Source organism: Vulpes vulpes, chromosome 2 (assembly GCF_048418805.1).
Source record: "Vulpes vulpes isolate BD-2025 chromosome 2, VulVul3, whole genome shotgun sequence".
Classification (NCBI taxonomy): Eukaryota; Metazoa; Chordata; class Mammalia; order Carnivora; family Canidae; genus Vulpes; species Vulpes vulpes.
Genome location: NC_132781.1, coordinates 51,088,952 through 51,157,638, shown reverse-complemented (window position 1 = coordinate 51,157,638; position 68,687 = coordinate 51,088,952). Strand labels below are relative to the sequence as shown.

The 68,687-nt window shown below is 54.4% G+C and overlaps 3 protein-coding genes and 1 long non-coding RNA gene across 7 annotated transcripts; 2 read left to right on the top strand and 2 right to left on the bottom strand.

Moving 5' to 3' along the window:
- Positions 1-22,608: 22,608 nt before the first annotated feature.
- MRPS2 (mitochondrial ribosomal protein S2) lies at positions 22,609-26,022 on the bottom strand. 2 transcript variants are annotated; one of them, XM_072748248.1, is made up of 4 exons: positions 25,813-26,022; positions 25,029-25,154; positions 24,335-24,464; positions 22,609-23,741 (listed from the first exon to the last, which is right to left on the bottom strand). In XM_072748248.1, the coding sequence occupies exons 1-4, from the start codon at positions 25,853-25,855 to the stop codon at positions 23,156-23,158; spliced, it is 885 nt and encodes a 294-aa protein (XP_072604349.1). In that variant the 5' UTR covers positions 25,856-26,022; the 3' UTR covers positions 22,609-23,155. The 2 variants fall into 2 exon arrangements, with proteins under 2 accessions (XP_072604349.1, XP_072604350.1); XM_072748249.1 differs by lacking the exon at positions 25,813-26,022 and adding an exon at positions 25,300-25,412.
- PIERCE1 (piercer of microtubule wall 1) lies at positions 26,004-29,770 on the top strand. Of its 2 annotated transcripts, none has more exons than XM_025982087.2 (3): positions 26,004-26,284; positions 27,392-27,470; positions 29,397-29,597. In XM_025982087.2, the coding sequence occupies exons 1-3, from the start codon at positions 26,139-26,141 to the stop codon at positions 29,451-29,453; spliced, it is 282 nt and encodes a 93-aa protein (XP_025837872.2). In that variant the 5' UTR covers positions 26,004-26,138; the 3' UTR covers positions 29,454-29,597. The 2 variants fall into 2 exon arrangements, with proteins under 2 accessions (XP_025837872.2, XP_025837871.2); XM_025982086.2 differs by having other exon boundaries at positions 26,014-26,284; positions 29,351-29,770.
- Positions 29,771-33,173: 3,403 nt separating this feature from the next.
- On the bottom strand, positions 33,174-40,865 carry PPP1R26 (protein phosphatase 1 regulatory subunit 26). Of its 2 annotated transcripts, none has more exons than XM_026019837.2 (2): positions 40,728-40,865; positions 33,174-38,757 (listed from the first exon to the last, which is right to left on the bottom strand). In XM_026019837.2, the coding sequence occupies exon 2, from the start codon at positions 38,232-38,234 to the stop codon at positions 34,686-34,688; it is 3,549 nt and encodes a 1,182-aa protein (XP_025875622.2). In that variant the 5' UTR covers positions 38,235-38,757; positions 40,728-40,865; the 3' UTR covers positions 33,174-34,685. The 2 variants fall into 2 exon arrangements, with proteins under 2 accessions (XP_025875622.2, XP_072604348.1); XM_072748247.1 differs by having other exon boundaries at positions 40,674-40,772.
- An 882-nt stretch (positions 40,866-41,747) lies between these two features.
- Positions 41,748-44,733, top strand: LOC140597831 (uncharacterized). Its single transcript, XR_011999793.1, has 3 exons — positions 41,748-42,252; positions 43,167-43,242; positions 44,477-44,733. It is a non-coding gene; the product is annotated as an uncharacterized lncRNA (long non-coding RNA).
- The last annotated feature ends 23,954 nt before the right edge of the window (positions 44,734-68,687 follow it).

Here is a 68,687-nt window from a genome sequence, read left to right as displayed (position 1 = left end):
TGGGGATCCCTGGGTGGCTCAGCGCCTGCCTTTGGCCCAGGGCATGATCCTGGAGTCCTGGGATCGAGTCCTGCCTCGGGCTCCTGGCATGGAACCCGCTTCTCCCTCTGCCTGTGTTTCTGCACCACCCCCGCACCATGAATAAATAAATAAAATCTTTAAAAAAAAAAAAAAAGGTGAATGCCTGGCCCTGGTGGCCCTCAGGGGCCTGAGGAAGGGGAGACCCCGCAGGTGCCCTGGAGACAAGGGTGACACATCCCTGTCTGCAAAACAAGGATCAGCACCCATCCCACTGGCATCAGCTAGCCATCCCTGTGCTGGGATCACCCCATAAACTCTGGCACAGTGTGTGCACCTGTTACTGTGCATCATGGCACATGCCAGGTGTGTGATCTTCCCGAACTTGCTTTCTTGAAGGAAGGACACCAACTCCTCCATCCTCTCCCTCCTCCTATTGTCTCTCTCTCCACATCAGGATTTCCAAGGAGCCCCGGCTCTGGAACATGGACTGTGCCCCAGGTCTCACTTCCATCTTACTGAGGGGAACACCCCTGTCCATAAACCTCTCTTTATTTGCAACAGATTCCAGAAAGTGGAGTTTCTTGGTCAATATAAGCAGCTGAAGGCGGCACTAAACTGCTGAGCCACCCGGATTGTCCAACCAAACACTTTTAGAAGCAGCAGAGGACTTCAGCAGTGGTGCGGGCTATAAATTCAACTAAGAAAAAAATCATTTGAGTCAATTTACATGAAGAATCAAAAAAACAAAAAAGAAAGAAAATTAAGAAAACTCAACTTACAATAGTATAATAAAATACTTAGGAATAAACCTAACCAAGGAGGTGAAAGGCTTACACATAGAGAATTATAAAACCCTGCAGACAGAAGTGAAAGAAGATGCAAATAAAGGCTTCTTGGGCTCTCAGACTTAAAGACTTCTATTGTCAAAGTTCCATAATACCTGCAGCAATCTCCAGATTCAATCTCTGTTAGCCTCAATGCCATTTATTGCAGAAATAGAATAATTCATCCTAAATGTGTACGGAATCTAGAAGGACCTCAAATAACCAAAACAATTTGGAAGAAAGGTGGTATGGGTCCAAGATGGTGGAGCAATAGGAAACCTGAGTCACCTTGGTCCCAGAATTCAGCTTGATAGCTGTCAAATCATTCTGAACAGGTGATCTCTGGTGAATTCTACTGGAGATCTAAGAAAAGCATAGCTGCAACTTGCAAATAGAAAAGCAACCACTTTCTGATTATATATGAGAAGATGGAAACACTCATCTCAGAAAAGAGAAGAGGCAGTCCTGACTGCCAGGGGCCTAATCAGTATGGACATAAGACGGCAGAACTAGAGTTCAGAAGAATAATTATAAAGATACTAGCTAGGCTTGAAGAGAATACAGAAGACACTAGAGAACCCATTTCCATACAAAGGAAAGAACTAAAATCTAATCAGGTCGAGGGACACCTGATGTGTTGAGCATAGTCCTTTGGCTCGGTGTGTGATCCTGGAGTTCCGGGATCGGGTGCCACATCGGGCTCCCTGCATGGAGATGGCTTCTCCCTCTGCCTCTGTCTCTGCCCTTCTGCTCTGTGCCTCTCATGAATAAATAAATAAAATTAAAAAAAAATCTACTCAAGGGATCCCTGGGTAGAGCAGCAGTTTAGCGCCTGCCTTTGGCCCAGGGCGCGATCCTGGAGACCCGGGATCGAATCCCGCATCGGGCTCCCGGTGCATGGAGCCTGCTTCTTCCTCTGCCTATGTCTCTGCCTGTGTGTGTGTGTGTGTGTGTGTGTGTGTGTGTGTGTGTGAGAGAGAGACTATCATAAATAAATAAAAATTTTAAAAAAATCTACTCAGGTTGAAATCACAAATACTACTAATGAGATTCAATAAAAAAATGGAGGCTCTAACTGCTAGGATCCATGAGGCAGAAGAGAGAATCAGTGATCTATAATACAAAATGATGGAGAATAGAGGAATTGAGAAAAGGAGAAATAAACAACTACTGGATCACGATGGGGAGAATTCAAGAGATAAGTGATAACAAAATGTAAAACAATATTAGAATAATTGGGATCCCAGAAGAGGAGGAAAGATTGGTGGGGGATGGGGTGTCAGAAAGTATATTGGAGCAAATTAGTGTTGAGAACTTCCCTAATCTGAGGAAGGAAACAGGTATTCAAGACCAGGAGGCAAAAAGAACCTCCCTCAAATTAAGTAAAAATAGGTTAATACCATGAAATATATAATAGTGCAACTTGCAAATCTCAGAGACAAAGAAACAGTCTTCAAAGCACCTCAGAACAAGATGTCTGTAACCTACAAGGGTAGCAGCCTTAGACTGGCAGCAGACCTATCCATGGAGACCTGGCAGGCCAGAAAACACTGGAATCATACATTTAGGGTGCTAAATGAGAAAAAGTGCTTTATCTAGCTAGGACATCATTCAGAATAGGAGAGAGAAAATGCTTCCAGGACAAACAGAAACTATAAGGATTTGTGATGACTAAACCAGCCCTGCAAGAACTATTAAGAGGGATCCTTTAAGTGAACAGAGAAACAGAGCTATCAAAAGTAACATAGACCAGAAAGGAACACAGACAATATACAGAAACAGTGACTTTAAGTGACACTAAGTTCATATCTTTCAATAATTGCTCTGAATAAACGTGGGCTCAATGTCACAATCAAAAGACACAAGGCATCAGATTGGAGGAAAAAGGAGACCCTGGGTGCCTCTGGGGCTCAGTTGTTTGGGCGTCTGCCTTCAGCTCAGGTCATGATCCCCATGTCTTGGGATCAAGCCCCATGTTGGGCTCCCTGCTCCATGGGGAGTCTGCTTCTACCTTTCACTCTCTGTCTGTGTCCTCCCTCCCTCTCTCTCTCAAATAAATATGTAAAATATTTTTTAAAAAAGCAAAGCACATCAATATGCTGTTTATAGAATACTCATCTTAGACACAAATACCCCTCCAGATTGAAAGTGAGGGGGAGGAGAACCATCTGTCATACTAATAAAAATCAGAAGGAAGCTAGGGTAGCAATCCTTATATCAGAGAAATTAGATTTTAAACTAAAGATTGAAATAAAAGATGGGAAATTATATTAGATTATAATTAAAGGCTTTATCCAACAAGAAGATCCAAAAATTGTAAATATTTATGCCCCTAACATGGGAGCAGCCAATTATTAAATCAAATAATAAAAAAGAAACACATTGATAATAATACAGTAATAGTAGGGGATATTAACACCCCAGTCACTGCAATAAACGGATCTAAACAGAAGATGAATAGGGAAACAAGGCCTTTGAATGACACACTGGACCAGATAGACCTCACAGGTATATTCAGACATTCCACCCTAAAGACACAGAATACACATTCTTTTCAAGAGCACATGAACATTTGCCATCGCATACTGCGTCACAAGCCAGGTCTCAACCAGTACTAAAGGATTGGGATCCTTCCCTGCATAATATCAGATGATAATGCTTTGAAACTGGACTCAATCAAAGGAAATTTCAAAAGACCTAATATACATGGAGTCTAAAGAGCATCCTTGGGTCAACCAGGAACTTAAAGAATTTTAAAAATTCATGGAAACAAATGAAAATGAAAAAAAAAAAAAACTGCTCAAAACCGTTGGGATGCAGCAAAGATGGTCCTAGATGGAAATACATAACAATACAAGCCTTTCTCAAGTTACAAGAAAGATCTCAAATACACAATCTAACCTTACACCTAAAGAGGCTGGAGGAAGAAGAGCAAATAAAGCCTAAACACCGCAGGAGAAGAGAATGAATAAAGATTAGATCAGAAGTCAATGAATTAGAAACCAATAAAACAGAACACATCAAAGCTTTTAGAATCTGGTACTTTGGAATAATTAGTAAGACTGATAAACCGTTAGCCACACTTATGAAGAAGAAAAGAGAAAGGACCCAAATAAACGAAATTATGAATGAAAGAGAAGAGGTCACAACCAACACCAAAGATATACAAGCAATTATAAGAATCAATATATTGTGAGCAAACACACGCCAACAAATTAGGTGATCTGGAAGAAATAGATGCATTCCTAGAAACATAGAAACTACCAAAACTGAAAGAGGAGGACATAGAAAAACTGAACAGACCTATAACCAGGAAGGAAATTGAACAAGAAATAAAAAATCTCCCAGCAAACAAGAGTCCAGGGCCAGATGGCTTCCCAGGGGAATTGTACCAAATAGTTACAGAAGAATTAATACTTATTAACTGAATCTGTTTAAAAAAAAAATATGGCAGCCCGGGTGGCTCAGCGGTTTAGTGCTGCCTTCAGCCGAGGGTGTGATCCTGGGGTCCTGGGGTCAGGTCCCACATCGGGCTCCCTGCATGGAGCCTACTTCTCCCTCTGCCTGTGTCTCTGCCTCTCTCTCTGTGTGTGTCTCTCATGAATAAATGGATAAAATCTTTAAAAAAATAAAGTAAAAAATTTAAAAAATAGAAATGGAAGGAAAACTTCCAAACTCTTTCTAAGAGCCAAGCATTACCCTGATCCCAAAATCAGACAAATGTCCCACCAAAAAGGAGAATTACAGAAAATATCTCTGTTGAATATGAATGAAAAAACTCTCACCAAGATACTAGCCAATAGGATCCACAGTGCAGTATTCACCACGAATAAATGGGATTTATTCCTGGGCTGCAAGGATTGTTCAATATCCACAAATCAATCAGTGTTATATATCACATGAATAAAGAAAGGGCAAGAACCATATGATCCTCTCAATTAATGCAGGAAAACCATTTGGCAAACTACAGCACCCTTTCTTTTTTTTTTTTTTTTAAGATTTTATATATTTATTCATGACACACACACACAGAGAGAGAGAGAGAGAGAGAGAGAGAGAGGCAGAGACACAGGCAGAAGGAGAAGCAGGCTCCACACAGGAAGCCACTCCAGGATAAAGCCCTGGACCGAAGGCAGGCGCTAAACCACTGAGCCACCCAGGGATCCTCTACAGCACCCTTTCTTGATTAAAACTCTCCACAGCATAGGGATAGAGGGAACATACCTCAATATCATAAAAGCCATACACAAAAAGCCTACAGCGAATCTCATTCTCAATGGGGACAAACTGAGAGCTTTTCGACCGAGGTCAGGAACATGACAGGGATGCCCACTAACAACACTGCTGTTTAACATAGTACTAGAAGTCCTAGCCTTAGCAATCAGACAACAAAAGAAATAAAAGTCATCTGAATCGGCAAAGCAGAAGTCAATTCTCACTCTTCACAGATGACTTGATGCTCTGTGTGGAAAACCGAAAGGATTCCACCCCAAAACTGCTAGAACTCATATACGAATCCAGCAAAGTGGCAGGATCCAAAATCAATGCGCAGAAATCAGTTGCACATCTCTACACTAAGAATGAGACAGAAGAAAAACAAATTAAGAAGTCAATCCCATTTATTGCACCAAAAACAACAAGATATCTATGGATAAACCTAATCAGAGAGGCAAAGGGTCTGTACTCTGAAAACAATAGAACACTCATGAAAGAAATTGAGGAACACAATGAATGGAAAAATATTCCATGCTCATGAATTGGAAGAAAAAATATTGTGAAGATGTCTGTGCTCCCTAGAGCAATCTATACATTCAAAGCAATCTCTATCAAAATACCATCAACTTGGGATGCTTGGGTGGCTCAGCGGTCGAGCATCTGCCTTTGGTTCAGGGTGCGATCCCATGGTCCCAGAATTGAGTCCTACATCAGACTCCCACAGGGAGCCTGCTTCTGCCTCTGCCTGTGTCTCTGCCTCTCTGTCTTTCTCTCTCTCTCTCTCTCTCTTTCTCTGTGCCTCTCATGAATAAATAAATGAAATCTTACAAAAATACCATCAACTTATTTCACAGAGATGTAACAAAGACTCCTAAAATTTGTATGGAACCAGAAAAGACCCGGAATAGCCACAGGAATGTCAAAAATGAAAACCAAAATGGCTTTCAACACAATCCTGGACCTCAAGCTCTGTTACAAAGCTGAGTATCAAGACAGTATGGTCCTGGCACAAAAACAGACACATAAATCGATGGACCAGAAGAGAAACCCAGAAATGGACCCTCAACTCTATGGTCAACTCATCTTCAACAAAGCAGGCAAGACTATCCAATGGAAAATTGTCAGTCTTTTCAATAAATGGTGTTGTGAAAATTGGACAGCCACGTGCAGAAGAATGATACAGGACCATTTTCTTACACCATATGCAAAAGTAGACTCAAAATGGAAGAAAAGACCTAAATGTAAATAGGAATGCATCAAAATCATAGAGGAGAACACAAGTAGCAACTTCTTGCTAGACACATCTCCAAAGGCAAAAATGAATTATTGGGACTTCATAAAATAAAAAGCTTTTGCACAGCAAAGGAAACAGTCGACCAAACCAAAAGACAACTGACAGAATGGGAGAAGATACTTGTAAATGTCTTATCAGAAAAAGGGCTAGTGTCCAAAATCTGTAAGGAAGTTATCAAACTCAACACCCAAAGAACAGATCATCCAATGGTCAGAAGGTATGAATAGATATTTTACCAAAGAAGACATACAGATGGCCAACAGACACCTGGGAAAATGCTCAACATGGCTCAGCATCAGGGAAATATGAATCAAAGTCACAATGAGATACCAATTCACATCTCGCAAAATGGCTAAAATGAATAAGCCAGGAAATGACAGATGTTGGTGAGGATGTGGAGAAAGGAGAACCCTCTAATACTGTTGATGGAAATGCAAGCTGCTGCATGCACTCTGGAAAACAGTATGGAGTTTCCTCAAGAAGTTAAAAATAGGGGCAGTCCGGGTGGCTCAGCAGTTTAGCACCACCTTCAGTCCAGGGGGTCATCCTGGAGACCTGGGATCAAATCCCGCATCAGGCTCCCTGCATGGAGCCTGCTTCTCCCTCTGCCTGTGTCTCTGCCTCTCTCTGTGTGTCTCTCAGGAATAAATAAATAAAATCTAAAAAAAGAAAGAAGAAGTTAAAAATAGAGCTACCCTATGGCCTCGCAATTGCACTACTAGGGATTTACCCTAAGTGACCCAAGTGATGTAGTGATGTAGTGATCCCAAAGGGTACCTGCACCACAATGTTTATACCAGCAATGTTCACAATAGCCAAACTATGGAAAGAGCCCAGATGCCCACCAACAAATGAATGAACAAAGAAGTGGAACATATATATATACACAATGGAAGACAACTAAGCCGTCAAAAAGAATGAAATCTTACCTTTGGCAAGGACATGAATGCAACTAGAGGGTTTTATGCTAAGCAAAATAAGCAACTAGAGAAAGACAATTATCATATGATTTCTCTCATGTGTAATTTAAGAAACAAAACAGAGGATCATACGGGGAGAGAAGGAAAAAACAAAACATTTTTTTTCTGACGAAATCATTAAGGAGGACACATGATGTAATGAGCACTGGATGTTATATAAGACTGAGGAATCACTGAACTCTACCTCTGATACTAACAACACATGGTATATAATTACTCTAATTTCAAAGAAAAAAAGAAAAAACAACAGTGGATGACTCACACTTCATGGTTTCAAAACATATTACACAGCAACGTTCATCAAAACAGTGTGGTGCTGCTGGCTTAAAGACACATCTATAGTGTGGAAGTACAACAGAGAGATGAGATGATGGCTTGTATCCATGGCTAAATCATCTTAGGCAACATTGCCAAGACCACACAATAGGGAAAGGACCGTCTCTTCAACAAATGGTGTCGGGAAACTAGATATACCCATGCAACTATACAAAGACAGAACCTTCCATTTCAACATTTACAGAAATGAGTCAGCCATGGATCAAAGACCTCAGTGAAAGTCCTAAAATGGCCAATCTCCCATAAGAAAACATAGAGGAAAAGCTCCATGACACAGGATATGACAATGATGTTTTTTAGATAGAACACCAAAAACACAACAATAATAAAATGGCCAAATAGGACTACATCCAAGTTAAAAACTGTTGTGAAACACAGGACACAAGAGGTGAAAGGCATCCTACAGAAGAGGAGAAAATATTTGCAGATCATGGATCTGATAATGACTCCTTGTCCAGTTTAAATACAGTACTCCTACAACACAATAACCAAACAATCAAATGACCTGATTTAACAATGGCCAAAGGACTGGAATTGACATTTCTCCAAAGATGAGATGTGAATGGCCATCAAGCATATGAAAATATGCTCAATATGACTAAAAATCAGAGATTAAATGAAAATCACAGACATAAAATCTCGTACTCAATGTGATGACTACTTTGGAATAAAAGACAACCAGAAACAGAAAACACCAAATGCTGGCAAAGTTTCAGAGAAAGTGGAAGCCCTGTGACCCTCTGGTGTGATTGTGAATTGGTGAACCACTCTGGAAAACAGGATTGAAGAATTTCAGAAAATTACAAATGCAACTAAAGTATGATCCAGCAACCCCTCCTCTGGGTATATGTTCAAAAGAATTGAAAGCAGGGTCTGGAAGAGATAGTTGCACACCCACGTGCACAGCAGCACTCTTCACAGTAGCCAAAGGGTAGAAGCAACTCAGATGTCCACTAATGGATGAAGGGAGAAACCAAATGTGGTCTCTCCACAAATGAAATAGTGTTCAGCCTAAAAAGGAAGGAAACCCTGACACCTGCTCCAGCATGCATGAGTCCTGAGGACACGAGGCTCAGTGAATGAAGCCGTCACAGAAAGACAAGTACTGCATGAATCCACAAGTGTGGGGCACCTGGTGGCTCCGTCAGTGAAGTGTCTGCCTTCAGATCAGGTCATGATCCCAAAGGATTCCACCCCAAAACTGCTAGAACTCATATACGAATTCAGCAAAGTGGCAGGATCCAAAATCAATGCACAGAAATCAGTTGCACATCTCTACACTAAGAATGAGACAGAAGAAAAACAAATTAAGAAGTCAATCCCATTTATTGCACCAAAAACAACAAGATATCTATGGATAAACCTAATCAGAGAGGCAAAGGGTCTGTGAGTGATCCCGGGGTTCCAGGATGGAGTCCCGCATGGGGCTCCCTGCTCAGTAGGGAGTCTGCTTGTCTCTCCCCCTCCCACCCTCTTTCTCAGCCACCACCCTCTTTCTCAAATGAATAAATCAAATCTTTAAAAAAAATGAATCAACACCTGGGCATTCTCCAAAGTAGCCATATTCAAGGAAGTAGACACTGGAATGGTTGTAACCAGGAGATTCAAGGGAGGGGAAAAGCCGAAGCTGTGGGCTAATGAGCATAGAACATCATAGGTCAGTGAGAGAAAGATAAATACCACATGCTCTCACTCATATGTGGAAGTTAAGAAAGAGAAAGAAGAGAAGAAACAAAGCATAAGAGACTCTAATGATAGAGAACAAACTGGAGGGAGGTGGGGGAAGGAGTGGGAGGTGATGAGCACTCTGGAGGGGACTTGTTGGGATGGACTCTGGGTCTTGTATGGAAGTGATGAATCACTGAACTCTAATCCAGAATCCAATATTGCACTGTATGCTAACTAAAATTTAAATTAAAAAATAAATAAATCAGTTTTCTATATTAAAAAATTACAATCCTGTGTATAACATTTCATATTTGGAAGATGGAACTTTCTGGAGGTTGGTTTCACAGCAGTGTCAATATACTCAACACTACTGAACTTTTAAAATGTTTAAAAAGGGAAGCTCAATGTTATGATTTTTTTACAATTAAGGAAAGTGTACAACCTGTAAGATTCCAATACTTATAACAATTTCCTTTATTTATTGGTGGAAGAGAAAGAGAAAAAGAGAGAGCACATGGCACAAAAGGAAAGAGGGCCAGGAAAGGGAAGAGAATCTTGATCAGCTCTGCACTGAACAGGGTACCTAACGGAGCTTACTCTACCCTCATACCATAAACAAATCAATACCAGGCAGATATTAAATACAATGTGGAATTTTAGGACAACAGTCTTCGTAAAAGACACCTTAAGAGATAATTGCAAGATCTTGGGGGCAGCAAAGATATATTACAATGTGCAGTATACTAACCATTACGAAATAATGGGTTCATTGGGAATTACTGAAATGCATGACTATTTTAAAAAAAGACACCTTTCAGAGAGGAAGGAAGGCAGATACAGAGAGGGAATAAACATGTGCCATCTACTTCTTGGGCAGAGGACTGGTATCTAGGATTCGTACCTACCATACTTTCATCGAAACATAGACAATCCACCAGAACACACGGGCATAAGATCTGAGAGGCGTTTCCCAGGAAAGATAACCAAATGGGAACAAGTGCACGGAAAGGTGTCCGCCTCACTCCTCCTCAGGCAGGTGCAGGTGGACTCCACAGTGAGACACCTCCACACGTGGGCCGCACTGGGGACACACACACCTGAGCCGCCCCGTGTGGGTGAGGATAGGGTGCACTGGGGCTCTCACACTGGCTCTGAGGGTAGACCTGGAAATCTCTGGGGTCCAATCTCCCAAGAGTGCCACACACTTACTCCGGGACCCTCCCATTCCTCTCGCCCCCGCCCCCGCACCCCAACTCAGAAGTGCCCCGGTGTGCAGACAGGGCTCAGAGCTGCGTTCCTCTCCTGTCAGCACAGGGCCACCACCCGGGAGTGTCTCAGCAGCGGCGAGGGGGATAGAGGGAGCGACACGTCTTATAGGGGAGTCTATAGGGGAATACAAACCGCCAGAGCCCCCCTGAGACTAGGAATGAGTCCCAGAAGCAGAATGAGAGAAGCCGGACGTGACAGAGACACTCTGATTCCATTACTTGAGGGTCAGACACCAGACAAACCAATTTGGAAGTTACACTATGGGGTCCCCTCGGGGGACAGAGGAAGGGACCTGGGGTGCGCGCACGAGGGGGTGACCGGCAGGTCAACAGTATGGTGTCTCGTGGGCCCTGTGTCCCCGCTGTGCTCCCGTTGGTCAGTCCGCGCAGCGCTGCGAGTCTGAGCTCAGACCGTTGGTGTGTGTGCTGTGCTCCCACCTCAAGCCCAGTCGCATGATGATCAAGCTCTTTGCGGGTCAGTCCCGAGGCCAGACCGCACCGTGGGGGCTCTGACTGGCATGTGGGGGCCGGGTTCATAGCCCGGATCCCACTCTTCCCCTCTGGAGACCCTGGCCCATGGTCAGCTCGGGGATTCGGTGGTTTCATGGTCAGGTGCGGTGCCCTGTCTCCCTCAGTGAGAGGACTGAGTCCTGCTGGGCTGGGCAGGGATCCATAACTGGGGTCTGGGTGGGTCCTGCCGTCCATCCCTGTCAGGCAGGGGGGTGGGAGACGGTGGCTTGTGACAGAGGGAGGAGCATGACATGATGGGGATGGAGTCCACGTGTCCTCCAGGTGAAGGGCATGGAGAAGAGCCTGGGGCCTCGGCCACTCCCCATCCCAGCCTCCTGCCCACCTGTAAATCCAGGGCGAGCTGACCAGGTGACCTCTAGGTGGTCAGTCCCTCTAGCTACCACACTGGGAGTAGGACGGTGAGAGCCAGGCAGGATCCCAACTCCAATGCCCAGCACGACCTGAGTTGAGGGGCGGGATACAGCGGGGATGGGGGAGAGGGCAGGGGCGGGGGCAGATATTGGGTTTCTCTGCCCATCTTGGACCTTTTCCTACTTTCAGACACAGTTCAGTCTACACCAGGGAGTCGCGCAAACTGCCACACGCCATCTCTCCATAACAAGCTCCTTCTGTGTTTTCTAAACAAGAGACCCTACAGTCAGAGGCAGGGCAGCTGCGAGGGCCCAGGAGCACCGAGGGCCCAGCGAGCACCGTGGCAGGAGACACGGGGTCAGATGCGCAGGGTCGAGGGGCTGTTGTGGGGACGCTTGACTCTCCTGGAGCCTCGTGTTTAGCATGTCTCACCCCTCCCTGCAACGTGTCCATATTAATTATTCCACGGGAAACTGGCCCCATCTTTTACACAATATTTCCCATCGCTCTAACAGCGGGGACACAGGAGTGCGCAGCCAGGTTTTCCTATAAGCCGGGCCTGGGGGTCCTGCGTCCTCTGGTCTCTTTCCCAACTGTCCCTGAGGCCTGGATCGAACCGCATCCCTCACTCAGCATTGCCATGAACCCGCTCTCTGCATGGTGGGGGGTTAGCCTGAGGTGGGTGGAGGGGGGCGCTGGCCGCGACCCGGGAGGTGGGGGGGCGGGGGTGTGTGTGCGTGGGCAGGGGCATGCTGGGGCGGTGGGCCTGCTGGGGGCGCAGCCTCTGTCCACAGCCGCTGAAGCCCGGGACCTGCCTGAGCGCGCGCTTCCCCAGTTCTGGTGCTGGGAGGTCCCTGTCCCTTGGGGCGTCGGACGGTTTCCTCCAGCCCCTATGGGGTGTCGTCCTGCGCCCTGTGTGTGGGTCAGAGGCGGGGTGCAGGGTGGCCCTTGCCTGCCGGGGGCATGCACAGTCCCTGGTCCGGGTCACCCAGTGCCCAGAGTCCCTGAGGAGTTTCTCATGCTGGGGCAAGGATGGGTGCCATTTGCTGGCCGTGCTGCACTGGGGGGCCTCGATCCTCTGTCTGGGACTGCCCTTGTTCGGGTGAGGAGGGATGAGCTGGAGATCTCCATCCCTCTGTGACCGCCGGGGGACCCCGACTCCAGTCAGCCTGCAGGTGAGAAGACTGACCTATGTCACCAAAGAGAGTACCCTCTTCCAACACTGCCCTCCCCCACCACCTGGGCGCCTGTAGGGAGAGAGGTGGGCCTGTGGGCAGGGGCACACCTGGGGTCACTTCCCTATGGTGGCCTGGTAGCAGGTGCATAGCTGTAGCTAGGCTGTGTATTTCGGACCTTTTGTATATACAGAATATACAAGACCTGCTGTTTTGTGAAGGTTCCTGGAACATAGCCTGATGGGTTCAAAGTCCACCCATGTTTGGAGCAGTATCAATAGTTTGGTCAGCCTTATGCCAAATAAGTTTTATTGGATAGATACACCACATTTTGGTTATGCATTCATCAGCTGGTGGACATTTGGCTTGTTTCTACCTTTGGGCAAGTGTGAATAACCATGCTGGGAATATTCTTGCTCAGGATTTTCATATGTGTTCGTTTCTCTTGGGTATACGCCTAGGTGTGGAATATTGGGTATATATACCTAGGTGTGGGTATATACCTAGGTGTGGAACCTCTGTTTACATGTTGAAAAATTGCCAGACTGTTTCCCAAAGGGCCACGTTATTCTACATTTCTACCCGCAGAGTAGGAGGATGCCAGTTTCTATGTATCTTTGACAACACCTCTTAATAGCTATCTTTTCAATTACAACTATCCTAGTGGATGTGAGATCATATCTCACTAGTTACTTGTGGCTTTGACTTGCATTTGCATCCCAAAGAGTGGTGTTGAGCATTTCTCATGGGCTTGCTGGCCACTTGTATGTCTTCATTGGAGAAAAAAATCTATTCAGCTGTATTAATCCACTTTAATTTTTAAAGTTTGTAAAAAGATTTTATTTGAGAGAGAGCTCGAGGGCGTGCGCAGGAGTGAGCATAAGCGGGGGGAGAGGCAGAGGGAGAAGGAGAAGCAGGCTCCCCACGAAGCAGGGCTCCATCACAGGACCCCAGAATCAGGTAAGACAGCTTGCAGCGTCATTTGTATGTCTGTGGCCGGGAAAGCCAGGCTTTTCTCAGAATTCCCAGAAAGCGGGTGCAGAGCCCATTATGAGGTATGAGGTCTGGACTGGGTAGACACTTTGTCGGCACACTACCTGGCACTCAGTCTCTAAGGCTCACAAATAACAGTGATTCTAAGGTGGGATTGAGAAGGACAAAGATATTTTATCATTGCGTTAGTTGGGGCTCTCTAGAGAAACAACCAATAGGACACATGCATGCACATGTGTACACGTCTGTGTGTGTGTGTGTGCGCACAGAAAGAGTTGAGATTGCTTTTATTTAATATGTTGGTTTGAGTGATCGTGTGGGCTGACAAGTCCAAAATGTGTAGGTTTGCAGACTTGAAAGTCCGGTGGGTTTCCAGTTGTTGCAAGTCCCAAGGCAGATTTCCTTCTTGGAGAAACATCAGGTGTTGCTCAGAAGGTCCTCACTTGATGCGGTTCAGCCATACTGGTGACGGCACTCCCCTTAAAGTCAACTAATTGTGCACGCTATCTGTGCTTACAAAACACTTTTCCCGGGGATCCCTGGGTGGCTCAGTGGTTTGGCGCTTGCCTTTGGCCCAGGGCGTGATCCTGGAGACCCGGGATCGAATCCCACATCAGGCTCCCAGTGCATGGAGCCTGCTTCTCCCTCTGCCTATGTCTCTGCATCTCTCTCTCTCTCTCTGTGACTATCATAAATAAATAAAAATTTAAAAGAAAAAAACAAAACAAAACACTTTTCCCGGCAAGGAGATTAAACATCCAATAACATTGGGTCACTTCACGCCATAGCCTGGTCAGGTTGACATGGAAGACTGAGTGTCACAGCCCACCCAGCCTTAACTTGGCACCCACACATCTCCTTTAGCCATATGTAATCTCCAAATGAAGAGAACACCTAAGTCATTTTCCTCCCAGCATGGCACATCTCTCCAGTGTACAATTCAAACCACACTGAAACTCTCCCAACGAGGATTCGAGGTTCTTGGGTGAAGTCCACTCTTTTCTTTGATAGCCTGTAACTTGCATAGTATGATGTGAAGTTAACTATTCTTAATGCATCTATATTTTGCCACGTGACGAAATGAGATTAGATGGGATGAGAAGATAAGGAAGGGAAGAAAAGAAATGTATTTGATATACATACACGCAGTCTATAGGGAAGGAAGACGTCCTGGGGTGGGTTCCTGGGGTGTGGCTTCTCTGCAAGGCACTGGAAAGTAGTCTGTTTCCGGACAGGCACGTGGGAAGGGGATCATGTTGACAAACCTCTGTCCTCTTGCAGCACCAGTACCAACTCTGGGGCCTGCTCCACCCCAGCTCCAGAGCTAGCACCACTTGCATTGCCAGCTCCTGTCCAGCACCCGTACCAAATCTGGAGTTAGAGTCATTTTTGGCACCAGCCCAACAGCTAGATGTGGTGCCACGTGTAGAGCTAGAGCCAAGTCCAGCACTAGTGCATGCGACAGTTCCAGAGCTGGAGCCTGTACCAGCTCCAGTGCCACTTCCAGGTTCAGAGCCAGTGCCAGTTGCAGACATAGAGCCAGCTTGATCACCAGATATGGTATCAAATCCAGAGCTGGTGTTCTAACCTCAGCTCCTGTAAAAGCCCTAGAACTCTAGCCAGCTCCAGAACAAGTTCCAGCCAGCTTCAGGGCTAGAACCAGGTCCAGCACCAGCTTTGTCACACAACTGCAGAGATAGAGGCAGCTCTGTCAACATCCTTGCCAGCTCCAGTGCCAGCCAGCTCTAGACTTTGGATCAGACCCCATATAAATTCCAGATTAACAGATGACAGAAACGAACTGGGGCCTGCTCCAGTATTAGCGCTGGCAACACAGCTAGAGCTACAGGCAGCTGTAGAGCTAGAGCCATCTCTAGAGCTAGTGCCAGCACCAGAACTAGCTTCAGCACCAGCTCAAGAGCTTGAGGGGGCTCCCGAGCCAGCTCCAGCCAAAGCTCCAGACTCAGTCAATGCTACCACCAGCTTCTGCACCTGATCCCCTGCTATAGCCGGTTCCATTCTCAGCTCTAGCAACAGAGTTCAGGCCAGCTCCACAGCTAGAGTTAACTCCTGCTCTGACACTTGCATCAACTCTGGAGTTAGACGCGGCTTTTTTTTTTTTTTTTTTTGCCAACTCTAGTGCCAGCCCAGTGATAGCTCTAGTGCCCACTCGAGAGTGAGAATCTGCCTAAAGCACATTCAGAGGCAGTGCCAGGTCCAAGGAAGAGCTGGCTCCAGCACCTGTTCTAGCATTGGCTCCAGAACTAGAGTCAGCACCAAGATCAGAGCTAGAGGCTACACAGCAACTGTTCTTGTACCAGGTCCGGAGCTGGAGTTCTCACAAGTGCCAACTCCTGCACCAGCTCCAGAGTGAAAGCTGGCGTCGACACCAACCAGTAGCAGACTTAGATCCAGTGTCCCCTCAAGAGAAAAGAACCAGCTTCAGCACCCACATCAAAGCTAGATCATGCTCTGGTGCTAGCTATACACCAACTCCTGGGCCAGATCCTGTCCCTGCTCTCGTGTTAGCCTCTGCCCTGATGCCAACTTCATCGGTGGAGCCTGCACAGAGCTACAACCAGCTCTACCACTCATTTTACCACTGGCTACAGAGCTAGACCTAGGACTGGCTATACACTAGAGCCACAAGCACCAGACCTAGCATGCAAAGCCAGAGTCAGCTCTAACACTAGCTCTCACACTGGTGCACGAGCTGATTAGAGCCATCTGTAACTCTAGTGCCAGCTATATCACTAGCCCCAGAGCAGCGGCCAGCTTCAGTACAAGATCCACAGCTAAAGCCCCTCCAGCACCCACTCGGAAGTCGGAGCCAGCTTCAGTGTCAGCTCCAGAGCCAGAGCCACAGCGGTAGCGCTAGCTTCAGCACCAGAGGTAGCGTCAGCTCTAGAACCATATCCAAGTGCAGAACCAGCTCTAGATCTTCTATGGAGGTGGACTCAGCATTCTCACAGCTCTAACACCTGCCCCGGAGCTAGAGCCAGGTCCAACGCTGATGCCTGCACCAGCTCCAGAAATTGGGGCAGCTCCAGTCTCAGCTCTCCTGCCAGTTCTGGGATCAGATTTCAACATTGAATAAGAGGAAACCTGGTCAAATGAACACACACTTTGAAAATACGTGGGCAGAGACACAAAGGTACCTGTTAGGTGAATATACTTATAGGAAACATCCAGAACAGGTAACGGAACAGAGAGAGAAAGCAGCTTAGGGGTTCCAGGGGCTGGTTTGGGTAGAAATGGGCAGGGAGGGCTTCTGGTTCAGGTGGTCCTTTGGGGAGCCATGAGGGCTTCTGGTTCGGGATGTCCTTTCCGCACCTAAGTTCTGTGACGTTGTGTCATAGCGTTGGAAATGTACTTAATGCTCATGAATTGCTCAATTGAAAATAACTAAATCTATTTAAAATCCAAAGTAGAGAACAGCAGAAAGAATGTGAAAAACAAAAAACAAAACCAAAAAGAGACAAAACAAAAACAAACACAAAAGCAAACAGAAACCACAATAGGGGAGAGGAACACTCCATAGAGTGTTGAGTGGGGCATCGGGCTGAAACTGCATTGGGAGCTGGCAGTGAGGGTAGCTCCAGGGCTGGCGCTCCCTGAGGGCTGCTGGGTCCCAAGCTGGCTCCATCTCTTCTGCAAAGGGAGGTGCAGAGCTGGCTCCAGGTCCCCAGGTGGTGGATCCTGCCCTGGCTCTACTTTCTGGAGCAGCTGCAGGAGGCGGGCTCTAGAGGCGGAGCTGCTGCTGGAGGAAGCATGACTGGGACTGATGGAAATGCCTGTAGATCCCGAGCTGGCCTTGCTTCTGCTGCTGCTTCTGCAGCTGGATCGAGATCTTCAGATTGTAGAGGATCTGTGGCTGCAGCCACCACGAGCTGCTGAGGCGACCATGAAGCTGCAAGAGGAGATCAACATGTCTGCCTTCCAGAAGGGCCTTTCCAGAGTAGGAATATCCCACTGCATTTTCTAGAAGCCGCCGCCAAGATCCCACCATGGAACGTCTCCCGGACTGCCATCCCCCAGCTGGGTGCTCTGAGCCCAACTGTGGCTCCTGGCCCCACCCCAGCCTCTGGGGGCTCCTCCCTGTGGGTCCCAGCACCCACCCCTGCTCAGACACCCCAATTCCCCAGCCCCAGGCTTATCACCCTCAGGCTCGGCCTCTGTTAGCTCCTCCTCTAGGACCAGAGTCCGGTGTAGGACCTGGACCAGGTACAGTGGCTTGGGCAGTGTCACAGGCCTTCCCAGACAAGCCCCAGTCCCTTGTGAGGGGAGCCATGTGCGGCTACTCTGGGTCGGATTCCATGCTGGCCCTGCTGGGCAGCCGGGCACAACTGCCCCTCAGTAAGGGGATGAAGCAGGGCCTGCCAGCCTCCTTCCCACTTCATTTTTGATGTTCTGCAAAGACGGGGACGGGCAGCCACCTGGGGGCCTCACAGCCTCACCCGGCCCTCCTCCCTGTGCTCCTGCCCACTCCCCCTGTGCTCCCAGATCACACACAGACCTGGGTGTGCACAGCCCTGCACCCGGGACGCAGCGACCCATCCCTGCAGGGCTGGGGTCAGCCCTGGGCAGAAGTGCACGGCCCCCCTACCCCATCTCTCCAGCCATCCTGGACCTGGGGAGTGAACACCACCTGCCCACCACGTTCTGACTCCTCATCAGCCTTCTCCTGTTCGCATGCCACATGACCCCTGCCGCCTCCCACATGCACCCTCGGGGAGGGGACCCGGGGCTGCAAAGATCTGGTCAGAGGGGTGTGGGGCTGGCGAGACGGCCCTGGGGTCCCGTGTTACCTTTCGACCCTTCCTTCTAAATGGCCAGAGGCGTCGGGGAGCCCTGACAGGACACTCCCCGCGGGGGGCACTGCTGGCAGGGCGTGCAGTCCTCCCTCTGCAACACCCAGACATGTGGAAGCATCAGGAAAATATGCTCTTGGATAGGTGATCTCCAACCAAGGGAGCATGTAGAGGCCTGTCTCTGGAATGCGGGTGCCTGGTTACCCGGTTCCAAAACGGGGGGGTCTGGTCAGGGAGGTGAGGTCAACATGGCCTCCTCACCCAACTTCTCCTCACGCAGGTGCCCCCCGACCGCCCTCCACCCGAGGGGCTCCTTGCTCACCATCCACCCCCGCCCCGTCCACACAGTCTCACCCACACAGCCCCCCACCCTTGGGCTCACCCTCAGGCTCAGCCTCGCGAGCTCCTCCTCTAGGAGCAGAGTCAGGTTCAGGACCAGCACGGGCAGTGACCCGGGCAGCATGTGGCCAGGAGGACTTCCCCGGCCTTCTCCGGGCCCTGGATCTGGAAACCCTTCCTTGGCGGCGCTCATCCTGAGCCTCTACTGGCCTGCACTGGCGGGTGGTGCCCCTGCCCTCCCTCCAAAGCTGGAGCAGGTGTCCGCTGCCCAGCCCCCTGCCCATCTCCTGTGTGGCGCTCTGCAGAGACAGTGCCCGGCAGCCCGCCTGGAGGCATCGCAGCCCCGCCTGGCCCTCTGCGCCCCGACCTCCTGCTCCCGGGTCGGACACACACGTGTCTGAGGGCTGACAGAGGTCCTCCGAGGACCGGTCCCGCCAGGTGCCCTGGAGGCAGGAGGGCAGACAGCAGCTCAGGGGCCTGGCCCTCCCTCCCACACAGACCCCTGAGCCCCTGGGGATGGTCCAGCCCGACCCCGGGCCCACCCCAGCCACCCCCAAGGCCACCCAGGCAGGGGCAGATCTGGGCAGCAGGCGGGGCTGGATGTCCCCACAGCGGGGAGCCCTCCATCCATGGTGTGAGCGCCCCTGCCTGCCTCAGGGGAGCTGACCCCTCTCCCTCCTCCTTTGTCTGTCTGGGTCCCCCCTCTGCACTGGAGATGCCAGGAGGGTGGGCAGGGGGCACCGGGTCTGTCCTGTCCCTGCCCTGGCCGCACACAGTAGGTGCTGCTACTTCTGTACGTGAGGGGGAGGCACAGGCGGATCCCCTGCGCAGCCTGCCCAGTGTCCCTGTCAGGGCCCCTCGACGCCCCGCCCCTGCACCGACCGCTGTCCCACTCCCTTCGGGGCACATGGGGTCTCCTCCTCTCCCTGAAGCTGCTCTGGGTGATGGCAGCCCCCACCCCGTCCACTTCCCACATGCCGCGGGGCTGGGGGACTGAGGTGTGAGGCCTGGATGTGAGTGGGGGGCCCCAGGGTCGGGTCAGGACACGCCGGGCGGGGATGGGCAGTGGAGGGGCCCCTCTCCTCAAGGCACAACCTCAGCCCCCAGCCTCCCCGCTGCTCCCTTGGCTGCGGGACCCCGGCCACAGCTCTCTGACTCCCGTGCTCCTGCACGAGGGGCCCCCACACCTCAGCCCTGCAGCAGGAGTCACAGGACGTGGGGGGCCGGGCTCTGTCCCCCCCACCCCCCAAAGCCCCGCATGTCCCCCACCTCGGAGACGGGGTCTCTTTGTCCTCGGGTCCCTCATCCTTCTGACAAGAAGGCAGAGGAATCCCTGTGGGGAGGAGCCCACCAGGCCCAGGTCCAGGGCTCCCGCTGACTCCCCGACTAGAGCGGGAGCCCGGAGCCCAGGGAGTTGTGTCTGCCGCGGACGCTGAATCATGCGCAGTGTCCTGAAGGGGCTTCGTGTCCATTTGGCGACTGAATGAAGCCCACCCAGCAGCTTCCAGGTGGCTGAGTGGGTCTGGGGCCCCCTGCCAGCCCCCAGGGCTCCCTGCTCTGGCGACACCCGGGATGGGGCCCGGATGGAATCTGCGACCTCCTCACAGCCAGACTGTGGGGAGAGCGGCTTTACCCCGACACAGGATCCGGGGCCTGAGGCAGAGAGCTTCTCCGGGGTGGAGAGGATCCACCTCAGCCCCAGGGCCCTCCATGGGCGGCCACAGGACAGGTGACACAGGAGAGGGCGCTGCCCTGGCTCCAGCAGCTCCCAGGGTGGCAGCACTGACCTCCACACCCTCGGGCTCTCACCACCTGCAGGGCTGACTCATTTTCACAACGGGGCTGAGCTGTGGACAACGGAGGGACGCTTCACCGTATAAACCGTGCAAAAATATTCCTGTCGCCTCCTGAAGGGCAACTGCTTGTGAACAGTTGATTCGGATCATCTTACACGCGTGTGAAGAGTCGTTTGTCCCTGGTCAGGGCTGGGGCTGGACCGGGGTGGGGAGGGCGGGGGTGGACGGAGGGAGCGGCCCAGACTCCTTGGGTTGAGGTCATGGCCACATGAGGGGCAAAGCCCTTGAGGAACCCCGGGAAGTCAGTCTCCTGGATGACCTGGGGCAGGAGGCCCTCCCTTGGCCCTCCCCAAGTCGGGGTCTGGGGACCTCTCCACATCACAGCCCCCTGAGCTCCCCGGCCCCTGGTTGGTGGCATGGCACTCATCTCACCGCGGTCCTGAATCCCGAGCCCAGCCCTCCCGGGTCATTGCCCTGGTGGCCGCCCCCAGCACCGTCAAGTCACCAGGTGGTCAGGGTGCGCCCCCCTCGGGGCCCAGAGGTCAGATAGAGCGGGCTCAGCAAGCACTGCAGCAGCAGGGGGAGGGCTGGGGGCGACCCTCCTCTCCTCACCAGGAGGCCGGCCCCTGCCTCTCTCTGGCCTTAAGCACACTCACCTTCCTTTGGCTGCCTGGGCTCTCTTGGGGTTCATCTCCAGGGTGGCAACCTGCAGGTCCCCTCCTGCCAGGGTCATCCTTCTATGTCGGTTTACAAGTAGCCCCCAGGGCCCCCTAGATGTTCTTGGAGCACCCCAACCCCACATGCCTGTCCCAGAAGCCCGCCTGTGCCTTTGGGTCCTTAGTGCCCTGAAAGTGTCTTGCTCAGTGTGGCTGCACGTCCAGGTTGCTATTAACTTGGTAGGGGCTCCCCTCTCCCCCGTCCTGCCATGTCCCCAGCACCTCCCATACCAGGAGCGTAGTGGTGAGCAGTAAGAAGTCCCATAACCCCTGTGGGTTTTCACCAGCCTTCACCTTGCAGCGTTCCAAGGGACCCTCCGGGGACAGGGGATGATAGGGGCCAGGTGGGCCAGCAGCGCAGTATCTTTGGTGGTGTGGGTGGGGCCGCTGCCCTGCACCCAGTCCCTACATCCAGGGCAGGACAGGGGCCTCCTCGTGTTGCTGAGTATGCTGCCCAGACCTGAGTAGGCCCCGGGGGGCAGCTTGGGCCGCCCCTCCCCACAGGGCCTGCTTCTGCAGCCTGGTATGCCTCTCTGTCCCTCCACCCCACCCCCAGGAACCGCTGTTCACTACTGGGTTGTATACTGTGTTTGCATTTTGAGGTCTCCTGGCTCCTCACCGGTGGCCTCTCTGCAGCTCCGTCGGTGGGGGGCCAACACCTGCCTGAGACCTCAGAGCCATGTCCTTCCCACAGCGGGAAGTACCGTCTGGTGAAAGCCACAGAGGGACCCTCAGGTCACCTTCCTGAAATCTGGATTTTCATCCTGAAGTGTGCAAGTTAAAGTGCTGCTGGTCAGCTGGTGCTCCCTTCCCCGCACCTTGTAAATCTCAAGGAGTGCTTGAGAGGCTCACTGAGGAGATGAGTGCCATGCCACCTTGTCCCCGCAGAGGACAGCAGGGACGCCCTGCCATGCACCCTCACCTACCACAGGAAGAGGCCAGGTGGACGCCAGAACCCGTCTCCCTGTGCCTGTTTGCACGGGATGTGGACTAGCACGGTTGGGCACGTGTCCACGTAGAGGAGGGCTGCCTGGTCCCAGATTCCACTCCGGGATGCCCCCTGCAGAGGCCTCCCAAATGAGCAGGTGTCGCCAAGTGCCACGTTGCTTGAGCACTCGAGAGTGTGGGCTGTGTGGCAGCCTGACCCCGTGGTGGTCAGACCCCTTGGGTCTGACCCACAGGAGGCTTGAGAGACCGTGTGCTCTGTGGGCCCTGTGGGTGTCACACAAATGCCATATCCACAAGCAAAAGCACATAAACCACAAAGTGGAACTCACAGGTCCCAAACGCTCATTTGTTCAAACCTAAGCTTTATTCTGTGGGAATCCTGCGGTTTGCTTTGCTGGTTCGTTCCAACCTGGGTGTGCTCCTCTGGGGGACTTGCCCTGTAGCCTTAGGTTACAAAACAGCTCCAGAAACAGTAAGTGGATGAAGTAGCCCAGCCCTGGCATAGTTTGGTAGGGAACGAAAAGTCACCTGGCATGGGAGCATGGGATGCACAAGGACCTGATTCAAGGCAGGACTGAGGCTTTTCAGAGTCCAAAAAAGCGTGTTACCTGCCGGGTTCTCTCTGGACAGGCTGCGTGCCCTCCGTGGGCCTGCTGGGCCCCAAAGGTCTCAAGTGGAGCCCTGGGGGGTGGGGGGGGTGGAGAAGGGGGCAGCTGCCAAATGGTGACCAGGAGCAGGGACCCAATCCATGCCTAGAGCAATGGGGAACCTGCTAAGGACCCGGCCAGACATGGGAAGAGGCTTCCTGCTCAGGGTCAGGAATAGGCTGCCACTCTACTTCAGGACCAGAGCAGGCAGGTCTCCAGGAGTGTCCCAGGTGCAGTCTGGTCTAAGCCTTCAGGGAAGGAGAGGCAGCCGGCCCCTGGCCCCTGGCCCCTGGCCCCTCCTTGCCCTGTAGTTCATACAGGGCCTCGATCTGCCTCCGCTTCTGCTTGGCCCGGTTGATGGTGGTCCGGAAGAGCCTGCAGAAGAGGTGCACAGCCGGGGGCGAGTCATCATTGCCAGGGATGGGGTATGTGATGAGGCATGGGTTGCAGTTGGTGTCCACGATGCCCACTGTGGGAATGTGCATCTTGGCCGCGTCTCTCACAGCCACATGGGGCTCGAAGACGTTGTTGAGTGTGTGCAAGAAGATGATGAGGTCCGGCAGGCGGACCATGGAGCCCAAGAGGAGAGAGCTGTTGGTCAGCAGGCCACCCTTGAAGTAGCGGGTGTGGGCATACTCGCCGCAGTCATGAGCCGTGGTCTCGATCAGGTGTGAGAACTGCCGGTTGCGGCTCACGAACAAGATGATGCCCTTGCGATAGGCCACATGGGCCGTGAAATTCAATGCCAGCTGCAGGTGAACAGCCGTCTGTTCCAAGTCGATGATGTCCTGGCCCAGGCGGCTCCCAAAAATATATGGCTCCATAAACCTGCCATAGACCCCACCAAGGCTAGAGTGGGCAAAGGGCATGTGGCCAACCCCCCACCCACCAGCCACAGCCTTGGGGGCTGCGAGGCACGTGCTTCCTGGGGCTCCCCAACCCTGGGCACAATTTACAACCCCGCCACTGTGACAGCAGTGTCCAGAGACAGTCAAGCGGCAGTGAGGATAGGGTAAGGGTGCCCCAGCTCTTCTGCCCCTGCGAGCTGGGCCCCATTGCTATTCCCCTAGATGTCTTCTACCACCTCCCTCCCTGGCTTCCCAAATGTCCCTCCAAAACATCGTCAAGGCAGTTGAGCCTTATCTCAGTAACCCTGGAGACCCCTGGCCCCAGCTCACAGGACTTGCTGGTGGTGGGTCTGCCGCTGGTAGGACCCTGAGACACAGAGGAAGAAATCTGGGGTGGGGACTGAAGCGGAGTCTGAGGATAAAGCCCTGCTTCTCCCTGAGCTTCAGGGGCCTCATGTGGAACAGGATGGGGCTGCACGCATACTGATAGATGCCTTGGACTACAAGGATCCCAAGGCAGGAGTGCCCCAGGTCCTGCAGGTACCCCCACACTGGGCCCAGGGTGTCCGCTACCTGTGCCGACAGCCGGCTTTGTGTCCCAGGTGCACCCGGGCGTTGAAGAGACTTCTCACAGAAAACAACTCCTTGACGTTGAAGAAATCTGAGTGCTTGAGAGGCTCACTGAGGATATTGTGGCTGACATCTGGGGCAAGGAGAGGATGCGGTGCTCTGTGACCCCTGGCTCCCACTGTGGAGGGGAGCTCTATGGGGGCGGGAAGGCCCAGCAGCAGATGGTGACCGAGCCACCGGGTCCTCCCCAACACATGGGGGCTGGAGCCAGGTTCTGACCCCGGCTTTGCTCCTGGGCAGTCCCTGTCGAGTCTTCACCCAGAAAGGAGGGGCCCCGCTGGCTTCTGAGGTCCTTCTGCGACGGCCCAGCCCCCAGAGGAAGGAAGGTCCCCATCAGGAGTCCCCGGAGGGCCCTTCCAAGGAGCCAGGCCACATGTCTACCCCACCCGCTGCACTCCCCGCAGGGCCGGCCTTAGCGCGGTCCTCAGATGAAGGCTGCGGGACGGCGGGGCAGCCGCTGCAGGTGCACCTGCCCCCTGCCCCCTGCCCCCTGCCCCCGGCCCGCGGGTCTGCTGCCTGCCTGCCTGCCTGCCTCCCCACCACCCCGAAGCGTCGCACTCGGGACTCCTCGTGGCAGACGACTCAGCCCCCGTGGGAGAGCCTGCCCCCCCGCCGGCGCGCAGGGGAGCCTGCTTACCCGTGCTGCCCTCCGGCTCGCCGACGGCGGGGATCGCGGCGCCTGCCAAGGTCCTGCCGCCGGGCCGGGCCCGCCCCGGGGTCGCCGTCCCGAGCAGAGGCGGCCGCAGCGCCCGGGGCCAGGCACCTGCGGGGAGAGCCGGCGGTCCTTGCGGCGGTCCCTGCGGGCCCCCACCCCCACCCCCACCCCGCTCCCCGCAGGCCTCGGGGCGGCGCCCGCCCGCACCCCCCACGCCCGCCGCGGCCCCCGGGGCCCCTCCGCGCGCACTCACCCGCGCCGAGCAGTCGGGGCGCGGTCGCGGCGGGAGCCATGGCGCGGAGGACGACCCGGCGGGGACACGCTCCCGGGGCCGCGCTGCTTCCGCCCCCGCCGGCGCCCCCGCCGCAGCGCCGCCTGCCGGCCCGGAGGTGTCCCTGCGCGCCCCGCCCCGGCCCGCCCCCACCGCTCGGCCCCGCCCCCGCCCGCCCCGGCCCGCCCCGGCCCGCCCCGGCCCGCCCCGGCCCGACGCTCGGCCCCGCCCCGCCCCCACAGGGCGGCCCCGCCCCCGCCCCCACCGTTCGGCCCCGCCCCCGCCCGCCCCCACAGGGCGGCCCCGCCCCCGCCCCCACCGCTCGGCCCCGCCCCCGCCCGCCCCCACAGTGCGGCCCCGCCCCGTCCCTGTCCGCGCGCGCCGCGAGCCCCACTTTGGCCCGCCGCGGGCCGGGAGTCACCGGGACGCGCCCCCCGCCCTGCCGCCGGCTCGGCCCTGCAGCCCGCACGAGTCCCGGTCCCGGGGCGCCCTCACCTCCGGCCGGCCTAGCACAACCTGCCGCTCTCCCCAGGAGCATCCCGGAGGACCAGGCGCAGGTGGAGTCTGCCCTGAGCCTCCGGGCGCCGGGCGGCCGTGCGGAGCTGGGCGTGGGCTTCCCGCTCCCCCCGCCTGAGCCGGCCCGGGGGCAAATCCGCGCTCGCCACCCCACCGCGCAGGAGCCGCCGCGGTCTCCCGCCTCCCCGAGCGCGGCGCCTTCGGGGCGGGGCCGCCCGGTCAGCTGACCCGGCCGTCGCCTGGCAACGGGACGCCGCGCCGCCTCTCGCGGCCTCCCACCCGCCGCAGCGCGGGAGCCCAGGCGCATGTCGGAGGCGAGCCCCCGAGAGTGCGCGGCGGCCGAGGAGCCCCCCGCCCCCGCGGGGCCCCCGCCGAGGACCAGCGACTACTACTGCGTGGACGAGAACCTGCCCGTCAGGTTCAACAACCCGGCGTGGTTCCGGGGCTACGGGTGAGGACGGATCGGGTCAGGGGCCACCGGGCCAGCGCAGGGCCTGGAGGGGGCGGCGGGCTTCCCCAGTCCCCAGCCTGCCCTGCAGCCCAGGTCAACGGACTTGCCCGCGGTTAGCACCCAGGGAGCGAGGAAGTGCTGCCCGAAGCTGCAGACCCGCCTGCGGGGGTCCTCGGGTCACTGCAGGAGGGGCGGGGTGGCCAGGCAGCCGCACCCAGCCGCACCCTGCCCCACCCAGCCGCACGCCTCTCCAGCTGAGCGCAGTCTCTGCAGAATCGGAATCCCGCAACCCCCACCCCTCCCCGGCCCCGCAGCTGTTCTTGCAAAGCCTTAGATCCAAGTAGTAGAACACCCTCCACCACACCTGCCCTGCCCTCCCTCACCTAGTCTCCTCTGCAGGCCGGTAGACCAGATCTGTTAGTATTCTTGGTTTCCAGGAGAGACTGCTGAGGGTGGAAGCATAGCACCCCTGCCCCAGATCTGGTGGCATAAGGCACAGCTGACGTCCCAACCACAGCGTGGGCTTTAGAGACTGTAGGCATGTTTTCTGCCCAGGGCTCTGAAAGTGAAGGGACCCTCCCACCCTGGGGTGGCAGGGTGTGGAGGCTGAGCCCTGGGTCCTGACCTACCCATCACCCGGGAAATGACGGTATGTGCCAAGCCTCCACCAGGGTTGAGGTCTGCATTTGCCCTCCAGGAGTTCTTTTTTTTTTTAATTTTTATTTATTTATGATAGTCACACAGGGAGAGAGAGAGAGGCAGAGACATAGGCAGAGGGAGAGGGAGAAGTAGGCTCCATGCACTGGGAGCCCGACGTGGGATTCGATTCCGGGTCTCCAGGATCGCACCCTAGGCCAAAGGCAGGCGCCAAACCGCTGCGCTACCCAGGGATCCCCCTCCAGGAGTTCTTTAGGGCTTTGGCCTCCCTTGGGAAGAGCCAGGGTGGAAGTGAGCCGAGGAGGCAGGTAGGCTCATCGTGCCTCCCGCAGGACCCCACCTTCGGAGCCTCATCACCAACCTGTGGCATTCCCAACAGAGCGCCACCAAGTGAATATTCTAAGACTACAGGCTTGGGCAGAATTGAAGTAACTGTTTCTCATCTGCCAGGACCAAGGAGCCTGTCTCCATGTACAGGACCAGTAACCAAGCTTATGGGAGCAGGGCCCCCACCGTGCATGAGATGCCGGTAAGCCAAGCTGGAAGCGCCTGTGTGTCATTGGAACATCTCCAGGAGGAGGCTGTGACCCTGGATTTCTCATGAGGGGGCGGTGGGGAAGGGCCCAGATTTCTAACCTCAGAAAATTGGAGGTGGCACATCAAGTCCTTTCCAGACAGAGCAGAGCGGAAATGAGTAAGAGAGCAAACTTAGCGATGGAATGTGTCAAAGATGGAAAAGGTGTGTGTAGACTGGCTTGAGACGTCCCACCCCCTCTGTCATCTTAAGGCCATGAGTTTTGAGGCAGACAAGTGAACAGCTGCTTTCTTTCTGGAATAATACTTGATTTTAATGAACTTGTGGCCTAAAGAGACAGGACTGGCCAAAATCACAGGTGGCAGGAGGACAAGGCATCCTCTTGACGGACAAGGGCATCCATCCCCACGTGGCTGGATGTGGGGATCTGTGCACCTTTGGGGAATCCTCACCCCCTTCTGGAGGTTGATGTCACAGTCTGGAGCTCTAAAACCCCCTTCTGAAGCCCCCTGGTGTCTCTCTTGGGCCCAGGTGAAGGGCCAGGCTGACCAGCGTAAGCATTCCCTGGATAACTCAGGACAGCAGGGCCACCCACTTTGGGCTGATGATGCTGTTGTTTCTTCTGAAATACTCATTATTTAAAGAGATCTGGCCAAGTTGCTCATTTGCTTGTTTCACATGGGAGATACAGCCCTTGTGAGGAGATTATTTATCTAGAAAGTTTCTAAAGCATTTAAGGGTCACTCACCCAGAATCAAAATGATTCCACATTTTTCCCAGGATCAGGTATTAACATGAAAAATACCAGCGCACTCAACTCACTAACATGGGTCCAAATGTTTTACTTTTAGAAACAAGACCATTGAAAAAAAAATGTTCCTATTTTTTTTAAATTGTGGGGGTTTGCCCCTCGCAGGTCTTAGTAGGCGATGGGCCGTGAAGCACTAGGTGCTCTGCAGGCAGGGTCGGAAGGAGGTTCTTCCTGCTGCTAATTGACGGGCTTTACCTGCAGACTCAGGTCAGGATACCGAAAAGCGGGCTGCAGCTAAAGCTGTCAGTAAGCAGCAGGAAGAACCTCCTTCTGACCTACAATCTTTAAAAAAAAAAAAAAAAAAAGAAAGAAAGAAAGAAAAGAAAGAAATGCACTGAAGACATTTATTTTTGCCCCTGCCTCCTGCCAAGCAAAAAGAGTATCAGGTGGTCTTGACACGAGGAGAGCTGAAGAGCGGGTCACCTGTCCGGGGTAAAACACCTAGCCCTGGCCCTGTACGTCAGAAATCTCAGGGTCTCCCCAATGACGCTGTGCTGCTGGTCCAATCACCACCCTGGGTGCCGGCGCACACGCGCATGGACTCGGCTGTGCTCCCCACCGCACCCTCACCTCACTAGGGCAGCGCCTCCCCATGCCCCTGGGCTGGTGGGGTGTGGGCATCAGAGGCATCTTAAAGCTCTACAAGGGATTTGAGCGTGCAGTCGGGGTTGAAACCGACGGATGTGGAGTTTGTCTCTTCTTTACAGAAGAGAAAAGTGTAGTTCAGAGAGGTCCAGCAACTTGCCCGGTGGCACCACTGGCAGGAGCAGAACCAGGTCTGCTTGGGGTCAGGTGTGGCAGGGTTGTCTATGCCCGTGCATGATCCTCCTGTCCGTGTAGGGTGAATGGAGGCACTGTTAGTGGTTATTGCCAGACATCAGGTATAAACAGGGATGGTCTGGGGCAAACCAGGCCATCCTGCCCACCCTGGCTTCTCTGCTTCCTAGGAACAGAGATGAAATTTTCTTACAAATTCTTATCTTTCTTCCAGAAATGCCTGATGGCTGACTGCTCAGGGGCGTTCCCACGCCCTATTAATTCCAGTGTCCCTTTTTGCTTCCAGAAAGTATTTTATCCAAATTCAAGTAAGTTTTCCAGACAACTTGCAGCAGGTGGAATGTTCCGGAACAACACTTTCAATGTCTACATGGAGAAGAGCATCGTGACAGGTCCCGACAACTACATCACCTCCTATGACCGGTTCAACTTCCACCCCAGTTACAACGTCAATAGGCCATCTATCTGTGATTGAGGGGCCTTGGGATGCCAGTAGGGGTGACCTCAAGTGTGACCCCTAATCTCTCATCATTTGCCAGATTGTAAAAGTACAGACTTCACTGCTTTCTCTGGAAACATTTTTTTTTCTCTAGATTAGAAAAATATGCAGATGGGGCTGTAATGTCCTATTTGCTCTGTTTTAAGTCTAAGATGGAAAAGATCCTCATGGCTTGACTTTCCATTAAAAACGTTGCCACATCCTGAATTCCTGACTCATTGGCAATTGGAGCAGGGCCATCCGGGGACCCAAATCTTGGCCTGATGCTAGGAATGCTTGGGTCCCCTACCCAGTGTCCTTATCGGGAGCCGGTTTATACTCGTGACAGGTTATGGAGTTCTAACGCACCCTGGCGGAAATCTGCACAAACTTGGCAAGGCCATGGCGTGGCGGGAGGCTTGGGTGCCCTGCCTGGGGCGAGAACAGGGGTTGCTTGGGGAGGGAAGACCGTCCCTTACCCACGCTGGCCAGCCTGGAGTCCCCGGGAATGTCCTGCAGGCACCGAGGGGGCTGGGCCGGGAGCCCTGGTCAGCGGTGCGGGGTTGGCAAGTGCCTCTTGTTGTTGGCGGGGGGGGGGGGGTGGGGGGGGGGGGTGGGGGGGAGGGACTTCTCCCATTGTGTGCACTTTCAGTTTTCAATAAAAAGTTCAAAAAGCAGCAGGCAGGGAATGACACACTCTTATCTCTGTAGCTCTCGATTGATGTTTGCTATGTTCTAGGGGGTCCTCAGTGAGAAAAGTTTTCCTGTACCAGAATCTTCCTCTTGGGCCTCAGTGTCCCTTCTCCCTTCCTGAGAGCAGGGCAGGTTCACCGTAGGAAGCCTGGAAAGCACTGTCCATGGGCAGCATCATCGTTACCGACCACTGATGGTAACTTGCTTACAAAAATTCTAGTCCCATGAAAATGGCAAGAAATAAAACACCCTGCCTGGTTACTTCTTTATTAAAACCTTTTTATTTTTAATACACAAAAGTAAACACGTTGGCAACATTCCTGGTGTCCAATTTGGGATGGAAATGGTTTCCAGAGAAAATCGATACCGTTGATGAAAAGACACGAAGCGGAGCCTGATGCCAGGACCGGTGCGGCACCTTTCTTAGCTGCAAAACCAGTGGGCTCTCCAGGCGTCAGACTGGAAGGGAATTTGTACAGCCCTTTGCTAAAAATACCAAAATTCGGGATCCCTGGGTGGCGCAGCGGTTTGGCGCCTGCCTTTGGCCCAGGGTGCGATCCTGGAGACCCGGGATCGAATCCCACGTCGGGCTCCCGGTGCATGGAGCCTGCTTCTCCCTCTGCCTGTGTCTCTGCCTCTCTCTCTCTCTCTATCATTAAAAAAAAAAAAAAACCAAAATACTGAGGATACTTCTGTGTTTAGCTTCTGTTGAAACCAAAACAAGAAATAGAGTGCCTTTTAAACCAAGTTTCTAAACTCACCAAAAAGAATGAATTCCTTCCTCGGTGGTTATGAAAGGCAGGTTAGCGACTCCGGGGAAGGACGAAGTGCCAGCTGGCCAGTGGGCTTCCCAGCGTGACCTGTGCCTCCTAAGGAGCGTGGGTGCTTTCACGCGTCCTAGCCAACACACTGCTGTCTGTGTCAGAGCTGCGAACGAGGTAAAGCTTAGACTCTGCATGTATTCTAAATAGAATCCTCTAAATAGAACAAATGTCTGGGAAGATGGAAAACAGAAGTAACTTTGATAGAACATATGTGCCCATCTTGCAGAAAGACGGGGTGACTCTGGCTCGAGCTCCCCATGGCCACATCCTGGCGTCGGGGTTCTGGAGCATGGGGTGGCTGTACTCCTGCTCCTGTCTGTCCACTGTGGTTCTGGACGAAGGTGACATCATCTCCTGGGGCAAGTCCCAGCCCTGCAGCCCCTGGATTGAAGCCCACCTCGGGTGGCCCAGGGAGGGGAGGGTCCGGGCATCGGGCATCAGGGCCTATGGGCCTGGCCTCGACTCTGCACACAAGTCATACAGAAACTCTGGTGATGATGAATGTCTCTTTTTTGGTACGTTTTCTGCCTGGAATCTCTACACATGGAGTGAGGAGAAGAGTCTGTGGGTGGGTGGTCCTATGGGGGCTACAGGAGCACACCCCAAGTCAGCCTGCGACCGGGGTCGGGGTGGGGGTGCTGAGGGGCGGGAAGGACCTTTCCACTCTCTGACCTGGGTCCTGACTTCTCTTGAAGTACTTGCCGCAGTTAAAACAGTTAGCCAAGAGGCAAGTGCAGCATCTCCAGACTGTGTGGCCAGGGAGGCCTGTCTTCACCCCCGAGGAGGCCTGGCCCCGTGGGGACAATTTCTCCCACCAGAAGACTAAACCCCGAGAGGTAGGGCTTCAGAAGACTTTGCTACTTCGTCACTCGGTGTGGCTGTGGGTGGGGCGGAGGCAGCGACCTCCTCACTGGACAGGGGTTTTCACATCCGTCTGTAGACTTCCCTCCAGTAGCTTTTCACCTTTCAGTTATAGTCACTTAGAAGAAACAGTTTCAAACAGATAGGAGGTTCGTCAACACGGCGGGGAGGTGGGGGGAGGAGTATCCCTCTGTCCAGAACACAGAAGAGCAGAAGTACCAAAGATTCTGGAAATAACTGCTCCCCACTGCTGGTCAGCCTCTCCTGGAGCAGACCTGGCTGTGGTTTGCAGACAGGGATGGTGGGTCCCTTAAGTAGGCCCTTAAATTATTTTGGGGGGGGGGTTGGGAATCGAGGTGGCAATACTTACATGTTTTTATAGGAGCAGGTGCTAGTTACTTAGATTTAGGGCCTGGTTTCCTGATGCATGTGTGTCTCAGCTTGGGAAAACCTGACAATTCAGATTCTGAGCAACAGGAAGAACTAGTGACCCTTGCCTGTGGGAGAAAGACCCTTCCTCTCTAGATGTGGGTGGTGGGCATCACACATTAGCCAGCAGGGCCCTCCCTCCCCTCCCACCTCCCTTCTATTCCACCTGTGCCCATTCTTTCCAGAAAGATGCAGTGAGTCCCAGGATGACCTGAAAATCAGGCTTCTCCCCTTCTTTGCATGAAATGAATGAACTTCTGGCCCTCCCCCACCACAAACCCCTCCTTCCCTGGGAAATGAGGGCGTAGCTTGGATGTGACTCATGGAAGCTCCTAATGATTACAGCTTGACTTGGTAACACATCATCCCTCCGGCGGCCCAGGTGGGTGCCTATCTGGCATCCTCCGCGGGAGCTCCCAGGACACTGCCCTTTGCAGCTGCAGCGCCAGGCCCTCCTCGCTCACCCTACCACAGCCCCCTTTCCAGACAGGGTGCAGGGGCCCAGCGTGCGCCAGAGTTGACTTAGGGTGTGGGTGCAGAAGCAAGAGCTTGTTGGCAGTCCCAGGGACAGGGCTCATGCCCAGCGTGTGTGAACACAAGGCGCGTGTGAACGGCTTGGCCTGTGCTGCCCAGTAACCACGCAGAATGGAGGTGGGTGTCCCAGAGGCCGCAGGAACCCAGGAGGCAGGGAGGGGGCATGTGCAGAGGGTACTGGGTCTGGGGGAGACCCACCAGGGCAAGGGGTGCTCAGAGCTAAATGCACGAGTGGACCCTATCACCATCCCACAAAGGCCACCCCAGGGAAGACAGGCTGGATCAGCTGATTCATGAGCAGTGCTTCATTTATTAGCATTTTAAAAACCCATTTCTTATGTACAAAACAGGCTGATTTTGATTTTCAAGTGTTAAAAGCACTCCTTAAAAAATTAAATAAAATTTAAAGCATGGATTACAGGAATTGAATTATTTTCCCTAGAAGCCAAGTGAGCTGGAAAATGCACCCCTCGAGAGCCAGGCAGGCTGAGGGCACAGAGGTGCTCACTGGCATGCGGGTACAGGGGTGGATCGCTGCTAAACCCTGGGAAATTCACTTGTATGTTAGAAGACCAGCTAACCTCGGCTGGGAAGTCAGCCTGGCTCCAAGCCCATCATGCTAAATTGCTAAGATGAGTGGTAAAAGTCGGGGTCACTAATGAACATCTGCCACACAATGGCATGCCAACACTGTGACTGCTGAGTGCCCACCCCATGGGACAGGGCCCCTCCTGTCTTCACAGCGGCCACAAGCACAGAGCCTCTGGGCAGAAGGCACTGGAAGCCACGCTCTTCTCTACCCTGCAAGGCCCTGGCTTGGCTCTGATGCAACATGAGGCCCTGTGCCCTGCCCACAACCTTGTGCTGTGCAGTGTGAGCTTACCCTGAAGAGGCCCTGGTCCCTGGAGGGTGCTGGGCCTCATCCTGGGCTCTAGAGGCGTCTGGGCACCAGAACTCGTCCAGCAGTTCTCACCTTGTGTATTCCTGCACACGGATCAGGACTGGGACGTTTAAAACATACACACTGTCTGTTAAATTTTGGAACCGTGACTGAAAATGGAGAACAGTGGCTCCAATAGAAAAAGAGCTTTATTAAGCTGTTAGAATCACGCAGGGGTTGCACAGGGCTGGACGTTAAACCCCATGGGCCGGGGCATGGACCAGACGTGCCACCGAGCCTCACTCGGCATTTCCACATGCAACTGGGGATGGCCGGCCTGTGCGCTCGCTGGCCTTTGTGCTTTGAGATGTTCTCCTATCGAGGCCACAAGTGCTGTGTCCAGAAGGCTCACTCTGGCCTTGTGGGGCCGGGGCCTTCATGTTTCAAGTGCTGTCCAGCAGCTTCCCAGAGACCTCTGCAGGCGCTTTCGTGAACCTTGGGGCGGGCGGGTGGGTGGCGACTGCTGCTTCCCAGATACTACCAGCCCTTTCCAGCAGCGATCGGCCCAAACTATCAGTCAGGGTCACTTTAACCCTGGCTGCAATGGTCAAGTGTCCACTCGTCTAACACTCACATGGACACCACGCAAAGCTGCAGGTAGGCACGCCCTACGAAATCCAACAACTGTATTTTCCAAAAATACTTTTTACAGCACTTTAAATAATTTACAAAAAAGCTACAAAAATCATATTTTCCAGGACACATCTGTTAAATAACACCATCACTCCCAGTGGATATAATATGTACAGGGCGGCACAGAGAGATTTCTGGTTTCTCTCCTGGGACGGCGAGCGTCATGCGCACATACACGGATACATGTGTGTCTATCTGCTTCCCATGAAGACAGAGCCTGTGAGTGTCCTTACGGCTGGAGGGCTTTGCCCTGGGTCCCCGGGCCACCACCATCCTCCATGGAGGTGTCACTGAGCTCGCTGGAGTCACTGCCCAAGGCCTCCCGGGCCTCATCGCCTCCACTGATAACCCTCCGCCTATACCTCAAGTCTAGAACGTCCTCCTCGGAGCCTGAGTTCCTCCTGGTGGGCAGAGCGCATGCCACCTGGGACTTGCGGCCCGGCCAGTGTCCACCCTCCTTCTTCGTAAGCAGGTGCGAGCTCCCAAACATGGGGCCGTGGCCAGTAGGGGTCTCTCTGAAGGCTGAGAAGGACGGGCCCTGCAGGGGCAGACTCAGGGGCGGGCTGAAGACACTGGCCTGCCTGCCCCCCCAGGAGACACTCTTTCCAAAGTGGAATAACTGTGTGGACAGCAGCGAGGAAAAACCTGTGAAGGGCAGGCTTTTCTTGGGGTCCTGGCCCTCTGGCCCCTGGTCTCTCTGGCCCCCGAGGCCCCCCCTCCACGTGGCCTCTCTGCCTTCTGGGCTCAGCGCCCATGTGCTCTGCAGCCGACTCTGGTGGGCGAAGTTGGCCCACGGGAGGGCGAGGCCGGCCTGGGGGCTCCCTGGCCCATCTGCTCCCAGCTTCCGAGTCCGTGGGCCCTGGCCCTGTGTGGTCGCAGCAAAGGCCACACCAGGGCTTTCTGCCTGGGCACCCGCTTCAATTTGAGTGGGCAGGGGGCCGAGAGCACGTTCCCTGGCACACTCGGTCCCTCTTGAGCTCTGATCTTTGTGAGTGCAAACCAGTCTCCGACCAGCAGCTGACCCTTTGGCAGACAGGGCCCCTGCCCCACTGGTGTGCCTGGCCACAGCTGCAGGGAGGCAGGCCTGCTCTGCTCGGGGGCCGCTCCTCCTGCCCGGAAGGAAGGCTCTCCCCGTGCCCCCCAGACCAATGGCCGGCTGCAGGCTGCCCCTGCCCCGCTGGCTCCGTGTGCACACACCGGGCTGAAGGGCCAGGGCAGGTGCCGGCACCTTCTGACAGGGCAGCTCCGGCCTGGGCACGCTCCCCATCCCCAGGGCGGCAGGGCCCCCTCCTGGGGCTTCTGAACTGCTTCCAGACTCCTTGGCCTTTTCAGCCAAGAACTTCCTGATCTCCAGCTCGATGCTGTCATCACTGTCCACAGAGCTGCTGTCGTCGGGCGGGGGCTGGGAGCTGGGGGCGGTGGCCTGAGGTTCACAAGCGTCCACTTCCGGGCAGAACAGATTCCCTTCGGAGACTTTTCTCCTGAGCTGGAGGGCCGGGGCTGCATCCCTGGGGCCGTCCACCCTACTTCTCTCCGTGTCTCTGCAGGAGACGCTCAAAGGCTTTTTCCCCAGGTTCTCCCTGCCGTCTCTTTTGGGCTTTGAGAGGCAGCTTTTCAACAGATGGGGGCTTCTGTCTTTCCAGTCCTTCCGGAAGCTGCCTAGTTTATCCAAGAACTGGGGCTCAGTGGTGCTGAATCTGACCTTCCTCTTACAAGCAGCCCTGGGGTCCTTCCACCTTTTCTTGAGCCTCCGCCTGGACCGCAGCAGGTCCTTGATGGCAGTGTCCAGGTCCTCGTCGCTGTCCAGTGAGCTGCTCTTGTCCTCGGAGCTCCCCCGCTCACCAGTGCTCCTGGCTGGGGCTGCCTTCCCGCGGCTGGGCCATGTGCTGCCCCTTGCATCGGGGGCACCTTGCTGGTCACTCAGCTCAAGTGGCCTGCAGGGGATAGGCTGGCCCCTGCTCTGGCCTTCCACCCTAGGCGCCTGGCCAGGCTGTGTGCTGGCTGGGCCGTGGTCCACATCCTGGGCGGCCTCCTGCACTGCCTCTCTCACTTTCTTAGGTGTGGATGGCAGCACAGCGTGGCTGCCTCCTCTGCGTTTCCTCTTGCAGCTCAGTGACAGGCTCAGCGTTTTAGAGCCGGGGACCCTGGGGCCTGGTGGTGGCGCGGGGCTCTGTGTGGATGGTGGGCAGCTCTCCGTCTGGGCCAGCCAAGCCCCCGACTGAGCCTTTAGAGCCAGGAACGTCCGGATCTCCTGCTCTATGCTGTCGCTGCTGTCCACAGAGCTGCTGTCCCCGTCGCAGCGGGAAGGCACGATCAGGGGGTAGGAGAGTGAGCTGGCAGGTGGGGGTCTCTCACTGCCCCCCACAGGGGCTGGCAGGATCGTCTTGGAAATGTCCAGGATAGCTTCAGCGCACATCAGCTCGGCGGACGTGTCTGCCCGGCATGGTGGCCGTTCCAGCAGCTCGTTTTCAGTGGCTCTGGGATCCTTGGGTGGCTTGGAGGGGTGGTCAGGGTCGGGGCCACCTGGGCTGAGGTCCACAGCCTTCGGGGCCACTGGCTTCTTCCTGCCTGGTGTTTTCCTGTGGGTTTCCGGGAAGGCACTTTTTGTGGAGTGGCCTGTGCTGTGTGCAGGAAGCTCGGGCCCCTTCCCCTCCCCGAGGGGCGTCCTCTGTGGCAGGTCTCCGCCCGCCTCCTTCCTTTTCTCCAGCTGGTACAGCTGGATGGCCTCCTCAATGCCATCGTCACTGCTGGAGCCGGATGCCTTACATACCAGGGCTGTGCTCTTGGCTCGCTTTGCCCTCCGCCCGGGGCCCGCACTCCTCCTGACCACACCTTTACTCTGGGCTGCTTCTGCAGGGTGGCTGGCAGTGGCGGCTGGCTTCGCGCCATCCACACTCTCTGGCTCAACGGTGGCCCTGGACCTGAGGCCTCGGGGCCGTGTGCTCACCTTTGCTAGCCTAGGAGGTTTCCGGAAGACAAAGTCCTTGTAGGCTCCCATCACATCCTGCCGATGTGCCTTGGCCGTCGGCTCTTTGCTGGATCTAAATGCCAATCTGGCCGCATTATTGCTGGGGTCAGGTTTCATGTCCATGGAAACATCACATCTTGGGGTCTTATGCTGTCTTTTCTCGTTCAGAAACTGTTCGATCTCTGCCTGGATGCTCTGCTCGAAGGAGTCGTCACTGCTAACACTAACTGGGGAGGCGGAGCCCCGGTCCTGGCCAGCTCCCATGCGGCTGCCAGGGGCGCTTCCTGAGCTGGGTGGGAGCTTCAGAGGACTCGGGGCAGTCGGGGTGCTACTCAGACGAACCTCGAGTTTGGACTGCCTGCCCCCGTCTGTGGCCCCAGGCGGCTGGGTGGCCCCACTCTTGGCCTTTAGGTACTCCTGGATCGCTTCTTCGATGTCCCGGTCCACGGAGTCATCGCTGTCTGAATCCAGCACCAAGGGGCCAAAATCTGCTGCTTGTTCCTCCCTCGAGGGCACAAAATCAGCAGTGAGACCACAGGCGGCAAATGCAGGGTTGGCGGCCAGCCTGGTGTCCCGGCCTTTCTCTGCCCTCTGGCTCCTCTGTAGGGCAAGCTCATCGCTCATGCCCAGAGCAGCCTTGTCGCTCTGGAGCGTGCTGATGACCATCTGCACTTTGGCACTCACAGAAGCTCTCGAGACACCCTCTTTCGGCTCCGAGAAGCACCCGGGAAACCTAAAGCTCCCAGGTGTGCCAAAGGCCTCCCATTTTGACTGGAGAGCAACCACAGGAGGAGCGTTCATTAGAAACATTCTAGCAGACAGGGAGGGATGTGCAGAGAGGTGATTCTTTATTTTTCTGCCTGTTTCACATCCTGCGAGGAAAGAGAGGATGTTGGTAGGATGCTACCCTGCTGGCACACACGGCCACCGAGGAACAGTGCACTGGGCTAGAGTCCAGAGGGCCAGGTCAGAGGCCGATGGCGGGTAACCTGGGGGTGCCAGGCAGGTCACTCATGCTTCCTAGGCTTCGGTGTGCTCAGCTGCAGGGGAAGCGCCGGCTGTGGAGACCGAGGAGGGAACCGCTCTGAGCCACAGGCACCGCACTTACACAGAAGCACATGCCACGGTCCCTTCCTGTCCTGTGTCCCTACTCTGGCCTTCCATCTTCTTGGTAAGAGAATCGAGGTTTTATCTACAGTGAAGGCTGTCAAGAGGTGCCGGCGAGAGATCAAGTCCAGACGTGCTTCTTCATGGGTTAAACAGAATGACTATGTGAATCTAAGCTTAGTGAGACTTCGTGGGTCATTTCACTCTTGATGCGAAAAACAAGCTCCTGAAATAAAAAGTGATATGCTATGAGCAATTAAAAAATTACTTCCTCGAACATCTTGAAGGAGTCACTTATACTAAAGCCTTTTTATTTAAAGACATCAAACGTGTTATCTGTCAGGTAGTCTTACGGGCTCGTACTGCACTATCTAGCTAATTAGTAGAGAAGCTGCCCCAAACGCTGCCGTTGAGCCCTTTTTCATCCAGTGCAGTTACTCTGGCTCCCGCATCTCAGAGCAAAGGTGGCTGCACCAGCAGAGCTACTAGGCCTGTCTTGGGGACACTTTGAAGCCATGCTCGCACACAGCCTTTCCAGTAAAGGTTAGGACCACTCCTGCAGAGGGGAGCACGGCCTACACTGGAAAGAGTCACAGAACTATTCATTCCTAACCTGCTCTTCTGATCTCTCCTGACCACCTGCCTGCCCATGCACCCTCACACTGGAATGCAAAGTAGCTGAGATGCAAGAGAACAGCTCCGCAGCATTTATAGGAACAGGGAAGTGGATTTCCACCCCAAAAGAGCACCATGTAAGGCACCCATACAACCCCAGTGGGTAGGCTGGAGCTAGCCTGCCTCTCTGCTTTGCTTTCAACTTGGATCCTCTTCTTGGATCCTCTTCTATCAGGAGCTTTGCTCCCGACAAGCACGTAATCTTGTATCTACATACCATAGTCCTTTCTAAGAAAGGGTGGCCAGCCACCTAGGTACAGACATGCCCAGGCAGTTGAAACCAGCAATTAACCAGAGGGCACAACAAAATCAGAAGGAAGCCGCTTGCTATGACAGATCCGTGCCCAAAGAGTGAAACTGTAATGTAAACACATTTATTGTAATTCCTTGAAATTCTCAAGACCAGTTTTAGTGGGAAGATACAGCAGTCAATGTTTGCAAAGCATTTCAGGGATTATCTCTTCATCCCACGCCCCACCCCCCTGCATCCTTTGTCCACTTCTGAAATAGACTTTTGGCTGCCAGGGTAAGGAAAATCAGAAACACCTAGTTCAGAGGCTGAAGCTTCAGCTAGTAAAGATTTTTTTATTTTTTATTTTTTGGGGGGGAGAGCGGGGGGAGAAAGAGCATGAATTTAAGGACTTGAAATTAACATTTGGAAAATCTTAATCCTCCGGTCAAAGGCAGTTAATCACAGCTAATTCACAACTGTCCTGAGCCACAGCTCTGATGCCAGGGGCAGCGTGTGTATATCTCGCTGCCGGCCACAGCCTCTCCTGAGACATCACCCTCTGAAGAGGTTCCCAGCCACAGAGCAGTGGGTATGACGAGGGTGGGCCGGGGGACTCCTGCATGGGTCAGGGGCCCATGCCCACCTTGTTGTGCTCATTATCTGAGCTGCCTGGGCAAAATGACAGATCGTGAGATGTTCACATCAGCCTTGGGCTGCAAAGAGTCTAAATCAAGAATGTTAACTCCTTAAGCAGCAATACGGTGTTTAAAAACAGGCCCAGGGATGAACCCAAAGGTCTAGAGTGAAGCTGCGGGAGGAAGAACTCTGGTCTCTACCAGCCATGTTCCCTGTGTTCCCCATGGGACTCCCAGTGAGCGATTTTCTGAATTGTCAAATCACCTAGTGCAAGAATGAGGTTAAAATTTCAGAGGGAATCTCCAGCGACCGCTTGTGGCTTTAAAACAATCAACTACGTAAGATGAATCATTCTGAAAAACTCCCCAAAGCTGTACTTGGAGAGAACCGTGAGCTGCAGCCAGGGGCTCTGGCTTTGTAAAACGGCCGCCCTTAGCCCCAGAGCCCGGACCAGGTGTGGAGGGTGCCTGCAAGGACAGCCAGCCCTGCACCGAAGCCAGGTGGTGCCAACACAGAGAAAGCGGCAGAGGGCACAGGGACATCTCGGTGGTCTGGACAGCAAACCCCAGGGAGGAGAGAACCTTGCTGATGCTAGTCACCTGGACACTCTGGCTCCCGGCAGCAAACACCCCCAAACACATCTCCCAGCTCACCAAAAGGCGGTTCAGCTCCCGTTCTTCCCTCTTGCGGCAGCTTCGCCCCTGGGTGAGGGAGGTGAGGGTCAGGGTGCCAGGCCCGATGGGGGGCCGGGAGCCCGGAGTGGGCGTGGGCCTGCGGGAGGGGCGCTCCGCGGGTCGCCGCGACCTCTCACCGGGCTGGGGGCGCGGCGGGCGAGCCCCCCCCGCCAGCCCTCTGAGCCCTGGCACCCAGCCCCCAGCCCCCAGCCCCGGGGCGCCCCGCCAGGTGAGCGCGAGCACCTCCCGCGGGGCGGGGCCGGCCTGCGCCGGGGTCTGCGCCGGGGATGCGCGGGGCCCCGGGCGCCGGGGGTGGGGGTGGGGGTGGGGGTGGGGGCCGACGGGGCCGGCCGGGCCCGCGACCCTCCCGGAAGCCGCGGCCGGGCGGGGCGGGGCCGCCTTTCCGCCCGAGGGCAGGGCCGGCGGCGGCGCTCCGGGCGCGGGGGGGGGGGGGGGACGCCAGGCCGGAAGCGCCCGCCGCGGGGCCTCACCTGCGCGCACCTGGGCCCGCCCGCGCCGCGGGCTCCGAGGGACGCGGGGCCGCCTCGGGGGCGCACCCCCACCCCGCCCCGCCCCGCCCCGCCCCGGCCCCAGCCCCGGCCGGCGGCGGCCCCGGCGCTCTCCCCGCGCCTGGCCCGGCCGCGCTCGCCCCGCCCGCCGCCGCCCCCGGCCCGCCGCCCGCGCGCGCCCCGGGGAAGAGAGGGGAGGGCGGGGAGGCCGGGGAGGCCGGGGAGGCCGGGGGCGGGCGCGGCCGGGGAGGCGGCGGGCGCGGGCCGGGGGCGGGGCGGGCGGGGCGGGCGGCGGCGCCCCCTCCCGGACCTACCGGCGGCCGCGCTCCGGAAGCCGTGCCCGGTGGCTGGGCATCATGGGAATGGCACGGCCGAGTTCCGGGGGAGGCGCGCGGCCCGCCGGACCCCCGCCCGCGAGCGCGCGCCCACCTGCCGGCCCCTGCGGGGCGCCCCCGCCCGCGGCCCCCCGCCCCCGCGCCCCGCGCCCCCCGCCCCGCGCGCCCCCCGCGCCCCGCGGTCCCCCGCGGCCCCCGCCCCCGCGCGCCCAGGCTGGCTCGGGCCGGGGTGTCCCCGCGCCTGGGAGTTCGGGGCGCCTGACGTGGGGCCCCCGCCCGCCCTGCCGGAGGCGGGGCCGACCCCGGGGACCCCGGCCTGTGCCCCGGGTGCCGGCGCGGGGTGGGGGGCGCGCCCGGGAGCGCGGGAAGGTGTAGGATCTTCGTGGGAAGAACAAGAAGCAGCCCGCGACCGCCGGGCCCAGCGCTCCCAAGTCCCCCAGGGTCCCGCCTGTGCGTGCCGCCGAGCCCGAGCCGCGCCCTCCCACCCCGCACGCCCCGGGCCGCTGCTCTGCCCCGGGGAAGCGGACCAGGCCGCCAGCCTCCTGGGCCTTTAGTTGCGGCCATTGCTTCCCGGCCTGCGCGCTCCCTCGCCCCAGAGTAAGACATCGGGAACCCAGGAGGTGAGGACAGGCCAGTCACCCTCCCAGGGAGGCGAGGCAGGTAGGAGGCAACAAGGCTCAGTCGCTGAGGATGGGGTCTGCGAGCACCTGGGCGAGCACCTGGGCGTGTGGTCCCTGGGCCTGGCCTGGGGCTGGGGTTCTGGGGGGAAGGTGGGCAGCGGGGTGCAGTGGAAGGGGTTGCACGGCTGCCTTCCTGTGCAGACCTGCAGCCGGTTCTAACATGAGCAGATACATGTAAACAGACATCCCATCCCGGCGGCCTGTTCGGGGAGGGGAGGGGAGGGGAGGAGGGGAGGGGAGGGGAGGAGGGGAGCCAGTCTTTTGACGTCCCCCCCCACCCCCCCACGAGGAAGTCCTGTTTCCCTCTCTTCGTTCGTCTTTGCAGTTTTATGTTTCAGACGTCCCTGCTCACAGTCTGGGTGTCGCAGGTGCTGCTCGGGGGCCCTGGGCCCATGTGGCCAGAGCCTGCCTGGTGGCAGAGGCAGATGGAAAGAAGACACAGTGGGCATCTGTCTGTACATCCCCATTGGCCTCATTGGCCTCCACCCAGATGCCTCTGGGGGGAACTGGGGTTCGGTTCCCGTCTAGTATGTTCCAGAGGTTTGACAGGATGAAAGCCAGAGGCTTTTTCTCACAGGGAATAAGAAGCGGGCAGGGGGGCGGCGGGGGGAGAATTTCTAATCTTGCCAGTCTGGGGAATTTGGGGGCCAAGTGTCAGGAAACCCATTAAAGCATTGTTGTAATGCCTTAGTGAGTTGTTTTAATAAATCACATCTTTTCACTGTAAGAGTAATACTCGTTCACTAGAGTTTGAGAAAGTGAATCTAATTAATAACCTAACTACGTGGAGATGTGGACTATAACTGTCTTGGCGTGTTTCTTCCCAGTTTTTAAGTAGTGCTGTGATGAACATTTCTGATGATATGATAGCCACCCCCCACCCCATATCCGCAGGGGACACGCTCCAAGACCCCCATTGGCCTCCTGAAACCATGGGCATTGCGGACCCTTATGCAGGCTGTTCACTCCGGTACATACACAGCTGTGATTAAGCTTGGCTGGTAAACTAGGCCGAGATCGAGAGTGACGATAACATAATAAAATAGCCTGGTAGTAACGGCATGCTGTGCTGTGGTTACGTGGCTGTGGTCTTGCTCTCCTGTCGCCCTGTGCTCACCCCTCTAGGATGCTGAGGGGTACAGGCATGGGGTGCTGTTGGGAGGCTGCTGCTGGCCTGAGCGTCTGGCAGAAGCCCCTTCCTCTGGACCGTGGCCACCGCAGGAACAGAGGTGGGGGGCTGCTTGGAAGTGTCCTTGGAAGTGGCCTGAGTGTGTCGTCCGGGTAAATTCCTCAAACAGGCACTACTGAGCCAAAGACTACCACACATTTTGCCACGGGGCCCTCTGGAGGCGCTGATTGACACGGTGTCCCCCGCCCTGTCCCCACATCCCCCTGTCTCTTACAGGCCACACTGTGCATTCCGGTTCAGGCTGACTTGGGGAATGGGTCTTTCTTTGCTTTGATTTTCATGCCTTTGACTATTGGTGATGTTGGACATCTTTTGATTTTGCTGGCAGCCGTTTGGAAGGTTGCCTGTGTATGAGTTCTTACGCATATTTTTGTTTTCCTCTCCTTTTTGTACTCTAGAGCTCTACTCATTAAGGGCTTTAGCCCCTCTCTACCATGTACTCATGTGCATCACATCAATTTTTCAGCTCGTCTTTTTAACTTTGGAATTCACCTTTTGTTTGTGATGCATAGATTTTAAATCTGTCAGGTTAAGATGGATTCTGGCTTTGGGAAAAAGTCTAGGGTAGCTTTCACCACGCCAAGATTTCATAAGCCTTCCCCAGTTCAGTGGCTAGATTTCCAAATAAGAGAACTAGATAAGACACGAGGGGGACAAGAGTTCATCTGAGGAAATCAGAGGCTAAAGTGTGTGGTGCGGAAGAAACAGTCTCTTCCAAGGAAGGGTGCTTTCTCCACTTCTGTCCAAAGGCACCACCTTCAGATAGATATATATGAGCCCCTCCCTCACACACAGACACTCACAGACACATACATGCACACACATGCATGCACCTGGAAAACACACACACATGCACACAACAGAGGCATGCATGCATGCACCCCCACATACATGCACATGCACGCATGCACGTACAAATGCACACACATGCACATGCACAGGCACACACACACACATGCATGCACTCCCACACATATTTTTAACTTTTGGAAACCTTATTTCTTGCACATTGTAGGATCTTCATGGGAAGAACAAGAAGCAGCATCTGTTTTTCATCAAAACTCTCCTGTCAAGACTCCTGGATGGCTCAGTTGGTCAAGTGTCTGACTCTTGGTTTCGGCTCAGGTCCTGATCTCGGGGTGGTGGGATTGGGCCTCACATTGGGCTCTACATTCAGCATGGAGTCTGCTTGAAATACTCTCTTCCTCTCCCTCTGCCCCTCCTCCCCTTGCTCCTGCCTCTAAAATAAATAAATAAATCTTTAAAAACAAATACACGACAAACCTCTCTTATCATAAGAGGTGTCGGCTCTGGTGGTGGGGACTCCGGTCCGCCCTTCCCACAGGGGGCCTCCAGTCAGCCCAGGCCCACTGCTTTGAGGAAAGAGAGTCCGTGGCTGTGCTTTTGGCTGGCTGGGCCACTGTGGGAGCAGAGGCAACAGTGGCAGGGCTTCTGGTCAGGCCACTCTCCCCAGAGATGCCTCTGGCCCTCCGTTTGCCCTTTTGTCATGGGAACAGTGGATCCCTAGGGAACTTGCTATCTACATCTGCAAGGAAATGGCCAGGGACACTGGGGACCAGACTGGTGCTAGTAGAGAAGCTGGGGCCCTTCGGATTGTTTCCCTTCACAGAGATAATGATGCTCTCATAAACTCAAATGAAAGAAGGCGCCCCCAACTCGAAGTTTGACAGTCCCCGAAGACCGGGGGGAGGCGGGTCCTCCTCCTCCTCATCCCTGTCTTTGTGAAATGAGAAATGCACTGGCTCTACTTGGAAACTGGCCTGAGGCCACACTCACACCGTTCATACAGGGGGTCCCTACGAAGACTATTCTTGGCTCTTTAAAGCAGAAGACCCCCAGGGACCAGCAGCAGGGTCAGTCAGGTAAGTATGGGCATGAACCTCGCTGGGAAAGAGTGGGGTCTGCCCTTGTGCCCCTAGGACAGGTGGAGGTGAAGCCCCCCACCCCAGGTGGTGGCGGTGGCAGGACAGACCCCCAATCTCAGGCTGTGGGGAGTGGCCTGCAGTGGGAGCGATGCCCAGCTGCTGCGTGTTCCTGCCGACTGCTTTCATGTTCGTTTCCTTTTGAAGTCATGGGCAGTTTTGCTTCTATGCATACAAAACTTAGGTGAGATGTTTAATGCACATGGATGCATGCTTGCATGCTCCTATCTGCAGGTGGGGTCGTACAGGTGCTCCTCCCAGAGCCAGGGATGGGGCTCGGCCCCTGCCATTCCATTGTTGGAAATTCTTTTCCTTCCAAACCACTATAAACATCTTTCACCTCAGAAGTGGCTTTTAATGGCTTTGCTCAGTTTTATTTCTTGAGCGTCAGGTTCGTAGAATCACCCTGGCATGGATTTTACCCAATTTATTACTTACCGTTGCAGGGGCTAACGTGACTTTTACGATTGCTTGTTTATAAGATGGCATCCCAAATGAGAGCACAAAATAAGCCTCCTGAGACGAAATTATTCTGGAGGGCCCAGTACATCGTATATGAGGAATGAGGACATGTCACCCCAGATTTATTCAAGAGGGAGCAGGAGAGTTTCCAATTCAAGATTTGAGAGAAAAAATGATTTTCTTGCTCTGATTCTTGGCAGAAAATGGGGTAGATGAAGCCCCTGAGCAGGCAATGTTGGGAAGTTTGTTCCTGTCCTCTGCCTGCTAGGCCCACTGGCACCTGGGGGCGGCGTTGGGAGGTGGTGGGACTGGGGGCGCAGGGCCAGGATGGGGAGCCCCCTTCCAAGGTGGGAAAAACATTCTGAGAAAAAGGCAAAAGGGACAAGGCCAGCAGTAATTAGACGCCCCCGACCTGAGGAACTCTGGGCAGGAACTGCCCCTCGGGCCACATGAGAAGTGTGCTCTGGGGCTCGGTGCAGGGGGACCCCTGAAGTATAGGGCTAGGTGGGGGGCTGTGCTGTGGATGCAATGGGGATCAGCTCAGTGGGGGCGAGGGGCCTGGCTTCTGCACCCCTGTCCGGGGGCTGTTGCATGTGAGCTGCCCCCAGGCAGGGGGTGATTGCGGCCCGAGTGTCCTTTCATCTGGGGCTCAGCCCACAGGCATCCAGGCAGCTGCCCTGTGTCCCCTTGCGACCCGTCCAGGACCTCATCCCCTCATCACAGATACTGGATCTTGTAGGACTTCCAGCAGCTCTGTCTCCATGGCCCAGGCAGAGGGCTGGGCCCCTCGCTCCATCCCCCTCAGACATTTTATCCAAACCACCCTTGGTGGAAGAGGCTGCTGAAAATGGGCCAAGAAATTATAAGATTTATGTAGAGGTAGCTTAGGTATAAAGGCCTGAAGCAGAATTTTAACCATCAGAATTAACCTGATGCCAAACGTGAGACAAGAAACAAATTCTGGCAAAACTGGTCCCGTGGGGGGTCTGTGCACGAGACAGTTGGCACTTCGGGCTCAAAAAAGTTCCCCACATCCACGGAAAATATTCTATTTCAGCTCTCCTTTGGCAGAAAGGAGATGTAATCTGCCATGCACTCTCTGAGGTTTGAAAAGGCAACACCGAAAATGTTTGATTAAAAAAAAAAATATATATATATTTTAAATTTGCTTTTAAAATCTTAGGTCTGTAAAGATGCCTATGTGTATCCCGAATCACGCAGTCCCTTTCTGAGATGTGAGATGGTGAGAAGTATCCTGCAAGCTTGGTAAAGGGCTTGGGGTCCTCTGTGGTGACCCTCAGGGGCTGCTGCGGTGTAGGAAGGGGTGCATGGGGAGCGGTGCCCTCCACGCCCACTGGGGCCTGTCTGGGACCCAAAGCTGATGGAAAGGTGAACCATCTGGGAGGGAGAAGCGAGAGCCCAAGGCTCTCCTGATACCGGAGGGCCCTAACGTCAAACTAATGCCACCTCCAGAGATATACCCCGGCAGTACAGTTTGGGAACATGTAGGAATGTCCCCTCCAGTGCCTGACTCGGGGAAGTGTCATTTACGTGGAGACATGGGGATGAGAGATCTCTGTCGGGCTGCCTTAGTGTGAGGTGTCTGTCTGCAGGTGTAGACGAAGCTCCGTGTTAGGGTCGGCTGCCTTTGAACGCCCACTGGCCCCGGCCCCGTCTTCCCCGCCATGTGATGCCTGTAACTCAGCTGCTGGTGGTGCACACCCGCCCCGGGACGCTCTCAGGGCGGCCAAGCATGTAGACCGTGTGAAGTGGAGGGTGAGGAAGGAGCTGGGTGGGCTGGAGCCAGGTGCAGTGTGGGGCGGGGCTCCTCCTGTGGGATTCCCCGGGAGTCCCTTCCAGGTGGGCATCTTTCTACCCGCCTGAGTGTCACGAGAACGTGGGCTCATTCTTCAGACCTGGGGACCCGGGGTCCCTGGCCTGTGGCACAAAGCCCTGGGGAACGGGGATGGTGGGGAGGCCTGCGAGGCAGTGCCAGGTGCTCCAGTGTCAACTTGGTTCAGTGGTTCATCCCAGGCGGAGGCTTCCCGCAGCCTGCCACTTTTCTTCCTGGCACATGCTGCAACAACAGGCTGTGTGTGTGACCCCCTCCCCCACGGCCCCCCAGGGGAGGCTTGAGAGTGTGCAGGGCATCCTCTGAGCCCGGAATGGACTTGATGGAGTAAGAACCCAGCAAATACCGATGGAAGGTGAAAATGGGCTCAGGATGCATTTGCTTAGTGTCTTCTGGGTGCCAGAGCCTGGCAGTGCGGAGGAAGTTAGAGTCCAGCCCTGTCCCCCAAGAGCCACAGTGGACGGTGAGAATCAGCCAGTACAGTGTGAGTAAGGCCGGGGGAGCTCAGAGTCAGGCACATCCAGGTTTGGACTGGAATGCACCAAGGAGTCACAGGCGAGCTGCAAGCAGGAGAGTGGCAGGATCAGAGTTCTTCTCCCCTCCTGGGCTGCTGAATTGGGCAGGGTGGCCATGTGCGGGTGTGTAGATTGCTCACTGAACAAGGAAGGCTAATTCACACAAAGGTTCTATATGGACAAATGGAGGCTCTCTTGGGAAGAAGAGAGGGGGAGGAATGGCTAGCAGAGAGGGTGGCCTCCAGAGGGGAAGTGCAGGGGGAGGGCAGTGCACAGTGTGACCGGTGTATGTGTGTGGGGTGACAACGAGTGAATAAATACAGCCTGAAGGAGACATCGTGCCCACGTGCTGAGGGCTGAAGGGGAAGGCACTTTGAAGTACAGCCAGGCAACAAAGTGGGACAGAGCTGCTTAGGGAAGGTGACATCAGAACGGAGACCAGAATGATACCTGGGAGTAAGTGATTCCGGCATGTGAGAGAAGGGTTTCCCTGCAGGGAACAGCAAGTGCAAAGGCACTGAGGCAGGAATGGGTTTGGTGGCTTTGGGACACAGAAGGAGCCTGGGGCAAGTTGTGTGTAAGGAGTAAGTGATGAGGCTGGAGGCAGGAGGCTGAAGGCAGGAGGGTAAAGGCAGGAGGCTGAAGATAGGAGGCTGAAGGCAGGAAGCTGGAGGCAGGAGGTTGGAGGTAGGAGGCTGGAGGCAGGAGGCAGGAGGGTGAAGGCAGGAGGCTGGAGGCTGAAGGCTGAAGGTAAGAGGCTGAAGGCAGGAGGCTGCAGGCAGGAGGCAGGAGGGTGAAGGCAGGAGGGTGAAGGCAGAAGATTCCAGGCAGGAGGCTGAAGGCAGGAGGCTGAATACAGGAGGCTAGAGGCAAGAGGCTGGAGGTTGCAGGCAGGAGGCAGGAGGGTGAAGGCAGAAGATTCCAGGCAGGAGGCTGAATGCAGGAGGCTAGAGGCTAGAGGCAAGAGGCTGGAAGCTGGAGGTAGGAGGCTGGAGGTAGGAGGCAGGAGGGTGAAGGCAGAAGATTCCAGGCAGGAGGCTGGTTTGCAGGAGGCTGGAGGCAGGAGGCAGGAGGCTGAAGGCAGGAGGCAGGAGGCTGAAGGCAGGAGGCTAGAGGTAGGAGGCTTAAGGCTGGAGGCAGGAGCCTGGAGGCTGGAGGTAGGAGGGAGGAGGGTAGAAGCAGGAGGCTGGAGGCAGGAAAGATGGCCAGGGCCAGGAAAGAGCAGGCCTTGATTGGTTTCTAAGAGCCATATGATGCCATTTGGAGGTTTTATTTTAATAAATTTTGATTTTGAAATAATGTTAGATACAGAGAGAAGCTGTGAAAGGAGGACACACCTGTCGCTTAGGCCGTAACCCGGACCTTCCCAGATATGAGCCTCGTGGTGCACCTGCGTCTTCCTCCCACCCCCTCACTGCTGTTCCCAGGAGAGTTGAGACCCTGCCTTCCCTGTGCATGGGACCGTCCCCTGGGTCTGGGGACAGGACGTTTACAGTGGTGGACGGGAACATGTTCATGCCCGTGCAGCCCCTTTATCTGCCCTGCACACAGCACTCAGCTGGCACCAGCTGTCCCGGCCTCATCCTTTGGGGGCAAACACAAGCAGATCGTGTGCCCCAGGAGGCTCAGAGGCTGTGGGTGCCCTCAATCCCCCTGCCCCCGGCCCCAGCCCACTTTGATTCCGCTCCTTTTCTGGTCTTTGTCCTCATGACCCTGGCGGTGTTGAAGAGCTCAGGTGGAGCAAGCCCCGATGGGTTTTCTTTCTGATGTGTCAGCAGGTTTGTGTCCTGGTCCCTCCAGCAGGCATGGCCGTCTGTCCAGGGCAGTGTCAGGGGGATCCTGCACCCTGAAAATGCTTTCCCCTCCGGGCCTGAGTAAGTATCTGGGTGGGGACACGGGTACTCAGGGGCGATGTCAACATCCTGCTTCTGGTCACAGTTCTGCCCACTGCTGTCGCCACCTGCTGACAATTCTTGCCCCCCACCCCCCCAAATAAAAGGACCCTGATGATTGTCAGATGGTGGTTTTCCCAATTCCATCATCTGTCTTTATCAGTTGTCGTTCTGCAGAGACAGGCTTTCCGTTTTCCCTTCCATGTGTCTGTGCAAGCCCGGACACATGACTGATTTTTTGTGTCGTACTTAGTTACTAACACTTCTGTTGTTGTTTTTGGAATTGTCACGGCTTTGGCCAGGAGGATTTTGGAGAGTCTTGACGAGGGAGGATCACAATTCCATTCCGGTGTTAAGAGGACCCCTGTGAGCCCCAGACAGCCACTGCTGGGCACATCCCATGGCTGTGACAGCTGGGACCAGGGGTGAGGGCAGGGGCCGGCACAGACACGGAGCAGCTGCAATCCTCGGACGCCGCCGGTGGGAACGCCTGGTGTTGGTGCAACTGTCTGGAGAGCAGGTGCCATCGAGGCCCTCTGTCACTTCGTGGGTTCTAGAAGCTTGTCCAGAGGACAGCGCGGGGCTCTTCTCTTGTGCCTGGCTTCTTGTACCTGCGGTGCTATTTTTGAGACGTCGCACCCTCATCAGGTGTGTCAGAAGCGGGTTCCTTCTTGTGTATCTGGTAGCGCCGGAAAGACCAGAGTTCTTGACCGCTCTTGGCTGCCCACACGCAGGCTGCTTCCCACTTGGGGCTCTTATGAACATGGTCACTGTGAGCTCTGCCATGACAGGTCACAGTAACTTCTCCTGGGTTCACACTCGGGGTTGGAATTGCTGGTTACATGATTGCTGCAGGTTTAGCTTTTATAAAACTGCCCTCCTGTTGTGCAAAGTGGCCCTGGGGGTGGCACACCAGCCCTGTGACCTCAGGCTGGGGCGGGCCAAAGGGTCCTCCCTGCCCCCTCCAGTGTGCTGGACAGACCCCTCAGGGAAACACATGGGGTCCTCCCCCCTGGGGCCTCTTCGGGGCTGCAGAGTGGCGTTCAGGCCGCTAAAGAAAAGAGGCCCCGGTTGTGAAGGACTTGCCACCCACACAGGGCAGCAGAGTGGCCGAGGCTGGAGACCTGAACACACTTAGGAAGTTCTAAAGCCCCCCCTTCCCTTGAGCTCTGATTCAGCAGCTGCACTGGGACCCCCCCCCCCCCAGGTGGGCCGGTGCTGCCCTAGAGGGGCAGGTGCAGTGGGCCTGGTGGGGGGGTGGGGACATGATTTCCAGCCTTCACAGCTGTCCCCCGGGGCTCCTGTGTGCACAGAATCTGCCCCAGGGTCGGCTCTGCCCCCAGCCAGTCTCGCCCTTGACAGGTCAATCAGATCGGAAGCCCTGGGGGTGGGCCTCGGGGCTACTGGTGGTCCTAATGCCCAGATAGGTAGACACCCACCAGCCGTGGGGCTGCCCCCTCGAGCTGGCCCCAGGGGACCCGGCCTCCCTGGGCCACAACCCAAGAGGCTACCCCGCCTGCGGGCACTGCCCACTCAGCCTCTGCTGTTGCGGAGTGCTGGGGACCCCTGGGAGAGCCAGGGGCCGGCCCTACTGGGAATTTAGCTTCTGGGCTGGTTGAGGCTCCAGGAAGAAGAGAGCACAGGGGCGGTTACCATCCAGGTGAAGTTGGTACCCTTTCTGTGGCGGGGAGACAGGCTGGGTTTGATTTTTTATGTGGAAGCTAAGCAACCAGGTGAGGAAGGAGCTTTGCCTGCAGGTGGTCCTGTAGAAGGGCCCCAGGACTCAGAAGCAGGGACAGAGCCACCGCCCTCCCAGACAGCTGTTCTAGTCATTCCTTTCTTTTGCACACTCATTAGAGGGGCAGTGGACACGTACGGTGCAGGCTCCCTCCTAGCGCCAGGACACCCATGGTGGACGGACCAGCTGCATGGTGCAGCCAGCCTCCCGCACGCTCAGCCCCCTCCCCAGCTCCGTGAACCGACTCCACGTCGATGGTAACCTGTTGTGAGTCTGTGCTCCTGCTGCTTCCTGCAGACCAGACTCCACTCAGCAGCAGGCTGTGCTGCAAGCACCCCCTACCCCCGTTCCCACTCCCATGACACAGGACAGCCATCATGGCCCACTCTGGGAAATGAGTCCTGGGGTGATTTCATCAAGCCCCGCATTGCACCTGACACACACAACCTGCCTGGTGACTCAAACCTTTCTCCCAAATTCTCCCTGGGTTACTTTTCATGTCTGCAGAAGTGAAATCCTCCTGGACAGCACCGCTGTGTGCCAACTCACAGGGCCCAGAGGGCCATCCTCCAGAGTGGGCATCTTTCTCAGGGGTAGGGTGGGGGGAAGAATTTGATCTTTAGTCTGCTAAAATATTTGAATTTTATTCCCCAACTTATAAAAGCAAGATGGGCTTCTTGTGGAAAATCTAAAAGGTAGTGGATCTGTACAAAAGAGACCTAAAAACACTGAGGATGGGCAACCGTTTCTAACCTCCTTGTACTCCCTTGGAGGCCCGAACATTTCTGTAGTGAAAGAGTTCAGCTGGAAGCAGGGAGAGAAGCACCCAGGACAGGGCTGAGCTGTGGGGATCTGGAGCAAGAGTGACCCCGGGACTGGCCAGGGCTCCCCAACCGGCTGGTCTGGTGGCACCAGGGCCATGGGCGATGGCCACAGGCAGGGGCCACTGTTCCTATGTGACATCATGGTTAGTAGTAAACTTTCAATCAGTGACAAGGGTGCAGGGAAGGGGGAGGGGCGATGTATAACCCACCTCCTGCCTCTGGCCCCCATTGGATGATCCCAACCAGGGGGAGGGGAGCCCAGAATCCAAGGGCAGGGAGAGAGGATGGTGGACACAGAGGTGGAGGGGAAGCATCCGGCGCAGTAGTTGAGTGTCAGACTTCTGATGAGGTTTATGGTTGTAAGAGCATTTTGGGAAGGAGAATGGCAGGTTCTTTTTTGTGTTCTAGAAAGGTCAGCTGGCTGCTTGGATAATAAATTCAGGTGATGGGAGCGAGGTCCAGGACAGTTGGGAGACCAACACCGTCACTCCGGAGGACGAGGGAGCACAACGTTGTTCAAATGGGCTCCAGGGGCAGGATGTTTGTTTCTGTAGGGTGCAATGCTCTCTTCTGGATGGAGCCCCAGGGCTGGCTGTGCAGATGCATCAGGCTTTATCCTACAACAGCTCTGTGGCCTCTCTGGGCTGCTGTCCCAGGTCGTTGCTCACTTTGACCAGCTTTTTTTTAAAAAGCTGCCGCCAGGCTTTGCTGCACCCCACATGCTTGGTCCCCTGGGCTCCCCCACAACCAGCAGCTCTGTCCCCACTGCTCCAACTCAGCTCCTGGGGAAGGAGTCTGGCTGGCAGGGGTCATTTTTCCAACCCAGACTCCCAGTCACAGGTCACAGGTCAGAGACCGCTCTGGGGCTGGCTGGCTGTGCTTGGGTCAGGTGTGTACTCCAATCAACTAGCTTAGAGGGTGGATGGCCTTGTAGGGAGAGGCCAACATCCAGAAGGAATGCTGGGTAATAAAAGGTTAGCCACTTGGGAAATGGAGTCGAGCATTAGGTGCCCAGCAGGTATCTGGGACTGAAAATGACCCCGAGCGGACCAGCTCCTTGTCCATCACTCACCATTCCCATTGTCACCCATCCACACCCATCCACACTGTCACCTAAGCCAAACCCTAAGGTGGGGGTGGGGGAGATTGCAAATGAGGGTGGTGATTGCTTCTACCCCATATACCTGCTCCTTTCAAGGTGACTTTGCTGCTCCTCCCACCCAGAACTGGGGTCTCTTTCCACCCCTTGACTCTGGGCTTGGCCATGTGGCTTGCCTGGGCTGATGGGTGTCAGCAAATGCGATGTGGGCAGAGGCTTGAGTGTCCATGCACGTTGGAGCTTGCTGATCTTGCTGGTCTCGGAGCTCTGAGACCCCCGTGGGAAGAAGACCCCCCAGGCTGGCAGAATGACGCGTTACTGACCCCAGGGCAGGAAGGAGCTGTCCCAGCCGAGGACACCTCAATCGTCTGGCCACTGGCCAATCCACCTGCCATTACCAGATTTAAATCTGAGTCTGCTCTCTGTAAAAAAAAGTATGATGCTGGAAGATACATGCAGAACATTTCACTATTTTTAATCTTATTTATTTATTTATTTATTAAAATAAATTTTATTTATTCATGCATGAGAGACAGAGAAAGGCAGACACAGGCAGAGGGAGAAGCAGGCTCCATGCAGGGAGCCAGATGTGGGACTCGATCCCGGGTCTCCAGGATCCCACCCCGGGCTGAAGGTGGCGCTAAACCACTGAGCCACCGGGGCTGCCCTAATCACATTTTTTAAAGGATTAGTTGTTGAGTTCTGTCCAATTCCATTTCATAAACGTCACAATTCATCCATTATTCTTCTACCAGACAGATTATGAATGTTCCAGCACACGTCCCCATGCTCGCACACTTTGGGGGAGCACAGCAGGCACTTCCTTACTGCGAGTAGCCACTGCCAGCTTTCCAAAGGGGTCACACCACTCACACTCCCGCTGGCTGGGCAGGGCAGGGGGTCCCAGCAGACCTGCATCCTTACTGACACTTGTTACTGCTGTCTCTTTGTCTTCAGTGCCCCCAGCGGACGTGATGTGTTCCCGCCCCTGAAACATTCCCCTCTGCCATTCCTAGAAGTGTCCAGCGCTTTCTCGAGTGGGTCTGTGGTTGTCAGAAGCGCTCTTGGGTAAAGACCCCATTTGAGTCTCTTGTCCATGTGTACACTGTGTTGATGATCTTTTTCTCACTGATTTATTTAAAATAATTTTTTTAGATTTTATTTATTTATTCATGAGAGACATACACAGAGAGAGGCACAGACATAGGCAGAGGGAGAAGCAGGCCCCTCGTATGGAGCTCAATGTGGAACTTGATCTCAAACCCTGGGATCATGACCTGAGCCAAAGGCAGATGCTCAACCACTGAGCCAACCAGGCATCCCTTTTCCTATCATCCTTTAAAATCTTTATATATTTGCCTTTCGCGTTTAGTGCTACAGGCCACGTGGGACTGGTTTTTGTGCACACTGTGTGAATTACGGATGACATACATTTTTAAAACTATGAATATTTCTTTGTCCAGAACCACTAACTGAAGAAATACTTCCTCTCCAATGTTCTGCAATGCCACCTTTGTCATAAATCAAGTACCCACTTAGGCAAAGACTTGTTTCTAAGCTCCATCTTCTATTGCCAAACCACGTTGTCTCAGTTACTTAATTACTGTCTTAATTATTCATTCAGCAGCTTGACGGACAGTCTAATTTGGGGCAATTACGCAGCCATTTGAGTATGGCTTGTTTCGCTTAGCGTAATGCATTAGAAATCCATCCACGATTCTGCATTTCCTACTGACTTTTTCCTTTTAAGTTTTGGATAGTCAATTGCTGATGCACCACGGTAGGTTTGTCGTTCACCGGCTGATGGACATTTGGGTGGTTTTCAGTTTCAGGCTGCTACAAACAATGTTGCCATAAACTGTACTGAACATGGTATGGACCGGTGTTTCCCTCTCTCGGGTAGATATCAAAGAGTGAAACCGTTGGGTCGTTGGGTACATTTTTACGAAATTGCCAAATTGTTTGCTACGGTAGCTGTGTTCCGACCAGCAGTGAGAGTTCTGGTCTCTCCATGCTCTCCTCTGCTCTCCGGATGGTCAGCGCACACGTGCGGGGGGTTTCAATGATTCTGAGCCGTGTGCAGCAGCATCGCAGCGTGGTTGCAGGCTGTGTCTCCTGAGGACGAAAGATGCTGAGTCTCGTTTTGTGCGCTTATCTGGAGCCTGTGTATCTTCCTTAGGGAATCTTCCCCCACTTCTGAAGTTAACAATTTTTTTTTGTTTGTTTTCATGTGTACTTTTAAGTTCTTTTACATCCTGGATACGGGTCTCTTATCAGCTATGTGTTTTGCCAATATTTCCCCTCTCCCCTGGTCTATGGCTCCTCTTTTCGCTTTCTTAACAGTACGTTTAGAAGAGCTGACATTTTTTGTTTTCTGATGAAGTGTATTTTGCAATATTTTTGTTTTATGATTTATGCTTTTGATGTCAGACCTGAGAAATCTTTGCCAGAGCCGTTAAGATTCTCTCCTATGTTTCTTAAGGAGGTTGGAGTTTAAAATTTTACGTTGGGCCTATGACCCACTCCAAGTTAACTCCTGTAGGTGGTTCAAGATGTAGGTCAAGATTCTTTCTTTTGGCATATGGGTAGAGCTAACAGCCCTGGCCCCACTTTTTGAGAATGCTGTCCTTTCTTTGTGAAGTTGCCCTGGCACTTTTGTTGAAGAGCAGTTGGTCATGTGTGTTTTATGTCTGCGTCTGCGTTCTCTATGGTCTTCCCCTGATGGATGTGCTCACCCTCCCACCAGTACCACGTGGTCTCATTTGCTGTCCTGACACCAGGTAGGAGGAAGTCATCACTTTTGTGTTCCCTGGTCTGTCTTTGAAACAGCTTGTGGATTTTTTTTTAAACTTCTTTTTTAGAGGAATTTTAGGAATATTCAGGATGTACATTTGTATCAGTTTTGGCAAGTTTCATTTTTCATAGAATGTGTCCATTTAATGTAGTTTTCAAGCCTTTTGGCCTAAAGTTGGGTGTAATATCACTGTGGATCTTTGGCACTCTGAGATTTGAAGCAATGGTCCCTCTCCACTTTTGGTATTTGGTTACCTTCCCTCTGTTTTCAGTATTGATCTTCTCACCATGGGTTTATCAGTTTCCTCCTCCTCCCCCTCCTCCTCCTTCTCCTCCTCTTCCTCCTCTTCCTCCTCTTCCTCCTCCTCCTCCTCCCCCTCCCCCTTCTTCTTCTTCTTCTTCTTCTTCTTCTTCTTCTTCTTCTTCTTCTTCTTCTTCTTCTTCTTCTTCTTCTTCCCAAGTGTTTTGACTTTGTTAACACTTTCTATGAACTGCTTTTCTAGTGCATTCATTTCTATTATTTCCATTATGCCTTCCACTTTCTTTGGGCTTAGTTTACTCTTTTTTTAGTCTTTTTTTTTTTAATGAATGCTTAGTCATCAATTTTTAGCATTTCTTTCTTTTCTTTTTTTAAGATTTATTTATTCATAAAAGACACACACACACAGAGGCATAGACACAGGCGGAGGGAGAAGCAGGCTCCTTGTGGGCAAGCCTGGTATGGGGCTTGATCCTAGAACCCTGGGATCATGACCTGAGCCAAAGGCAAATGCTCAACCACTGAGCCACCCAGGCATCCCAATTTTTAGCATTTCTTATTTATTTCTGCGTACTTCCTAAGGTTACAAATTTCTAGGCATGAGTTAAGTAAGCTGCATATCGTTTTTTTTTTTTTTTAATGATTTATTTATTTATTTATTTATTTATTTATTTATTTGAGAGACAGAAAGAGAGAGCACAGGCAGGGGGAGTGGCAGAAGCAGGCTCCCCACTGAGGAGGGAGCCCGACTCAGGGCTCCATCCCAGGACTCTGGGACCATGACCTGAGCCAAAGTCAGATGCTTCACCTGCTGAGCCACCCAGGTGCCCCTGCATCTCAGGTTTTGATATATTAAATTTTCATGATCAGTTAAAAATATTTTTGTAGTAATTTTAATTTCCAAGCATGGCCATTTCTGAAATTAATTTAAAAAATGTTTCCAGCTTAATTTTGTTATTTTGGTTATGTGTTGCTTTTGACAAAGTACCCCCCAAACAGTGTCTTAAAATGACAACAGCAAATGGCATTGATTTTGCTCATGACTCCAAGTTTGGGTGGAGCTTAGTAGGCGGGACTCAGAAGCTGGGGCTGAATCATCTGAAGGTCCATCCTGTCTGCCACTGGGGGCTCTCAGGCAGAACAGGACCCCTGCGTGTGCCCTGAGCTTCCTCATAGAATCATGGCTGGTTTTACCAGTGAGATCTTTCTGAGAGAGAGCCAGGTGAAAGTGGTGTCACCTTTTAAACTCTGCCTCAGGTGTCCCCTTGCATCAGTTCCACTGGCCACAAAGACCCACCAGGTTCAAAAACAGGGAATTAGGTTCCTCTCTCAATGGGAAATGCCAAGGTTCTGAAAAATTCTGGAAAAGAACCAGCGTTGCAGCCATTTTTGGAAAATACAATCTATTGTATTCATTGTAAGTCAGACGATATAGTCTGCATGATAACAGTCCTTTCACATTTTTTTGGGACTTTATAGATTAAGTTTTGGGAGCATTTGAGAAGGACATGTACCCTATAGTCATAAGAAGTAATAAAATGTCAGTCAATTTCGTTCCCTATGTTGATCAATATCTGAACTGATTTTCTGTCTGATTGTTCTAATATGTTACAATCTTCCATTATGATCATAGGTTTCTCTATTTTTCTTTGTTTATTTGAAAGTTTTTGCTTTATGTATTTTGCAACTATTTTATTAGGTGCATAAAAATTTAGACTTGTTACATATTCCTGATAAATGGATTGTTTTGTCAGCATGAAGTGGTTCTTCTTTATCTCTAGTAATGCTTTTTGTTTTAAAGTTTTTTTTTCTAACGTTACTATAGCAGCTTTCCTTTGGTTAGCATTTTATGCTATCTTATCTGTCCTGGGACCTTCAATCTTTCCAGATGCTTGTGTCAGGGGTATATTTCCCACCCTCCCACCCCATCCTAGTGATAATTCCAGGTTACTTACTTTGAGTAACTTATTAAGGTTATTTATTAAGTACAAATAATTTAAACACACCCATCCAGAAGAGTGAACTAAAAGGACACATTTTACTAGATTTTTACGTATTTTTTAAAATTTATTTTTATTTATTTATTTTAGTTTTTTATTTTTAAAGAGAAAAAAAGAACCGGGCACGTCTCCTCTTTTCTGGCTGCTTGGTATGATGCTTTTTGTATAACAGCCTTGAGGGAAAACAAATGATTTTTCCTTGCTGACACTTCACAGAAGGAAAGTGATTCAAAGATCATCTATGTCTACAGACAGATGGGGACTCCTGGCTCTGGGTGCCCCCTGGGACCCTGTGAAGCTTGGAGGCGAGAAATTGTACCAGGATGGAGACAGAGATGGAGACGGGAGGGAAGCTCCTCTAGGACAAGGAGGCTGAACTTCAGAAGGACTCACAGGAGCCAGAAATCTCAAGCCAGGCCAGTATCCTGAGGTGTGAGCCGTCCACTCCAGCCTGAACCCCAGGGCCTCCTCTTGTGGAAACGACTTACATGTCGGGTTTTCAGGGACTCTGATAGGAACGCTCTTTGATGGTTATATTCGAGGTAAAAGGCCCAGCTTAAAATTTCCCTCCCAGCAAATTCATCCAAACCTTGTGAGTGGAAGAGGCTGTTGAAAATGTGTCAAGAATGATAAAGCTCAGCCAAAAAATGGGAACCTGAGAGAGTTCTCCTATATTGATGGAGACAATGAGGAAAATGAGGACGTGAATGGGGTGGGGATCGCCTGCCTTGAACCATGGGACTCCTTGCTGCCAGATATGTGCCCTGCCAAGTGATTTATGATTTATGACCGGCCTGACGGCAAGTATATGAATCCCTCTAACCAGACTCAAAAAAGATCCAAGGTCTAGGAAAAGTATTCCCTCTAAACCAGAGGTTCTTGATGGGAGGTGGTAGGGCCTCCTGGGGACATGTGGTCACGTCCAGGGACACTGCTGGCCATCACAACTGGGGTTGCTCCCCACATTTGGCATCTAGTGACCGGGGACCCCAGCATGGGAAGTCATGCAGCCCCACTGGGAGGAGGGCAGTGGCTGGGGACCCTGCTTTCAGTGAATCTTTCAGGAAAAGCAGAGTAGCAATGTGAATTTTGGCAGGAAGAAATATAGAGGGTTTCATAGTTTTGTGTAAAAATATGTTTATTATCAAGGAAAGAGCTCCCCTCCCCCACTGAACTACTGTCTCTCAGAGTCTCTTGGAACTCAAAAATCATGGTTGCTCGTCTACCGTGATGATTTAAGGCAACAGGAGAATTAATTGGTTTAAATGTTCCAACCTAAAGGAGAGTTTTGGTTGATGGATGCACATCTGCCACACAGAAGGCGCTTAATAAATATTTGTAGGATAAATGAAGGTGTGGCATGGGGAAAAGGCAGGAGTGTGAGATCCAACTCCCAATGGGGGACCAGTAACCCTCCCTGCTCCCACAGCTGGACAGCGGAGTGCGAGCCCTCCCATGGGAGGATGCAGCAGGCCTGGAAAACCCTCTCCGAGCTCCACAGCTCCCAACTGCAGAGCAATAATTAAAAAATGCTCTCTGGAGTAGGAATTTTTATATTAATATATTTTGGCACAAGTGCTTCCCTCTGTTAAGTGTCTTTTACAAAAGTGTGTCATCCTTCCTCATAGAAAGTATTCTTAGGACATGGTAGTTAGACCCTCTGCCTGGGGTTGTAAAATCTCACAGGCCAGCTGATATCCAGGGCTCTGGTGGGGAGAGGAGGGCAGATGGCTAAGATGCGAATGCAGGCAGGTCGTAAAATCCGTGTGTGTGTGTGTGTGTGTGTGTGTGTGTGTGTGTCTGCGTGCATGCACATGTATGCACACATTAACGTGCATGCATGCTGCATGCATGTGTACACACATGTGCATGTGTGTGTGTATGCAGGTCATAAAGAAATGCAAATTATGATCCAAAGGTTCACTATATGGGTGGTGTGGTTAATGTGCATGCGTGTTCATGCATGTGCACGTGTGAAGGGGAGAGCTTCCCCTTCTAGGTGGCTGATGTGGGATTGTGCCAACCTGGAACCCTGTGGCCACGTGGCGAAGGCTCATTTGCAGAGGGAGGGACAGAGAAGGAGGGAGACAGAAATGCCCCATAGCCTCTGCTTGGTCTCTGGACCCCAGCTCCCTGCTGCTGGAGACTTCCTTCCTGGGGTAAGCTGCTTTGCCTTGTCTCCACCTCTTGTAATGGAAAGTTCTGGCAAATAGACCTTTCCAGCAGATCCGTACTTCCTGAGGATCTTGACGTTCACCAAGTCCTTACATGGGTGAGCTCAGACATTTATAAGACGTGAGTGTTTAGATAGAAAGTGAACCAATTTCAGGTTGTTCGAGACAGGAAGCCATGGGACAGCTATCGGTTGATGAGTCCCAGATGTGACTGCTTCTGTGAAGCGTGCCACCTAGCCAGATGGTTTCACTATAACGTGTGGGTCCCTGCTGGGGGCAAGCCAGTGCTGGGGCCATCCTGAGGCTGCGCTGTTGCAGTGCAGGGAGCACCTGCCATCCGCCACTCCATGGGCTTGGGCCTCTCCCGGCTGTGGCCGGGTCCAGAGAGGGAGCTTCCAGGAGGAGCTGGTGTTCCAGGAGCGTCTGGTGAGGGCTGCCCGGGTCTCGGCTGAGGGAGGAAGCAGCCAGAGCCCACCCCGCTCTGAGGAGAGGGACAGAGACCCCACCACCCCAAGGAAAGAGGGTCCCAGACTTCAGGGTCATATTTTATTGCTGCCACACGGTGAGCCCCTAAGACCTCTTCAAGCCAGGAATGTAGCTTCGTGCAAAAATTCCTAAGGAAGAACACACTTCTGTCCTTTGTGTCGGGGGACAGTGGGGACCAGCTCTGCAGTGCTAGGAGTGTGTGGTGACCTCTGGAGTGCACCAGGAAATCTGGAGCTCTCCAGATCTTTACACTGCCCAGCCTTCAAGCTGGCTCCCTGCTGCCACCGAGAGAGAGTGCTGTCCAACTGTGAAAGCACAAAAACAAAAAACAAAAACAAAAACAAAACAAACCAAGGCAAAAGTCATGAAACATAAATACAAACCTTTCTAAAAGACACAATTTGGTGGCATCTCACACATTCACCATGTTCCAGAACTACCTTCTGTGTCTGGCTCCGGAACAGCCATATCACTCCCTCCCCTCCCTGGGAACCACCCCTCGGCCTCTCCTCTCCAGGGACTGGCTGGTTCTGGACACTTCGTGTGCAAGGAATCATAGAGCACGTGGCCTCCGTGTCTGCATCCTGCCCTGGCATCGTGTTTCCAGGCTCTTCCATGGCTGAGTGATGCTCTGCTGGATGGGCAGGTCCTGTTGTGTTTATCCATCTGCCCGCGGAGGGATATCTGGATTGTTTTCAAATTTTGGCCATTGTGAATTGTGCTGCTCTGAAGGATTGTGTGGAGGTTTTTGTTCGAATGTCTGTTTTCGATTATTTTGGGAAAGTACTTGAGAGAGAGAGAGAGGGGTCTGTCTGTGGTCAGCACCAAGAATGTTTCTCTGAGGCAGCCCCAGGTTGGGACCAGCATGTGTCCTGGAGAGAAAACTGTAAGCTGAATGCTCCTTGTACCTGGGACCAGGCCACATTTGTGGGAAGAGGCAGCTGGAACCTCTTGCAACATCTTCCAAGGGATCAGTTCTGTTTGGCTGGAGGTGCCCGGAGAAGCCAAGGCTGCTGTCCCATCTCTGCAGTGGGCTGGCCCCATGGGGCAGGGCTGGCCCCAGCATGGACATGGGCTGGGGGTCTGCATGATCTGGGCTGTCCCAGGTTGGCTCCTGGGTGACCATAGGCCCCTCTGGGGGTATCGGGGGGGCAGATCACAGAAATCAAATGTCCAGCAGCTCAGAGGCCACCATTGGGACCCTCATGGGAGCAGAGACAGCCCCTGTGAGGATAGGCCTGCTGCTGGCCCTGAACCCAGAAGGCCTTGTGGGCTGGCAGGTGGTTACGCCCGTGGTGCCAGGGCCTGGCTGCTGAAGAGAGACAGGGGAGCCTGTCCCGTGCTGTGGGGATGTCGAGGCTCGTGTAGGCAAGTGGGGCAGGTGGCTCATGCTTCACCCACATCTTTGCCAAAGGTGCTAGGTACCAGGCAGGCTCTGGGGTCCGTCTACTGGCCTGTATTCCCAGGGTTGAAGCTCTGAGGAAGGGCCATATGGGGACATGGCTGGGGGGCGGCATCCCTCTACCAGCAAGAGAGGCTTCACCAGAAAACAAACTCACCAGCCCCCTGATCTGGGACTTTCTGGCCTCTGGAATGGAGAGAATCAAGTTCTGTAGTTTTAGCTGCCCCATCTGTGGGGTCTTTTATGGTACAACATGAGTTAATGGGCCCCTTCACCACTGGTGGCTGGGAGAGCCCTGGGTCCCTCAGGTGAACCCAGGGTGATTTCCCTGAGACTGAGAGGGACTGGAGCTGGGCAAGGGGGAGGCCAGGGTCCCATCCATATTTATTTAATGTTCTTTTTTTTTTTTTTTTTAAGATTTTACTTATTTATCCATGAAAGACACACACAGAGAGAGGCAGAGACACAGGCAGAGGGAGAAGCAGGCTCCCCGTGGGGAGCCCAATGCAGGACTTGATCCTGGGACCCCGGGATCACGACCTGAGCCAAAGGGAGATGCTCAACCACTGAGCCACCCAGGCTCCTCTAACATTTGACATTTTGCCCAGAGTGGATACTTTTGCATTACCTTTGATTTAAAAATTACATTAAACATATTTTAAAAATCTTGATGACTGAGTTTTCTGGTGTTTTAAATGATTCTGTGCTCAAGGCCAGAGCCTCACTGGCCTGACCTCATTCAACCCCACCTCTGACATTCCCTCCCGGTCCTGCAGCTCTGGGCATCAGCCAACAACATGATACTAGCTTCAGGTGGACACATGTCATGATTCGATGTGGGTACATACGGCAAAATGACCAGGACCCTACCTCTCGTTACCACCTGCCGCTTCACATCCTTACACAACGTTTTATTCTCTTTGTGGCTTTCACATTTGCAGTGGGGTCTGATTCACGGTGGCTGTGACGCCCCAGGACCTGTTTGTCCCGGCTTGAACCTCTGACTCCCTGCCCCTGTTTTTCCGAGCCCCCCACCTGAACCCTAGCCGCCTCTTGCAGGGGTGCCGCTCCACCCTCACCTCGCCCAGGATGCTCAGGGGGGTGCTTGTTCAGCAGGGGGCACTCACGCCTCCTCGGAGCGGGTGCAATGGGCGGGGTGGCTGTTGCTTCAGGGCTTGAAAAATCCAGCTCCAAGTAAGTGGAACAAGAAACACCTCCTTCCCATGCTTCCCGCGTGGACCAGATGCTTCTCGTTTCATAAAAGCGCCTTTGCAGTCTTTCCTATTCGTGTCCTTGCCCCTGGTGGGCCAGCGGGGTCTTTGGCCCCTCCTGCTCCACGCAGCCAACGCAGCAACACCCTCCCCCCTCAAAGGTCGCATATGCCCTGACTTGAAGACCACTTTTGTAAAGAAAATGCAAAGTGGCTCACGAGTAACGAGTAACGTGATAGATCACACCCTGGTATTGACAACTCAGATATTTTGGCTGAATAGAATCCATTCCCAGAATTCCCATTCCCTGTTCTTCTTGCCTATTGATTGATTGATTGATTGTATTTTTAAAGATTTTTTTTGTTTATTCGTGAGAGATACAGAGAGGGAGGCAGAGACACAGGCAGAGGGAGAAGCAGGCTCCCCACGGGGAGCTTGATGCGGGACTCGATCCCAGCACCGGGGATCACTCCCTGAGCTGAAGGCAGATGCTCAACCGCTGAGCTACCCGGGCGTCTTGCCTATTTAAGTGTGGTTCTAGTCCCTCTCCGCGGGACGGTGCTGCACCGAGACCTGGGTGCTGCGGACACTGTGTTCTCTGTGCCTCGCAGAGTCAGGGTGCTGGTGCCCCCATCCCCCCAGAGCTGGCACCCCTAGTCCCTGTGGGTGTGGCTCTGCCCCACTCTCTGCCTCCCTCAGGGCTCTGGTCCCAGAGCAGCACCCTAGGGGGCAGGATGCCTCGATGTGCTCCCTACCCCCTGTGGCGGAGGCAGATCCCAGGATGCAGGGTGACCTCATTCAACCTGATTGGTGTCCTTATAGGAAGAGGCCGGGACACAGAAGCGCAGAGGGATGGCCGCATGTGGACACCGGGAGGACACAGCCAGCTGCAAGCCCAGGAGGGAGGCACTCTTTGCCCTGTGCCCCCAGGCAGTCCTCCCTCCAGGTTTCATTGTGCCCGGCAGCCGGCGGCCGGGAGGGAGCTACAAGGCAGCCTGGGTGCAGCCGCGGACTCCAGGGGCCCTGCTCGCTCCGGGCTCACACAGGTGCCTGAGGCTCAGTGGGGCTCTGGGCACGCTCCCAGTCCAGCAGGGGACCCGGTGAACAGCAGGAGGACGCAGCAACCATGACTGGGCGGTACCGGGGTGCACTGCATGGGGGGAGAGCAGGGGCGCCTGCCCCAGCCTGGAGGCCAGCAAGAGAGCCAGCGCATACACGCGGGAGGGGACACCCGCCCAAAGGGAGCTCTTAGGGGGCAGAAGGGCAGGAGGCGGGGCTTCCAGGTGGTCAGGTGTGCGGGGAGGAGGGCTACCACCTCAGAGGGCTGGGCCAGAGTGTCGAGGGAGTGAGTGGGTCGGGGTGCAAGCTGGTGAGGATTTCTATCTCGGCTAACGCCTGCTGCCCACGTGGGACGTGCCAGACCCGGGCAGCCCTCACTGCCAGCACCTCTTTCCATCCTCAGCCTTGGCACTACAGTTCAACATCAGGGGCCTGGGGTGGGGTGCTGAGGGGGGCCAGCTTCCTGGGGGGACGGGGAGCCAGGGAGGGAGGTCCTGTGGGCAGCAGGTGCCCATGCAGGACCTTTCAGCCACAGGGAGCTGGCACAGCAAGGTGGACAGGACGGGGCTCTCAGACCCTGTGCTGGCTGGCTGCTCCCTCAGGGTACCGCCACCTTGCCCCCACTCACACTCTGCCCAAGATCCCCAGAGCCCCCCACTGCAGCTGCACCTGAGCTGACAAATAAAGCTCCCTCCCTCTCAGCTCTGGAGACCCGGGGGAGACCCCTGCCTGTGTGGGCAGGATTCGGGGAAAGAAATCCTGGGGAGGAGGAGAGGCAGGGGCTGGAGACAGGTGACCTGTAACGTTGTCCTTGTGGCTTTCTGGGGGTGGGACCCTAAGGGGGGAGGGGAGCACAGAGCACTTGCCGCCTGCCCCCTGCCCCCCAGGAGGGCACTGTCAGAGGCAGCCTGCTGCTGAAATGCTTCTGGCAACACCTGGCCGTCTGCTCTGCTCGGGAGAGGAGCACCCAGTCCCGAAGAACCTGCCCTGTCTGACCCCAGGCCTATTTCCAGAACTTTCTCAGCAATGGGGAGACAAGCCTGGGGCTTTGTGGAGACCTCTCAGGGCACTGGGGTCCCCAGAGGCGAGGCTGATTGGAAGAGTTATTGGTCTGCCCCTGGTGGCAGCTCAGACCACACGAGGGTATCCTCACATCCTGGAGGCTGGAGTCCTAGACGGAGGGTATGGGCAGGGCTGGTTCCTCCCGAGGCCTCCTTCCTGGGCTTGCGGACGGCTGTGTCCTCCCGGTGTCCACACACAGACATCCCTCTGCGCTTCTGTGTCCTGGTCTCTTCCTATAAGGACACCAGTCAGGTTGAATGACGTCACTCTAGTGACCTCAGTTTACCTTGAGCACCTCTGTCAAGACCCTGTCTCCACACAGTGACATCCTAACAGGCTGGGGGTCAGGACTTCCACATGAATGGGGGGTGCTCAGGTCGACTTGTAACAGGAGGTGGGTTGCAGGCCAGCAGGGGTGGGGGACCCGGAAGGGGGCATGTGGGCAGAGCTGGCCCAACAGGAGCTGTCCCCCGTGGCCACACAAGGTGTGGAGAGGGAGGCCCAGTTTTGGAGCTGTCCGTCGGGGTCAGAGGGAGGGGCGCCGTCCCTTGGCTGGTTGGTCAAAGCTCGTCCCTCCTCCTGGTTGGCCCCGAGTCCTGGAAGCCGACCCTGGCCCCGCAATGTGGCACTTTGCCAGTCTGGGTGGGGCAGAAGGCTGTTGAGTCTCAGCACACCCCAGCCCAGGGCACAGCTGCGCCGCTGTGGGTCTTAGGGAGGGTGGCCCTGGGTGGCGGGTTGGATGGAGTCCTCGGGATCCTCCCTCCTGCCAGGATCAGCCCAGGCCTCGGTGTGCCTGCTGCTCCGCTGCCAGCCTGGCGGCTCCAGCCCCACCCCGGCCCCTGCTGCATGTGGGGAGCACTCTCAGCATCACTCAGGGGGTCCCTTCCTGCTGCAGAGGGGGCAGCTGGGCCCCAGAGGGAGTGTGTCCCCCACGGGGGCCCAGAGTCTGGATGGCGGGCGAGACGCCCAGCATACCTGGCACGCCTGACCCCTGAAACCCAGCGGAGCCCTCCTGGCGTCCTCACAAAGCTCCTCCCTTGGCAGGGGCAGCAACAGCAGTGATAACAGTGGGGAGGACCGTGGGGCCCTGAAGCAGGAGCAGGTGCGCGTGTCCGTGGGGGTAGGTGGAACCCCATTGCCCAATGAGCAGACTGGCTCTGAAGGCGCCATCCCCACCCGTGGGAGAATCTTAATCGTGCTGGTTCACGGTGACTGTGTTCCTTCAGGACTTTTCCTGGCCCCTCTCAGGAGACATCAAGGTTCTTCCTTCCACATCGCCCTTGCGCTTGTCCTGGGGGTGGGCAGCTTCTGGGGGCCTGGTGGCACCCGAGTCTTGGTGGTGGGCTAGGTCAGTCCTCAGCTGCGCCCCCCTGCCCCCTGCCTCTGCCGGGAACAGTTCCTCTGCTGTCCCCTCCGGCTCTGGGCTCCTGCCAAGTTCTCCCTGGAGAGTGTGCTCCATTGCATCTAAGCCCAAGTCCAGGGACACAAGTGTCACCTGCCAGGAACCTGATATCTGCTTAGGGTTAAAATGTGGCACAGAAGTTAACACCGGCTGCCCCATCGCTTGCTCTCTCATGCTGTGTGTCTTTTCCAGCTTTTCCCAGTCTAGCTTGGTGTCCACGGCTGAGGACCAGGCTGCAGGGGAGAGGCTGGCCCGAGGCCACAGGATGACCTGGTGGCAGTGCCTTCTCCCTCCAGATGCCCGTTTACACGACAGACATGCCTTCACGGGAGTCCCTCAGCTGAGAAGGGAAGTCGGGGTGGGGGGTGGGGGTCTGGGGGCCTTCTGTCTGTCAACCGTGCTCCATGTCCCCCCTCCCAGCCTGTGGGAAGACAACCAGCCCATCTCTGTTTCTGGAAAGTCCATTTGGGGGAGCGTCTGGTTCTGACCCATATGTGGACATCGGTGTGAGCAGCTTCATTACGTTAGATTCCCTGTCCCTGGGTGGGCTGCACAGAACGGAGATCCTGCAGTCGGACAGGTCCACACTTGGCTCTTTCTTGTGCTCAGTGTGGCCAGGGGTTGGGGGACGAGGATGTCACAGAACAGCTCAGGTGCAGATGAACCAGCTGTGAGCCCCCTTCTGTCGGACAGTCCCGAGCGTCCTACTCAGAACACCTGCTCAGGGGGGCCAGTCTGTAAGCCCTGGAGAAAAGAGCTCCAGTCACATCAATCTGGGGAGGGGCACTCTGCATGACGTCCCCTGTGCTTCCTGGCTGCCAGCACATTTCTGCACTTTGGGAGTTGCTGTGGGGGCCGAGCATGGACTTTCTGGTGTGTCTTCCCCAAGGGATGTTTCTTGGGAAGGCCTGAGAGGGAGCCCACTCTGAAAATGCCATCTCTGGTGGGCCTTGCCCACCCTCTGTCTCTCGAAGACAGTTGCCCATCAGGATGGGACCCACCTCCTAGAAGAAGGAAGGGGGTTTGGCCCCAGGGGAGGGGCGTGGGCAGCCC

What these genes read in the sequence shown, in the direction of transcription:
- PPP1R26 (XM_026019837.2), bottom strand. Translation starts at nt 38,234, where the DNA reads ATGTTTCTAATGAACGCTCCTCCTGTGGTTGCTCTCCAGTCAAAATGG.
- MRPS2 (XM_072748248.1), bottom strand. Translation starts at nt 25,855, where the DNA reads ATGCTCCTGGGGAGAGCGGCAGGTTGTGCTAGGCCGGCCGGAG. An exon ending in TTGTGCTAGGCCGGCCGGAG is followed by an intron (nt 25,155 to 25,812) that starts GTGAGGGCGCCC and finishes CTCTCCCCGCAG; the next exon opens with GTGCCTGGCCCCGGGCGCTG. An exon ending in AAAGCCGGCTGTCGGCACAG is followed by an intron (nt 23,742 to 24,334) that starts GTAGCGGACACC and finishes GGTCTATGGCAG; the next exon opens with GTTTATGGAGCCATATATTT.
- PIERCE1 (XM_025982086.2), top strand. Translation starts at nt 26,139, where the DNA reads ATGTCGGAGGCGAGCCCCCGAGAGTGCGCGGCGGCCGAGGAGCCCCCC. An exon ending in GCGTGGTTCCGGGGCTACGG is followed by an intron (nt 26,285 to 27,391) that starts GTGAGGACGGAT and finishes CTCATCTGCCAG; the next exon opens with GACCAAGGAGCCTGTCTCCA. An exon ending in CCACCGTGCATGAGATGCCG is followed by an intron (nt 27,471 to 29,350) that starts GTAAGCCAAGCT and finishes TTTTGCTTCCAG; the next exon opens with AAAGTATTTTATCCAAATTC.